The sequence below is a fragment of the Passer montanus genome, unplaced genomic scaffold (genome assembly GCF_014805655.1).
Source record: "Passer montanus isolate IOZ18808 unplaced genomic scaffold, ASM1480565v1 scaffold86, whole genome shotgun sequence".
Lineage (NCBI taxonomy): Eukaryota > Metazoa > Chordata > Aves > Passeriformes > Passeridae > Passer > Passer montanus.
In genome coordinates this window covers 1,578,407-1,639,354 of record NW_024373923.1, presented here as the reverse complement: position 1 = coordinate 1,639,354, position 60,948 = coordinate 1,578,407, and the positions used below count along the sequence as shown (strand labels likewise).

The 60,948-nt window shown below is 41.0% G+C and overlaps 1 protein-coding gene across 3 annotated transcripts; it reads left to right on the top strand.

Moving 5' to 3' along the window:
* Nucleotides 1-496: 496 nt before the first annotated feature.
* On the top strand, nucleotides 497-50,823 carry SMAD2 (SMAD family member 2). Of its 3 annotated transcripts, XM_039733341.1 has the most exons (11): nucleotides 497-626; nucleotides 11,506-11,795; nucleotides 34,132-34,221; nucleotides 35,361-35,554; nucleotides 36,111-36,245; nucleotides 39,328-39,402; nucleotides 40,989-41,042; nucleotides 42,108-42,320; nucleotides 44,018-44,155; nucleotides 44,312-44,456; nucleotides 48,844-50,823. In XM_039733341.1, the coding sequence occupies exons 2-11, from the start codon at nucleotides 11,563-11,565 to the stop codon at nucleotides 48,965-48,967; spliced, it is 1,401 nt and encodes a 466-aa protein (XP_039589275.1). In that variant the 5' UTR covers nucleotides 497-626; nucleotides 11,506-11,562; the 3' UTR covers nucleotides 48,968-50,823. The 3 variants fall into 3 exon arrangements, with proteins under 3 accessions (XP_039589275.1, XP_039589276.1, XP_039589277.1); XM_039733342.1 differs by lacking the exon at nucleotides 34,132-34,221; XM_039733343.1 differs by lacking the exon at nucleotides 42,108-42,320.
* The last annotated feature ends 10,125 nt before the right edge of the window (nucleotides 50,824-60,948 follow it).

Below are 60,948 nucleotides of genomic sequence, written 5' to 3'. Positions count from 1 at the left end.
GGCGGTCGCTGCCCTGGCCGTGGTGTCACGCTATTTCCGGTGGAAGCCAGGTGTCCCTGCCCACCCTTGCAGACCCCAGCCGGGATCCAGCGGCAATTCCCGCCGGGAATCGATGCACTCTTTCGCGGCTCTCTCACCGCGCGGAAGGATACGGAGCGGAGGCGCCGCACTGCGGCTGCGCGGCCGCAGCTCAGCCGAACCTCCGGCGAGCCCCGCTCAGCCTCCCGCGGCGGGCGCGCGCGCTGTGACTGACAGCCCGCCCCACCAATCAGCGCCGCGACCTCGACCCGCCTCCCCTCGCCTCACGCCTGTTTCTTCCACTCCCCTTCCCTTGTCTTTTTTTTAACGCTGAGGGCGCTCCATTGGCGATCCGAACTGCCAATTATACCTTTTGACCAATCGTAGTGCGGCTCCGTAAAGAGAAGATAAAGACGGCCAATGGGCGGGCTCCCCGCCCAGCGGCGGGGGCGGGGCGGCGCGGGGGGGCGGGCCCTCAGAGGAGGTAACGCTGAGGGAAGAGGCGGCGGCCGCAGAGCACTCGGGGAGCCGGAGGAGGATAAGGAAGGGGAGAGGAGGAAGAAGGAGGGGAAGGAGCGGTGGCTCTCGGCGGATCCTGGTGGCTCCCGGTGGGTGCTGGGGGGTGCCGGCCGCAGGGTCCTGCCCCGTGGGCAGGGTCGCTCCGCCGGCGCTGCGCGGGCCGTGAGGAACCGTCCGGGCCTGGTCCCGGCGGGGCCGGGGGCGCCTCCCTCACGCCCTCGCCCTTTTTGTTGTGGTAGGACCCGGGCTTTAGGTTATCCCGCTGCCGCCGGCGTTACCCGCGGGCTGTGGTGGGAGGGCCGCGCTGTGCCGCCCGTGTGTGTGTGTGTGTGTGTGGGTGAGGGGAGGGAGGAATAAAGAAGTTGTGCCGCTCCTTCTCTCCCCCGCTCCCTGCCTCCGTGCCCCGGTGTGTTTTCCTTGCAGGGGTCCGCGGAATATCCCGAGCTGGAAGGGAGCGGCGGGGATCGTGGCGTCCGGCTCTTGGTGCTGCCCAGGGCAGCCCTGTGTGCCTGCTGGACGTGCAGCCAGGGCTGGGCGTGCGAAACTCCCCGGAGTTTTGGAGGGGAAAGTTAGGAGCGGTGTGGGGCGAGGAGCTGGGAGTTTGTGTTTGGGATTGCGAGGCCTCGCCTCGCCCTTTTGTCCGTCCCCTCTGCTTGTCTGCAGGGTGTAAAATACACACAGCCCACGTGAGGCAGGAATCGAGATTGCTGGTTTTATTCACGCCTTTAGTGCTGCAGCAACCCGTGTGTTGTCAGAGGGCAGGGGTGGGTGGGATACGGGGAGAAATTCCTCCCTGCGAGGGTAGTGGGGCGCTGGCACAGGCTGCCCAGAGGAGCTGTGGCAGCTCCTTGCCTGGGTGTTGTTTGTAAACAAACACAACCTGGTCGTGTCTCATCTGTCTCCATAAGTGCACGGGGGAAGCTGTGTCGTGATAAGGGCAAGTGGTTGGTGTTGCTGCTGCAGAGTTGTGGAGTTCCTGTTTGTAGGGTTTTGGGTTTTTCTCCTTTTTTTTTGGTTTTTTTTTTTTTTTTTCATTTTGTGGAGAGTGGAGGGGAAGAGAAGTGCAATACAGCGTGGTCTTTTAGTGCTCACTCTGGGGAAATAAAAGAAGGGAGGAAAGCGTGTGAATGAGTGAAGAGCTCTTGTGGTGATTGTGGAGAGCTGTTGAACAGCTGGGATTCAGGCTGCAGGCTGGTCTTGTGTCTCTTGGGCTGTCCGTCACAGCTTCCGACTGAGAAAAACCCAGCACGTGCGTTGTGCTCTTTTCAGGCGCTTCCCAGTGGGATGGCATTAGGGAAAAACTTTGTTTACTGGGTTGGCCAAAGCGAGTGTCTCCGAAACCCTGCAGCCTGTGTGTGGGGCTCGTGCTGTCCCACTCCAGGGGTGTGAAGGGGTTGGATTCCATCGGAAGGTTTGTAGTGACAGCTTGCAAGGAGACCGCAGGTAGCAGCAGGTTTGTCTTTTCCCCAGCGTTCTCTCAGCCTGGAGAGCTGTGCTTTCACACTGATATCCGTGACATGACTTCTGTGGGGGCTGGCCTCTGCAGCGAGGCACTGATTAGTTCCTTGCTCTGCTCTCCAGGCTGGAAAAGAAACACCCCCTGGCTGAGGTGAGAGGCCAGCAGAGCCAGGGTGCTTGTTTAGATTTTCTCATGCCTTGTCGAGGTGTTGGTGCGTGAGTGAGTTGTTTGTGTGCTCTTTCTGAGGCACGGCTTTCAGACTTCTAACGTTTACAAGCCCCGATGAATTCGGGGGGGATGAGAGTGTGAGTGAAGGAGGTGTTTGTGAAGTCCCTTCCCCCCTTTGCTTAGCACTATCGTGATGAAAGATAACATTAGTTACAAATGCCTTTAAGAAGTGGAAGGGGAGGGTCTTGTTTAAGGTGGTTTTCACTTGAAGATGAGTCTGAGCAGATGCTGAGCAGCATATTGGAGTGTTGCAAAGGGTAACCTGGCAGCTGATTGTTGCTCTGCAGTTGTGTGGGTCAGACACACAGACAGCCAACAAAAGGAGTGTCAGTGTTCGAAGATCCAGTTTTCTTTGTTGAAGAGGCTGGATGTGTGTGATAGAACCTTGGAGAAGGATTCATTGGCTTTCCTGAGGTTCTATTTAACAGTAAAAGGGACAGGACAATTGAAACAATTGAAAAAATGAGGTTAAAGAAAGGGTCTCTGAACTGTTCTCTTGTTTCCTTCCACCCAGCAGCTAGATTCACCAACAAAATCAAATACCCTGGAATTGCACAGTGAATCTCCAAATGAAAGGCTCTCCCTGGGTCCTCCTCCATCTTCCTGTTCCACTTGATCTTTCAGAGGTCTTGAGCACCAGTTGATATAATTGAGTTTATTGGAGCTCAAAAAACCCTCCCTGCTACTGAGGGCAACTTTAAAAAACAAACCTTGTTTCCATCTCTCTAATCCCTTTCCCACAAAAGTACTGGGAGAACAGGCTTTGTAGTATGTTCTGGGTAACAATGAATCTGAGCTCTGCTTGAGAATGAAGCAAATTCCTAAGTTTTGTTTGTATAAAGAACAGGACACAAAGTTTAAATTATTATAAAAAGTATTCCAGAGTTTTCAAATGTATTCAGTGCTGCCTTAATGGTTGTGCATGTAAATGGCCTGTAATTGAAAGCATCCATTTATGGGCCTGACTTGCTAAGTGAGCTGTAAATTCTGCTTTTCAGATTGGATTTAATGACTTTTATCATAAAGCCATAAACTGGTTGTGAACTGTGCCGAGAGGCAAACAATACCTAAGCTTACTTTGCCAAAATATTTGTAATTGTTGATTTGTTAAATTGAATTGCTGCAGGTCATGCGATGGGATTAGGTTTTTGTAACAGAATGGAGAGTACAGGCAGCCCTGTGCTCAATACTCTCTGGGCTAGAAGAAATTGGCTACTGCAGAAAACCTTCCTAAACATTCCTCTGCACTTCCAGTAACAGAAACTCCATTGCAAACAGTAAGCCTTCATTCCAGATGACTTTTTACTCTGGTTATGTGTTTGACAGCCACAGTGTGAAGGAAGACCAAGCAGAGACTGCAAGAGGGGAGCTCCTGAGTCTCCCATCAGTTTAGTCTGGGGCTCGAGCTTGGTTTAAAACCCTGGAGCAATAGGAGAGTAACATCAGATACATAACAAAATGGAACCCTGTTTATCTAGGGGGTGGGGGGCTGGCTTGTCTGAGGAGCTCCAGGCCTCTATTGAAAGTGAACTTGCATTAACTAATTGTTAAATGCAATTGTTTGGGCTTTAACAAAGTGGAGGAGCTGCTAAGCTATAAACTGAAACAGGTACCTAGGTAACTGATAGCAGCTCTGTGAATATTCCTGTCAAATTTAGCCCAGGAGTATTTATTTTCTAACATAATGAAGCTGACACTTGCCTGTTGCACATGGAAAATTTTAGTTAAAATTAATGAGGTGAGAAGGGCTTAAACTGCTGTGTTTTGGAGTGCTCAGTCACTGCTTTTCTGGGGCTGTTAATGTCCTTTGAGCTTTAAGAAGCAGTACTCTGATGTTCATAACACTGAATAAGTGGAAGAATTTTGTGTCTTTGTAGAGACAGGTGGATTGGCCAGCTACAGTTGTGGTAATTTTCCTCTTCTGCAGTTTTAGGAGAGTTGCTAAAATACATTGGGCCTCCCAGTAGTTTAATCAAAGGTCAATAAAATTAGCAACTCTTCCTTCTCATGTCTCCTGTTGCAGGCAATTTTAGTATGCCATGAATGCACGTGTTAGATGGAGTGCTAATTTTTTAACGGCAGTACACCTTTTCATTACTGCATTGGCTACAATTTGAGGTAGCCCTTAGTAATTGAAGAAAAATCCAGCTTCCCAAGCTTTTTTAAGATCAATGTCATGCTTGTTTAGTTCTATCTATGAGAAATTTGAGTTTTCTCATTTGATTCATAAACAAACTTCATGGAGTGAGCGAGATATACAGTCATGATAGGTAACTGTGTTTTCAGTGAGAATAGCTATGTAGAGTTTCAAGATGCATTGCAATATTAGAGCATGGTAAACTTAAAAATATGTGTAAATTGAGTCTCTGTATAGGCATGTTTCAGTTTCTCACTCGAAAGCTGGCCCAGAGAAAGAAATCCCTTTGCTCCTCCTTCCCTCCAAGGTCACAAGCATCATGCCTTGGACTTCATCAGCCTGTGTCAAAACAGAGCTGGGACCTTGGTCTTGCTGGCCAGAGCTCCCTGGGATGGGAGCTCTCCAGAGCCACCTCCTCTACTGGGCTGATTGGTTGAAAACATAAACTGGAGTCTGAGGCCATTACTCAGTGGGGCTGAGCTCCCCTTCCAAAGGAAAAACCAAAACAAACCCTGACATCCAAACCCCAGTAAGGGAATGCTGCCCTACTCTGACCTCTGAGTATGAGGAGGTGACAATGAGCACCATATCACTTTTTCTGGTGATGGCTCTTCAGGAAGATATCACAAAACCAGGTGTCTTTTTATAGGAAATGAAAGAGTTAGCCCCTCTGGAATCTTGAAAAGGCAGTTTTGGAGGAGTGGTGGGTGCAATAGACATCTCTTGTCCTTTCCACTGAGTGATTTAAGCTAGAGCATATTCTATCTCCAATGTGAAAGACTGGCTTTGGTTTTAGTTTGAAGTTGATACTGCATTCAGGTGCACATTGTGCGCTTGGTGAAATTGATAAAGAGTCTTTTCCAGATTCCAGGATTAATGAAAAAAACATTGCCTTAAAAAAATCCCAAAAATGGGACTAAAATAGGGAGGAAATGAGCTTGTAGACTTTCTCTCAAATACCACAAATTATTTTCCTCGATCTTCTTTCCTCAGGAGCTTAACTTCTGTCCTCTTTATTTCAGAAGAACTATTGCAAATGAAATTCTTCTAAGCCAGAATACTTCTAGTAAAACCAGGAGAGATCAGATTTCTTTATTTCAAGTTTAAGATGAATAAGCAGACTGATATGAAATATGTTGCATAAGGCTTTAGAATAAATTAGCCAGAAATCACTTGATATTTTTGGTAGCACCAGTGTGTTTATAGTATGTTCCAGACACTCAGGAAAGGAAAATTTCCCTTGAAGGTTTTAGTCTGCTAGCATGCTGCCCTTAAGGTTTTCTTCATCTTTTATGCTTAAGTTATTGCTGGGATCATGGGCTTAATATTTAATACTTGTTCCAGAGAACCACAGTAGAATGGAATAATAGTAGACATGACTCAAACTTTGACTTTAGGAGTTGCCAACTATGACACTGTTTGACCAACTCTAGAAACATGTGTGCATCAGGGAGCAGAGATATGCTGCGGGGGCAGAGATGAAACAAATACCACCAAAGTTAGGCAATTTGTAGCTCTTCCAGTCTTAATCTGTTGGGAGTAACAGCACATGCTCTCTGTGTTCCAGCAATCTAAAGAAACTTCTGTACCTTTCTGGGTAACAGAGAGTGCTCCCTTGAGTATCCATAGCCGCAGTTTGAAGGCACAGTCCAGAGATGGACTTGGGATGGAAAGGGCTGAAATGGAAGTTTTCTGCTGTGGAACACACTGCTGACTTGGCACTACTAGTTCAACTACAGTTGAGCTTGGAAAGGGATTCTGAAAATCTCCCTACAGTTACCCACAGAGTCCCTGAATCTTGGTGTCTTGTAGTGGATATTGGAAGCAGTGCACAGGAAGGAAAAACAGATCAAATTTAGGCCATGCCATACTGGGCCTCAGCAGAAGAGAGCAAAGGGGTCATGGTGCAGAGAGTGAGTTATGGTGAAGCACATCTGAGCTCCTTTTAACAGCAAAGGCTGTGAGTACTCAGTTTTTTGAGGAGGCTGGCTGTAAAAGACAAGGGAATCACGAAAAAAAAACCACTCCAAGTGAGAGGAGATGTTACATATTCAGTATGTAGTTAATCTGAGGCCATTTTAACAATATGGAGATGTTTCTTGCAGCATTGGTAAAGATGGAGTTCTGTGTGCATTTGGGGAAGAGAACATGTTTTATTTTTTTAGTGGATGAAGAATGTGTACCAGGCAAAAATCTAAAGGAATGTTTTTACCAAAAGGCAAGTGTTGGCAGCGGCAGTGTGTGCAATTATTGTTCTTTAAGAGATCAACCTTCTTCTATTACTGTATCCATTTGAAGGTAAAAGCTATAATTGATGACTAGAAATGGGATTTTCTGGTCAAAAATGAGCTTTAACAGTGACTCCTAAACCCATTGGTGTAAACAAGGTGTTTCTGTTACCATTTGGGTGGGTACAGTAGAACCCAATGCAGGTCTAGGGATCCTTATATTTATTTGAGCTCCTGACAGAAGTTCTGCAGCAGACATGTGCACTCTGCCTTATATCTCCAGTTCCTCATTGGGTGTCAATTTCTCTCTTTGTACTTTATGTTTAAATTATAATGTTGAAAGCTTTAGGATAATATGACCAAAGAGATAAGTGCAAAGATAACGTTAGGCTGATACAGTTTTTTTTCTGTGGTCCTTTAGATTAGTCCTTAGTGTCTTCAAATACTTGTAATTAATTTAATGGAAGAAGTAAAGCTTTCAAGCTTGGCCTCTGTCCAGGGAAACATCCCAAACTGTGTGAGGTGTGTTCAGATAGTTTCTTTGTGATGAGAGGCTGAGAGCCCTCTTATTTGAGGGAGGGATGTGGTTCAAGTGTACAGAGTTTTGGAGCTTGCAGACCAGGTGAATGCAAGTAGTTCTTCATTCTCAGCAAAGTTTTCAGTGGTAGAACAAGAGTGACTTTCTGAAACTGGGGAGGGAATAAATTAAATTACTAGAAGTAATTCTTTTAACAGTGGGCAGTTAAATACTAGTGCAGTCTGCCACAAGAGGTTGTGAAGGCATGTTCAGAAGGCGGTTAGATGGATTTGTGGGCAGCAAGTCCATAAATTGCTTCTGATGAGAGTAAGTAGCAATGTAGCCTTTAATTTTGTAACAATTTAAATTGCTGAAGGATTATGAGGAGAGTGGACTGCAGAATACAGCCAGGTTGAGTGGCATGTCCTTCTGCCGCCTTAGGAGCATTGGAGCACTAGGCTGGGTGCATCCATGGCTGCTTTTTCATCGCTACATCTCCATTTATCCAAATTGTGCATAATTCAGCCCACTCATGCCTTGCAGTTTGCACTATCTTCTCTAGGCTTGGAGCAGAGTGGCTTTTTTTTCATAAATTAAGCTGGGTGAAATACTCTCATGTAAGTACTCGTCACAATCAGCTGAAGTATTAAGCTGAATGAAGTCCTGTCCTACTTGTGTCACATTCTCTCTGCTCACCCTTTGAAAGATACAGGGTCACTACTGGAATAACTTGCTGAAATTCTTATTGATAACTCCTGGCAAATCACTGACATGGCAAAACAGTAGCTAGAAGGAAGAAGTTAGTTTAAGCCTCCCAGACTCCCTAGTCTGCAGCTGTATGTTGTGTTTTTGTTGAATAGCTGCTAAACTCAAAAATCATTGTTAGAAAGGGCTCTTTAAATGTTTCTCTTGGTGTTTTGGGGTTTTTTACAGCTTATCAGTAAAGGTAGCTTATCAGTTTGTGCTTTCTGACATCTTCCGCAGAAGCTGGATGAGCACACATCTGTAAGGCAACTGTATAAAATTAAGTGTGGTATCTGGAAATTTCTGATTAGTTAGATCTGAGCCTACAGTCATTTGGAAATGTGAAAAGAGATTTTTTTCCTCTGAGTATGTCAAAATAATATGAAAGTTCAAATGAAATGTATGGAATTTCTAAATTCTTTCGTGCTCCAAGACTTAAGTTACTCAATGTGCATTTGAAGCAGAAAGCCAAATCTTTATTAAAGAAAAAACAAACCACCAAAGAATACAGAAAATTATATTTCATTATTAGGGGAGAGAATACTGCAAAATTGAGTACCTCATCACAGGGAGTATTAAAAAGCTGAAAAACTGGATAAAAGCATTGAGAATGTTTGGAGGGCCTGGAAGAATAGGCTCAGAAAGAGGCTATTTACTGCCTTGGTGGTAAATGAGACCTTTCTGAAGTCTGTGTTTTATAAGGCTGACAGTCAAAGGAGTATTATGTAGCACTGAAAGGTGTAAAATTTGAAGCTAAAGAACAGAAAATATTCAGATAAAGATAAGAACTGTTGTGTGGATCAGCAATGATAGTGGTACTTGATTGCCTACATCTGTCAGCACTGAATTTAGTACTCAGATATTATACCACCAATTGCTGCTCTTTGAAACAAAGTCTTAAAAGCCAAGGAGGTTGTCTCCTTTAGTTCAGTCTTTCTGAATTTCTTGTGTGTGCTTCTGAAGCACACAATACTGACCTCACATACAGCTCAAAGGCTGAAGGATTTTTATAAAGCTCCCAGTGACTGCTGCTGCCTGCTTTAGAAATGGAGTGCGATTCTTCAACCAGTGGCGGCCCTGCAAGCCTGTCTGTTTCATCTTTGGAGCTGCTTGGTGTACTCGTTAGGGGTCTAATGTGTCTCACTGCCAGGCCCTCAAATGGTTCAGAACATATCAGGATGCTTAATTTGACTTTGTCACCAAAATAAATGGTTTAAATTAAGCACATTTCCAGCTATGCAGTCAACACTAGTGCTGCAGTTGAAGTCTGGGGCTGGAATTATCTTTCCACACTCCTGTAATTCATCTGACATCACTTTGTAGTACATCAGTACCATGTGTGAGCAGCTTTTTAGCTTGAAAGAACTATCTTGGCAGAAACCCCAGAAAATTGATGGGTTTTTGCTCTTACCTAGCTGAATTTTTGTGGAAGAGCATTAGCAGTGGTGCTGAGGTGGTGATGCCTCAGGAAGGAAAGGAAGGAGAACTGAGCTTCCTGTGGCAAAAAGCTGTTGTGTTGGCTTGACTCTTTATGATACTGTACCTTGAGTGTCCGAGTCAGTGTTTCATTAAAAAATGTTCTCTATTCAGTTTAATTTTTCTTGTTTGCTGTAGCCAGGCCTCCAGTGCCATGCTCAGCAAAAGTGCAGTTGGAGTTATTTGGGACAATTCAGTAATAATTTAATGTTGCTGGAAGAAAGAAATTTCTTTATAGTCCTGTGTGAAAATGAATGTTTTATCTTTTTACTACATACAAAAAATGTGCAACAGTTTAAAACTGAGAGAGGGTTGATCTGGATTGGGTGTAAGGAAGAAATTCTTGCCTCTGAAGGTGGTTTGGTGCTGGCACAGGATGCCCAGAGAAGTTGTGGCAGCCCCATCCCTGGAAGTGTGGCAGGCCAGGATGGATGGAGCTCTGAGCAGCCTGGGATAGTAGAAGGTGTCCCTGCCCATGACAGAAGGTGCAACAAGATAATTTTTAATAGTCCCTTCCCAAACCACTCAGCGATTCTGTGATTTAGGATGAAGTATTTTCAATGGCTTGCATAAAATTATCAGTGTTGATCTGGGTCCCTGTTAATTAGAACCTCTGTCTCCATGACCCCAGAAAACTACATTGCTTGCTTCAGTCATATTTTTGGGTGCTCTGAGAAGCTGGTTTATGGAGGTGTAATTTATTTGAAACTGAAATGTCATGCCTACTGAATGTTCTGTTTTGTGAAAGTTGCAAAGTTATGACTTAAATTACCTGTAGAATATAATCTAGTGTTTGTTGACTTGGCCCTCACTGAAACTGCAAAAATGTGACAAGGCATAAATTAGCCATGAATGCTGTAGCCTGAAGTACCTCGGATCATGCTGTTGTGCAGGTGGGAGACTTCACTAAGATGAAGTTGGCATATTTTGGATAGATGTGGAGAGTGTGCCTGTACAGGTTGGAGAGGCACGTAAGCTGCCCTCAAAGCTCAAATCAAGTAGCCAAAAGGGAGTGTTAGCTTTTAGCTGAAACAAGGTATTTTCAGCTGACTGAACTAACGTACACGGCTTGGGAATACGGGAACTTTCTGGAGTTCAAATACCCAGTTGTTGCCTGGAAATAGGATCATTTTTTACTTCAAAGCTATGCTTCTATCCATAGGACCATTAATGTCCTTGAGCAATTTCTAACAGCTGTCTGCCTGTTGATTTCAGGTATTTTATTTTAATGCCTAAACCCAGCCTAATGGAAGCTGCAAAAGCAAGATGCTTTTTTCTAAGTGGCTATCATTTCTCTTTTAAATGATTTGAAGTGCATATTGCAGTGAATGCTAAACATAGCTCCAGTTTCAGCATCCCTTTTAATATTTCATTTTATATTAATATCCTGATCAGGTAGTTATACTGAATGAAAGGCTTTTAAAATGGAAAACACAGTTCTACTACCCCGATGCCTACAAACTAAGGTTTTAACTGTTCCTTTAGTGAATTTTGGAAGACTTGATTTTAAGGACTGCCATTTGAGAGAATTTATTATCTGTAGACCATTGAATTTTACAGGGGAATGGGCTTATTACTAGACTTAGGGGGAATTTGAAATTGGTGTCCCTCCATGGAAAAAAAATTGGTAGTTATTTAAAACATGACAATATGGGAAAATGTTTGTGAAATGGCTGGCTGTTGGAAGGTTTCTGTCAAGCCCTAATGACTAAATCGCCTTCCAAACACAATTTCACCTGCTAAATTAATTTGGAGATTTGCAGAACATGCATATATGTGTATGCAATTTGTCAATCCCTTGGGGAACATATTAATAAATTACTTAAACCAGCTAACCTAGGTACAAAGCTAGACTTAAGTTACCTTCTGTATTTGCTGAAGTTTGCTTTAGTCAGGAAAGACTTGAGAAAAAAATGAATTTTCCATTCCAATGGTAATCTTGGGCTGTGTTAGCTGTTGAAGATTCTACAGCAAACTTGATATTTGTTGGTGAAGTACCTAACAGCAATACAGACTACTTCTGAGTGTTTTTTTTATTTTATTTATTTTATTTTCAAATTTTTTTTTTGGATGCAGTATTCTGTGGCATTTGGCAGTGAAAGGTCCTAAGGCAGACAGGTGTTTGTTTCATGTGAAACCTCAGTGCTAACGTGTCTCTTGTTTCGGTTTGTGGTTTTAGGGATCAGGCAGGAATCTCCAGTTCATTGCTTGCTGAGTGTCCTGTCTGGTGAAAGTCATGTCCATATTGCCATTCACTCCACCGGTTGTGAAGAGACTTCTGGGATGGAAAAAATCCGCTGGTGGCACTGCAGGGGCTGGTGGTGGTGAGCAGAACGGTCAGGAGGAGAAGTGGTGTGAGAAAGCAGTGAAAAGCTTGGTCAAGAAGCTAAAGAAAACAGGACAGCTGGATGAGCTTGAGAAGGCAATTACCACTCAGAATTGCAATACAAAATGTGTGACAATACCAAGGTAAGTGCTGCTGTGTTTGAAATTGTTACAGCCACTTAGGAAATGACTAAATGGATGCTCAGACCTTCTGTGAACAAATGACTAAAAAACAGTTGCATGCTTTTGTTTCTTTAAAATTATTTAAAATCTGTGTTGGATTAATATGGTTCTTGCTTATAATGGAATCACATGTTTGTGAAGTCACAATTTCGTTACATTTCAATTTTCATTGATGTGTAGGGTCCTGTTTGTATGTATTCTCATGATATTTAACACTGCTCTGAGTTTGTAGCCTTATGCTTTTATTTAATAATCCTGTCTATACCTGGGGAGGAGGGCATGCTTGAGCCAACACTTGTACTTTAAAATATACCAAAAGACTAGCTTTTCCTTGGTCAACACTTCAGTAATCTAATTATTTTCAGTTGTATCTGCTAGTTTGAATGGTACAAGCTGCCTCCATTCTCCCTTTTGAAGGGAAATTTTATCTTTGGAGGCAGGTTGTCTGAAGACCAGTTTATTTACTGTAATTATTGATATTGTTTAATGAAAACACTTTTTGCTTAATAACTTGGGGCATTTCTAGAATTGCTCTGCTGATATGTATAAAGATTTAGATGAACAACTTGCATTCTACCCCTTTGACTTTCCCAGCTTAATTCATAGCAACTGCTGTGCGAGAGCAAGGGTTGTGTTTGTAAGTGTAATGCAGTCTGCTCTTGATTCATGTTGCACTGAAATCCCACTGGGGTGCCCGGGCAAGCTCATTGTGTGTGACAGAAGTATCAAATCACTTCACAGGTGTGTTTTTCCCTGAAAAAGTTAGAGGATTTCACTTTTCTGGGCACTTAAGTCACTTGACACTAAAATTATTTATAGGGGAGAGGAACTGCGTCTGGTTTATGAACTTCATTTCTGTATTAGTGCATTCCTCCTAGCTGCTTTTAAACTTTGTATTAATCATAGCGCAAACTAGATTTGACTGGTGTCACTAATGATTCCATGTATCAGATGTGTTGTAGCTGTTATCTGATAATGGTTTCGGCATTCTGTTTTCGATTTGACACAGCTGTCTGGAAGAGTCATGAGTGTACCCTCAGTAAATGACTATTTTAATTCTTATTTTTCTATTTTCTGTTCTTCTTTTGTTTCTAATGCTGCCCTCTGCTTGTGTTTTCTTCCCTAGAGTATACCCAAAAGTTTCTGGTTTTCCCTTCTGCTTTCTTCCTGTTGCCAGATGGAGACAATAGATTAAAAAATACTAGTACTCTCTTGTCTTAGTGTATTATCAGCAGACTAAGACTGAAACCTGTAAGGTTTTATATTTCTTGAGATGACTTCCTGTGTTTAGCGAGTCTTTACGGAGACTGAGATGATGTGCTTAGTTGGAAGTTGTTTCATATGACACAAGTTAAACACACTTGATATAAAAATGTGTACCTAGGTTCTAGAGCTCTTGGATTTTATAGAGCACTCCTGCAGGGATACTGGAGCTATTTATTATATTATTATTAGTAGTATTATATTTATTATATTATTATTACTACTAGATATTGCTATTTCAGAAAAATAGGTGTCTACAATGAATTTTATTAAGAGATACAAACAGTATTCTAATACATCATTATTTTTGAGTAGACTGTAGTCTACTCGTAGAGTATGCTTGCATGACCTTTTGTGCTAAAGTGGGCATAATAAATAATTCTTTAAAATGGAATACAAATATTTTGTGACCAGCAGTTCTTGCTGTTCTCTGTCCTCCACTCAGCTGTAAAAAGAACTGGACCTGGATTTTGCTCCTCCTGGGTTGTAAGCCAGGAGAAGTTCATCAGGTGGTGTTGGCTATTATACAGGGTTTAATTTTAAATGTAAAAATTGTTTTGACACTAAGGAGCAGGGTGATAGCAGGACTGCCAGCAGTGCCATACAGATTTTTTTAATTTCATAGCTGGGTTTTGTATTGTTGATATTACTTCATTTTGACAGCAGTAGTCTGAGTTCCCAAGAAATAACAAATGTCAACTCAGTACTGTAATGACTTCTTGGAGATTCTGTTCTTGGATTTAGTAAGTTAATGAAACCACTGCTTGAGACCCACTTTAATGAATGTCTTAAAGATCTGCAGATCAGCAGGGATAAATAATAAAATGCTGAATTTGAAACTTTTTTCCTTACTAGTCAGCAGGAAGTTTGTGGTGCCAAGCTGCTGAGATGCAGTTCTGATGTGACAGCTGGGCTAGCTTTCCAAATGTTGTTCTGCTCGGGGAGGGTTTTTGTGTGTTGGTTTTTCTAGCTAGCTTTAGTTTTACTTACTACTGCCTTTTAATTTGGTGTAGATATGGAGAACTGTCGTGGCATGCTTCTGTTTGTCACTGTTGCATTATTCCCTAAAAAAAAGTTTCAGTTGCAGTTTCACAAGTTTCTGGTCCCCTGGGAGATTTCCAGGGCGTTTGATACAGTGTTTAACTTTAGTATACTTTTTCATCATTGAAACCTAAAGCGTCCAAACTCCCACAGACTTTTCGAAAAACTGAGAAGCAGCTTGAGCAAAAGTTGTATTAAATCACCTACTCAGAAATCTGCATTTCTTACTGTGTGTCATTGATAATCGTGCTGAATCAGGTTTATTCTGCTCCTGTGCTGTTTGTCAAGGTGACTGCACACTAAGGGAGGCTGATCCTGTGTGTACTACACAAAAGCTGCTCATGTGGTAATTAACACAACTTCTTATGGGACTAATGGAGGTTCTGAGAAAGCAGAAGCAAACAGATGGAGTGGGTGTTGGCATTGCACAGCAGGACTGCTTAGCTCTTCATAAGTGGGTCAGTAATCTAGAGCAGAGGCTAAATAAGTACAGAAGTCCTTTTGACACTAGCCCTCTAAGTAATTTGTAGTTATCTTGCTGAATCCTCCCAGCAAGCCAGTGGGATTCTAATCACATAATCCCTGTGTATTCTGAAAAGAAATGTTGGCACGTGAGTTCACCTTTCTAAAATACTTAATTAATTTGGTGGCACTTAAGAACTTGTCTTCATGCTCTCTCATGTAGTTTTGACATGGGCAGAAGATGTAGTCAGTGGAGAAACAGTGTGAGCATCCTTCTTCTAATGGAGCAGTTTCTTCCTTCCTAGCCTGGATTATTCTTTCAAATCTCAGAATCTTAGATTAGTTTGGGTTGAAGGGAACCTTGAAGATCATCTACCTCCTGCTCCCCTGCCATGGCCATGTGCAGAGGCATCTTCTGCTAGAGCTGGTTCCTCAAAACCCGGTCTATAAATGCTTTGTAACTAGTGGTAGCTGAAACCCAAGCATTTAACAAACCATGCCATGTAGTGAATAATCAGCTGCCATATTGATAGTCTTATCTTTGTTATTTTAAAAGTTGTTTCAGTGGTAACAGCACAGAGAATTGGAATCCAAAGTATGAAAACACAACTAGTTTCAGCATCCCAGTATTCTGGTGAAATCAGCTGTCTTAAAAAGAGTACAGATATTCTTCGTGCCTGATTTCTGCTTCTTTTAAATGTGACCAAAAAACAGTTGCTTTTGTAAAGTGCTTTATAATGTACAACTAGTAATAGAGTTTGGTTGGGTCAGGTTTGGGATAATTAGACCTGGACTGTTGTAGTTCCTTTATTTCCACAATTGGAAATATAAAATAAAAAAAAAAATCCCAAAACAAAAACACCAAAAAAGCAAACAAACAAACAACAACAACAACAACAAAAAAACCCCAAAACATAAAAAACAAACAAAAAAACCCCAACAACCCCTCCCTAAAAACAAACAAAAAAATCCCCCCAAAAAACAAACAACAAAAACAAACAAAAAACCAAAGAAAAACAACAAACCAAAAAAACAACCAAAACCTAAGGGAAGGGAAGCATTTTTGTTGACATTAATAGTGGTAGTCATATTACAGTTACTACATATAGTTGTGCATGTGGAACTGTAGTTAACGCTTGAATCTCAGCTTTAGTTGGCGGCCTTAGTTCTTGCAGAGTAGGTAATTTTTACTGCTGTTTTTTATTAAATTGCATCATAAAAGTAGAGCCATGTTGAAAATGGACGGAAAGCACTCTGACAAATTTTGGCTGATAAGGTTTAAAAACCCAGCGTTCTGAATGGCAGTTCAGAGACTTTCTGCTGGGGTGCTGGTGCCAGGCAGGTGCCTCAAAGTCCCAGGTGAAACTCAGCAGCTGCTTCCAGAGCCGAGCAAGGGCTGATACTATTGTCAAGCTCTTGCTTTTCAGCCTGCTTTGCCGTTGGAGTTTTAGTATTATCTGGTCCTACGTGTGCTCTCTGTTCCTCTTGTTTAACGTGAGGAGAGCTTCTCTGTGCCACAGTTTTTAGAAACTTGTTCTTGCTTGGCTTTTTTTTTTTTTTTTTGCAGCTTCGCAATTTTGACGTAGAGAGTGAGAGTAAGACTGTAGATGATCTGTGGAATTTGCAGTCTCTAGTTAGATTTCTAAAGCACCTGGCTTCTGCTTCCAATATGAGCTGAATTCTGAATTTTTGTACCATTCAGAATCAAGGAGAAAACCCTACAAAGGGTTCCATGGTTTTGGGAATGTGGATGATTGTGAGGGAGTGTTGGGAATGTGAAGCAGACAGTTACAAATTAAGTGATTGGTTGGAATTACTTATCAACTTCATTAATGTTGATGGTGCTTTGGGTTTTTTAGGAGGAAGTAGTAACATTTCAAATATTGTAAAGCCATACAAGTATGGCTTTCACTTCATCCGATAGTGAAGGCTGGTGATTTTTTTAATTGCTCCCATGGAATTGGTCATACTCAGATTGTTCTGGGGAAAAAAGGTGTTATTTAAGCATTGCATTCAGAATTCTGATATTCTATTCATTCCTAAAAAATGTAAAAACACAGTGGCATGCATTGATTGCATCTGAAGGCTGTAGTGTTTTTGGGTTTGGTTGTTGTTTGGTTAGGGCTTTTTTTTTGTGAAGTAAATATCCATGTGACTTCTGAGCCTGAAAGACTGCTCTTGATGCTCAAGTGAATAATGCTATTGACACAACTTCTTTTAGGCTTGCTTAAAGTATCCAGGAAATAAATCCAGTATATCTTAACTTTGCTGTATTTTTGATGTACTCTGCAATGTTTCAATACTTAAAAGAGCGGAATCTGTTGAAAACATGAAAACAAAGGCCATTTGACTCGATTAAAATCCTTTGAAGAAACTATCTTTCTCTGTTATATAAATGTTATTCCTTTGGTTGCTTGCCCTGAAGCCCTTTCCTCATTCTGTACTGTGAATAATACAAGGGACCTAGGCATGGCTTATGGCACATGTTGAAATTATTTTCTGGAGGTTGGCTCTCTTTAGCGGTTACTCTGATCCTCTGAACGTGGAACTTAGGGGTGCAGATTACAATGTCTACACAAGAGTTAACAGCAGGAGTACACTGGGCAAAGAAATGCCCTTTTCAAAGATGAGGAAGCTGGCTTGGAACTTCTGTTTGAAAACAAATCTTTTAAAATTACACTTTTTTGATGCCTCTTTCTTCACATAACTGAGTAAAAAAGTAAATTTAGGTGTAAAGAGCAAAGTTTTTATTGAAAAAAACAAACCTAGCAGTTAGCATGTTTTCTTGAATTTCTTGGGGATATTTGTCAGGAAGGTTATCACATAGCTGCATGCAGTAACCTAGTTTTAGGAATGCTTTTGATCACTAATAGAGCAGAGTTGTCAAGCTGATGTGGCTTCTAGAATAGATTGTTTTCAGGCTTTAATGTCTTTCCCCAAAATAGGTTACTTCAGAGGAGAGCAGTACAGGTACTCCTTTGTTCCTCCTCAGGTTAAACCCATAGGACACGGGTGATTTCAGCAATTAGACTGGGGAGCAGGGAAAGTTTCTCTGGGAACTGTTCTAGGAGAGTTCCCAACATCTGCTAAGCTGTGAGCAAGTTAGTGAAGAGGACAGTGGTAGGCACTTGGGTTGGCATAGCAGAGCCTAAAATATCGTTGCAATCCTGACAGAGGTAAAGCCTGTTTTCCCAGAAAGAAAGCTTGGCACTTTCTGATGGTTTGTAGCAGAGAAGCGATAATTCACTATTGAAGTTGGGGATGGACAGTTATTCTTAGTCATAGTTTAAGATATGAAAAATATTTTAAAACCTCCAACCACATAGTATTTCTCAGTCTGGATGTGTTCAGTTGGATGTAAATGAAAATGCATGTAAACTATAGCTGAACATCTTAAGCTTTCAAAAATATGTATAGATATTTAAGACAATGCTTCAAAGTTCACTAAAGTAGTATTTTTATTGCTGAGATTACAGGAATAATATTCTTGTAAATCATTTGTGGTAAACTGACTCCCTTTTCTTATGACAGGATTATTGAGGATGAAGCAGACCCCCTTCTGTTTCTCTCTTGTTGGAATTTCAATAAAAAAGTTCTTTAGAGCAAAGCCAAAGAAATATTTTTTTGAAATATGGCAAGAAACAGCTGAGGTTTTGGGGAGTATTGGCCAAGATTTGCTTCACAACCTTGTGCTCTTCCTTGTGATATCTGGTGCTGTGAATACTTTGAATGTGTTCATTGTAAAGGTGTAGCAGGATAATTAAACTGCCCTTATTCTGCAGTCCCACAATTATGGTGGGACTTAAATATTGTTCTCTGTAAAAGACTAAAGGATGTGGTAATAGACAAACGGATGCTGCCCTAATTATGCAAAATGACATGTTCAAACTCTAGGCTGCAAAACACCTTTAGATGCTGCATGAACATACAGTAGGAAATAAAAATTCACATGAGGTTTGACTTCAAGGCTCCCTGAAACTTAATGTCTCAACTAGAGTTTAGCGATTAATATGGCAATGTTGGTAATGTTATCATGTTAAATACTGTTTTTCCTTCTTGTATTAACCCTTTCAATATAATTCCCACATTACAGTCTAAAAGCAAATTTTGTTAGTTTTCTCCTATTAGATTAATGAAGTTGCTATATTTCATGTGTGGAGTAGGATGCAGGATTGATATGAACACAAGGTAATGCATTTTTTTCTCTTAATAGCTTCGTTTTCCTCTACTACCACTTCCTAGTGGAATAGTCTCTCTTCAGGGATACCTTAGAGCTTCTTCAGATACTGTAAATTGACTGAATGAGAGGGACTTTGGACAGGGGCCTGGAGTGACAGGACACAGGGAATGGCTTCCCACTGCCAGAGGGCAGAGTCTGATGTGATATTGAGAAGGAATTGTTCCCTGTGAGGGTGGGGAGGCCCTGGCACAGATTTCCCACAGAAACTGTAGTTGCCCCTGGATCCCTGGAAGTGCCCAAGGTCAGGTTGGACAGGGCTTGGAGCAGCCTGGGACAGTGGAAGGTGGAATGGGATGAACTTTTTACTGAAATTAAGGATAGCAATTGTGTTCAAGTGTAATTGAGTGAGGTTTAATTACAAATAGTAAAACATAACTGTTAACTTGTTTTTGCGGCACGGCTGTGGCTGGTGGTGAGGACTGAATTGCTGTAGCTGAGGTTGAGCTTTAGTGTGGGCATAGCTCAGGTTACAGCATCTTACAATGATGTCATCCTGAAAAAGGAAGTCTTAGAGTATTAAACAAAGGTACTTAGGGCTGCCAGTTTTAAGCTCGTGCAATTCAGGAAGCCATGTGACTTACCCACATAATTTGTTAGAGTTGGTGTGCCAAGCAGAGAGTATTGGCATGTCATTTGAGCTAGGTCAGTGTGTAAAAATACAAATGTGAAAAATGCTTAGCAAATAGCAAAATGCTGCATAGTTCAAAGGAGCTTGTCTCTCGAGTCAAAAGGAAGAAATGTTGAATTTGAGGATTACATTATATACTAAGTGGAATTCTGGATAAAGGCTGGGGGAATGAGGATTCTGGCCTTGGATTTCCTGACTTTTCCCAGGTAACCTAAGTTTGTAATTTGCTGTTATTTTTCTGTCTGTAAATGGAGATATATATATTTTTTTAAGGACTGTAGTAATGCCACCTTCACTGCTATAAGGCATATTAATTGTTCATAGAATAAGCTTAAAGTATTTTTTGCTGTTGGGGTATCAGTGATATGAAAGCAAATTTGGGGGTGAAAATGTGAGTGGTTAGGATTTGTGGAAGTTCTTTGTTCAAGTTGATGCTGCTCTTCATTAGGATTGCCTTAATGGTAAGAAGCAGGAAAAGTCTGAATCAAAGATAAGTTTTAAAGTAAGTGCTACAGCTTGCTTGATTTTTTAAGTTTGGTTTTTTTTTTCTTTTTAACATGCAGTTAATTGTCAGAATCCAACTGGTGCAGAGGCTACTTGCATTTATTTTAGCTACTTACCTGTACAGTAGGTTCTGGTAGACAGCTCTGACTAGGAAGAGTAACACCTGCATCTTGACAGTTCATGCTGCCATTAAGAAGATGTATTAGTCACTCAAAAAAAATGTTGACTGTGCTTTATTGTCAATACTGAGCCCAAAATTATCTCATAAGTAGTTGTTATTTCTTCTCCAATAAAGGAATCAGTCTTTAGCCAGTCTGTGCTAAACTATTCCTTGTCTTGCTCTGGTAATTCATGCCTTTATAGCTGGCCAGCTATTCAGTGTGGTGAAGATTCCTCTCCTCATTGTATTCTTCTGTAGAAGTCAGCCATTTTAGTTTTCTTGGTACTGTAACAAAACACCTGAGTGCTGCTTTTACTAGTGTGAATGTTTTATGACAACCCACCCAATTTTACAGGAAAAAACTTCCCAAATATGTTGCTCAGGCTGTTAGGCTAGGAGGAATTTATAGGCTAAACAAGATACTGCAGTTCCTTTACTGCTGCAGCTTTGAACACAAATAGCTGGTTAATAGGCTCCCTACTGATTTAATCCCGGTTGTAATGTACACCTGCTAATTTAATAAAAGTAATTTCCCATGTCTTGTTTACTGCTTTTTTTTTTCACTTACTCTGACTCAGTTGCTCTGCTGATTGGTGGAGAGCGTCTAAAATTTACTGTGTACAATGCCGTAGTCTCATCACGAACAGCTTTCGTTGGCTTCTGTCATGTTGCATTGTTTGAAGCCGACTGGCAGGATACAAGAGAACAATTGGGAGCTGGAGTAAGTTCACATCTCGCTGCATATGCTTTAAAATTGGCAGAAGAACAATGAGGTTGGGGAAATCCCCTTGAACAAGTGCTGCACAGTAATCTGACTTCAGTGTTTGTGCAGAAAAGATCCTCCAAACTGTGACTTTTCATTACAAAATATACAAGCAAGTCTTAGAACTAGAGATGAGAATTTTCACTTAGAATCTTCGCTCATAGTTGTAGGTAAACAGGCCCCTTTTTCAGTGTTTGGTTTGTTCTTTTCTTGAGTACTGGATAGGGAAGAGCCTGGTACAAGTGAAGCATACTCAGTTTAGCTTAAATGCAGAATTTCAAAGTTACTGTTTAGTTCAGTTAGTGAGTTACCTCTGAGAACTGGTCTTTACTTCCCCTTAGTTTTGTGGAAGGCTTTGAGTTCCTCTGATACTTGAAATAATTTCAACTTGTGTTGTAGTTTTGAAGGTCTGAACATGAAGAAATTCTTATACCAACTGATGTGGAATCTTGCAGCTCTGTGGCACAGACAGTTGTATTTGAAAGGGTTTTTGACTCGTGTTTGGCTGAAAAAGCCTTGTCTCTAATATGCTACTCAAATGTTCATCCCATGGACTCCAGCTACATGTTTCAGGAGTGGCTTCTGAGCCTTGCAGTGTTTGCATAACCTGCAGCAGCACAGCCTCCAGTCACCCAAGCTCATTGAAAATTCTTTACTCTCTTTTATGTCATAAATATCCCTTTCTGCTACAGTGGGAGGAACAGCCGTACCAGGGAAAGGAATTCACATATGTCCATAAACATGAATTCCAAATAAAACCAATAACAAAAATGCTTTTTTGGTTCTTTTGCGTTTTAATTTTGAATGTTCTGTTTGTCCCATGTACCTGTCGTGCAGATTGATGTCTTGTCTAAACACAGTTAGTACCCAAAAATTTGCTGTCCGCTGTATGTCTCAGTTAGATGAATACAGGAGGAAAACAGAAGGGCTCTACCTAGTGCAAGCTGGATAATGGCAGTCATTAAGAAAATTCTGTACTTCCCTTTGCTGATGGGAAGACATTTTTACTGGAGTTGAGTGCCGATGTGTTTGTTGATCCTCTGGGAGCCCCTCAAAGTTTTGGCCAACAACCACAGACATTCTGAGAAGGATTTAAGCAGCTTTCCTTCCAGCAAAATCCATGCATTTGTTAACTTAAATGTTAGTATTCCTGAGCCTTTGAAACTCCTATCTTTTTGGCTGCCATAGGACAGAAAGAGAGAGCAGGGCAGCTGCCGCCTCAGCAGAGGGCAGGTGGTGGTAGATCAGGGCTGCCTTCTGGTAGGTGGAGTGAGGAAAAGGACCTGTTGGATGTCCTGGGAAAGTGCTTTACCTGTTAAGCAATTGGATGTGAGGCAAGAGCACTTGTGGGCACGGTCTTCAGATGCATGTTGTGGGTGCGGATTGTGAGCAAGATGTCAAAGACTTCAGGACTTGGCCAAGGTCTTAACACATCCTTTCTGCCTAAGCTCTAGTCAGCAAAGCTCAGGAAGTAACTTTGGTTCTTATTCTAGAGGTGCCTCCTACATATTCCAATTTTCTGGTGACAGTATCTGCTGTAGGGTCCCATGTTCTTTTCTGGGCCTAAGGAGTGTAGAGGCACCTTGGCTATTCTTCATTTTTGTCTTATGAAAAGCATATGGAGTAATAGAGTATCTAAGCAAACATGCAAAGTGCATTTTAAAAATAATGTTTTATTTATTTATTCTATCTCAATAATGCAGCTCTTCAAGGCTTTTTATGCCTTCCTTGCTAGTTGTGAGTTTTCTTTTTTTTCATCATGAAATATGGGCACTGTCAGTATTGGTGAAGGCATTGTCAGACATAACTTCATATTTTTTTGTCAAAAGGTGATGTCAGGTACCGTTCAGTTCTCAGCCTCAGTGTGTTGCTTGGGAAAGTTTTGTTTAAGGCTCTAACTTCAACTTCACTTGAAATTCCTTATAGGAAATCCTCATAATTTAGCTATATAATAGTTGGTTTTTTTAATGTTTTCATGAAAATGGTCTGTTGTTTGGGGTATGGATCAAGGTCAGTGTATTCTCTGATTCACCAGTTTTGTGCCAGGTGTGCATGGCTTGGGCTGCAGCACGGATTGTGGTGGCCTCCCTGCATTGAGCATTTCATAGCATATAAGCTCTGTTTTTCTTCTTGGGTTTCTGAGTAGGGGCTGTCCAGAGGAAAGTTCAGTTTGAAATGAGGTATTTAAAGATCCTGTAATTGTTGTTCCAAGAGTAACCTTTATACCAAGATCACATACTTTTTGATAACTGCGGACAAGTAACTTGTGGGGCTAATCTCTCCTCTTCACTACCCCAAATACACAGTAGTTTGAGGAGGTTAATCAAAACATCTCGTGTTTTCTCAGCTGTCTATCAGTTGCAAAACAGCCCACGCAAGTGGTAGCATCAGCCACTCACCCACCTGGAGGATGATGGATTCCTCAAGAAAAATTACTTGACTTGGTCCTTGTTTGGTAGCTGTACCTGTTAGCTTGTGGGGAAAGCTTTCACCACACCTACTGTGACTAACAGTGGTTAGGGAACTTGAGATAAAGGTAATTTTTTAATGTCTGTTGGGAGTTAGATCTTCTGTGAGATTTGTCTGCTTTTAACAAAACAATTTGTTGTGGATATATCAGCCAATATTGTGATAGATAGGTCTTCATATACAGCTACTTTGTCCTTGGTTATTTCTGGTTTTCAGGTCTGTAAAGAATTATACAGCATTAACCTGTGAAAATGCACTGGATGTCATCTTAACCCACTGCCTGATGTTATCATAGAGTAGTTTAGGTTTCTAAAGATGCAACTGAAGCAGTTAGAAAACCTTTACTGGATGTAATAGTGTAACAAATGAAAGCAGTGTAGGAATTCCAAGTTACCATTTCAAGAATGCCATCTTAAACCGTAAACATCGACGTCCTCAGTGCTTGTGGGTTCACATGGTAATAGGTTTTTCTTTATGGTTGGTGGTGTTGTGTGGAGTTTATTTTTTTTTCTTTGGGTTTTGTTGCAGTTTTTGTTTGTGAGTTTTTTGGGTTTTTTATTTGTTTTGTTTTGTTTTTTGTTTTTTTTTTTTTTCTTTGGGTTTTGTTGCGGTTTTTGTTTGTTTGTTTGTGAGTTTTTTGGGTTTTTTGTTTGTTTTGTTTTATTTTTTGGGGTTTTTTTGTTTTGTTTTGGGTTTTTTGGTTTTTTTTGGTTTTTTTTTTTTGTTGTTGGGTTCCCTCCACCCCTTGGTTAGTCTTTAGAGAGCTGCCATTGTGAATGCTCTTGTACACTTGTCATCTTCACTAGATACAGGGCATCTAGGAGTGATTGGTTTTGATGGCTGTTTTGGAACGTGTGACTGGGGGCAGTTTTTCCATGCTTAGGTCCTTCTTATCTCCAGTTAGACTGCTTCAGTGTCTGTGTGATGCAGAGCTGCTGAAAGCTGTGGTGTTTGGTTGGGAGTAGAGAACTGCAGGGCAAGTTTCCCAGCAAAGCTGTTAGCTCATGATTTCCGTGGGCTGCTTTTGGATGCTCCACATCTCTGGTCTTTGAGCATAAGACTTGTGGCCAGCTCCCTGCTGAGACTTGAAGGAGGCTGAGCTGCACTGCATGCCTTTTATTTCTCAGTCCTGACACCACCTCTGTGTTGCCTGACCTTGTCATTTAGAAGTTTTCAGGCTCTACTCCTCACTTGCCTTCAAGCAGAGTAGAAACTCCTTGATCAGATCTGTGTCTGAGCAGACCATATGGACAATGAGAAAATAAAGGAATATTTTACTTCAGCTTGGTTTCCATGGCATCCTGGGGAAATTGCTCTTGAACTTTGAGGTGCTATCCTTCCAGGATCTCCTAGCATTGAGAGAAAAATAAAGGTAGCACTGATTGTTGTTGACAGCTTTATTCTGTCTGACAGCACTGGGCTAGCATGTCAGGATTTGGGAGAAGGGAGGATAATAAAGTGCTTTGAAGAGCCTTATATCTGTATTTTTGCCTATGCAGGCAGTTTGTTGCACATGTGACCAGGAAGAAGTGTTGCTTTAGAAAAGGCAACAGAAGCATATACAGTTCATCAGGATCACTTGTTGGCCTGGCACTCAGCAGAACTAGAGAAAACGAGCTACTGGCCCCAGAACGAGCTCCGGGCAGCTCAAATGCTGGGCTCTAACTGTATCTTTTGTACATCACGTTCCACTTTTCATGTCCCCTGTGGACATCCTTGAAGTTTTAATCTGAAGTAAATGGGAGTTATTCAATGACTTTTTTTTTTCTTTTCCCACAGTGTTAGAGAGGTTAATTGCATCCTGTGCCTCCTGCTTTTCTGGCTATTTTGATGTGTTAATTTTTTTAGCATACATCTATTTATAAGGAAGGTTATTAAGTCATTTTCCTCGGTTCAGATGCTGCATTTTCTATTTGATGTAATGGTTTTGAATATACTTTATAAAGTTCTATGTAAACTTTATTCGTAAAAGCATTCTGAAAGATGAGAGGTTGTGTAATGGTTCCTGATTTATATTCCACTAAATATGCACATATATAAATGTATCTTTCTTGGCTACATGTAGTGTGTCTTGAAGGTGCCTGTGGGGTGGGGGGAGGGAGAGAGAGAAGGTAGTGTTACAGTTTTCAGCAAGTAATATGTGGCTTCTGCTTGAAGCATAAAGGTCTGCTTTTGGGTTCTAGGGAAGAAGGAAAAGAAACTTTAATTTTTTTTTTTTTTAGTAACTATATGACGCCAGTTGCTTAAATAAGTAAATCTAAGGGGTTAGAGACACTAGAGGAAGCACTCCTAGTTGTAGATGTAGGTGCCCAGCTCACACTTTTATTTTTGTTTTGCTGAGTTTGTGCTGAGAGAGAAATCTGTACTTTCAGTTCTGCAAGAAGATTCAGTCCTGGGCTTTGTAAGACCTTAATTGGTATCCTCTTCCTAGACTTGCCAGGCTCTGATTCCCCTTTGAAGAATGGGAGATTCTGGTGGCAAACCACCTATAACTACCTAAACTATCCACCTATAGTTATGTGTAAATACATGTAGATATTAATTTACTCTGGTTACTAGTACAGCCCTTTAACAGAACCCCTTTTCTAGGGGTCTGCTTTTCTACCCCAGCTTCTATCACAGAATTGTCTCCATGGAAGAACCTTTGTCCAGCTCCTCTGAAGAGCATCCACAGACTGGTGTAGATAATTTTCAAAAAGAATTAATACCTGTGGATTTTATTTGGCGTTTTTTAACTTATTAGGTCATCTCTAGCAGGTGATTGGAAGAGAAATCATTATTTCATACTGAATTACTGAATCTTTATATTTTCTGTTGCAAGATAATGAGATCAGGACCTCTGTAACTTGATGTCATTGACAGGCAGGAATGAGCTGCTGTAGCTCTGAGTCATTCCATGTGATGAATGTGTGTGCCTGGTTCTGTACACTTAAGTGAGCAGATGACATTATGTCACTGTAACATGGGGTGCTGGAGATGCAAGTGAAAACATTGATCAGTTCTGCCACGGTGCAAAATAATTCGAAGGAGGAGTATGGTAGATATGTCATGAAAGGAACTTGGCATTCATGTCCTTATTGCAGGTTGTTTTAGTCTTTCCTAAGTCAGCATAGTGCAAGTAACCTTTCCCCTGTCACCCCCCAGCATGGGGGAAGAAACATAAGCAACATGCATTTCAGCAGCTGAGGCATTGAGGTCAACCAGACTGCATTTTAGAGTGTTTGTTCAGGCACTTGGTGATGCAGCTAGCTGAGGTGCTACTTGGAAAGTCAGGTAATATAGTTAGCATTGCTTCTCTGGTTTGTAGGCATTTCAGGCTGTAATAGGGAAAAATGCTAATTGTCAGTATACAGAAAGGACTATCAAATCAGAATATAAAAGCAGCTACACTTACTTTCATTTGAAACCCAGAATTAAGGAAACCATGATCAGGCAGCTTTGGTAGGAGCTGTCTGTGCTGAGTACAATACTCATGTACACATGTACGTACATATGTTAGCCAGTGAACTTTTTAAAATGCTGACTTAGTTTAATCTCTGTTACACCTAAGCCTTTCAATTCAGTCTTTCCTATTACTGGAGACTTTGAGACCATTTCTGACCTAGGTCCAAAGGCTTGTTATAGCTCCTCAGCTGTTCTTGAATCTTCAGCATCAGGAAGACGGTAACTAATATGAAAGGAAGGATTCTCTTCTTCCATACATCAATTCACTGGTCCTTTTCTCAAAGGTAGAATAAATGGAGTGTAATGGAAAGTGTATTCACAAGAGTGCAGCTTCAGTGTAGCCACACCAGTGATAAACTGGAGGCCAAGTCAGTGTTGTGGTTCCTGCCTTGGTTTCCTGCTCACTACATTGCTCTGAAGAATTGGATCTAAGACATTATGTAGCAAGATTGATTTATTTCTTTAAAAACAAAGGTACATATCTTGTATTCAAGGTACAGATCTGGAGTTTGCAGACTTCAAGTTGTTTTCTCAGGTAAATTTTACAGAGGCAGCCATGAGCAATGCTAAAGCACTGGCATTGCCCTTTTGTTATGAGAAAATGGGATTCTGTAAGTCTGATGGCTATTTCTTACTGCTCTAACTCCAATTTGGATAGCTTGATGTAGCTCTTGAAGCAAATTTTCTGCCTCTTTTCTGCCTACTTGGCAAAATAACAGTCAAAGTTGTAAGCCTAGTAAATGTTGGGCTAGTATAAAGGTGCCTGGTGCTTGTATAAGTAACTTCTCAAATTCAACTGAAAAATCTGATCATCTTTGTTGTTGTTGTATTTTTTCTTGTTTAGTCTTTGAGAAAGAACAGTGAAACCAACATCAGGCTCACTTCTGTAGGGCACACTTTGCATAAGAATTCTAGAATTGGAAAACTTTGATTCTTATCTCCCATTTTAAAAAAAGATAAATGGAGTACTGTCACAGATTGCTGAAATTATTTTTCATTTCAGCCACAGCTCCAGCACTACAAGTGCATCAGAAAATGTAGAGGCAGACAAATTAGATTCAGTGGTAGATAGGCTCATGATTGTAAGATGCAGGAGAAAGGGAAGTGGAGAAGGTTGCCTTGAACATGAACTTGGCAGACGTGTTGGTGGCTGCAGATTCTGAAAGATGTGAAAGATTCAGGAAAGATATTAGGGGCTCAGTGTAATGCTTCACAAATAAGCAAATTAAATGTCCAAGACCATTTCTATAATGTTTTCTGTATAATGTGGGCTTTGACTAGCACAGTGCTATTTGCATTTCAGGTTTTATTTGTCATACTTCTAGTGCTACCACTTCAGGTAAAGAGGAGGCTGCTGACTGAACTCAGCACCTTTTAGCTCCTTCAGAGCTGTTCCACCTTGCAAGACTTTGAAGAAAAAATGTGTAACTACAGTTATATATGAATTGTGACAATATTTAATAACTTCTTTATAGAGTTTCTGGTACTTCATATGTAAATACTTTCAAGTGGTTCTGTCTACTTCCATCTGATGTCGTACTTGTTGCAAGCACTTAATTTAGTACAAGAAGTACCTTCAGCACACAGAGTTGCCAACACTGTAAATAGTGGTAGAATAGTTACTTGTTCTTTCTGTTTCTCAGTAAAAATTGGTAATAAATTTATAGTAGCAACAACTTGTAATATACCTAGGTCAGCCCAAGCACTGTGTGTGATAGTTTTGGTGCACACCAAAACTATTCACACACAGGATACTGATTAAAATTCTGCTGTCTTCAGGTTTTTCAGCTATAGCCTCAAATAAACAAGATCCTTGTAAAAATGGGTATTATTGACAAGATCTATCACCTTTATCCCTGTTTGTATCTCCTGCTTTACAAGTGCTCTTGGAGAAGGTGCAGGGATGTCTTGGAGGATGTGCAGTGCTATGTGTAGACATGAGCTGGTTGGTGCTGTGGCCATGAATATCTGGTCAATGCTTGCACATACTTGCTTGGATCTGCAAATCACTACATCTGGCTTTAAACTGCGTTGAGAAACTGATCCTAATTAAGCAGCCTATGCTGAGTATCAGTAGGCTTTAATAGCTGGCATCTGGACATGAGTGAGGGGATTGTGGATTGGTCTGTCTATGTACATCTCCAAGTGCTGATGTTTCTAGTTACAATTACTGCTGCTGCAAGTCTCTGTATTCACTGAGATGAGATTGTGCTGTCACGGGTCATCTTGTCCTGTTCAGTGAGTGTTCTCCTGTGCTTTACCACCTAAACATATCAAATACAAGAACTTGGTTTCGGGCAGTGTGTTCCAGTTGATATGAGGTCTGTGTGTATTTTTGGACTCATGAAGATCAGTACCGTGCATTTCTTTAAACCATTTCATTGATGTAGGTTTTTTTGTTGTTATGGATTTTGATAGGGACATTATGCCTCTGATTGAGATACACTGCATTAAACAATTTTATTGCTTACTCATGAGGGTAGCACAAACTGTTTTCTATGTTCATTTGTTGTGGGCAGATCAATAATTTATTTGTATTTGTACCAGGACTTGATAGTCCAGTTTTTGTAGAAGACTTATAGTTAACTGTTATTCCACTAAGATAGTGGAATAATGACTGGGAACATCATCTGTGCTGTGTAGATAAGCCAATACAAATACTTGTAGATTATCTTCAATACTTGGGGCTGTCCTGTGTCCACATTTTATTTGTGTATGTCAGTGTTTTCTGTCTTCCTGAATAAACACAGTCAGTTTTGGCATTTTGTGTGACAATTGTGAAGCCTTGCTGCAGCTCATTGCTGTGTAGGTAATTTCTCGCCCAGAGTACAGGTTTTTTGGAACTCAGACTTTCCTGTTAAAGGAAATGATGAAATGGAAGAAGTGAAGGCATGCTGTGTACTGTTGCATGCTGATAGCCACATTAAAGATTCTTCTTGCCAGAATTACACAGTATCATATGAGATGATGTTCCTTATAAGCAGATAAAACACTATGTTGAAACACCAGCTCTTTCAGCCCTTTCCATTCAGGGAAAGATTCTGTCAGAAGCAGCTTTGATTCCACCATATATAAACTTGTCTGATCCTTTCTTTACCACGTCAGTCCTAAAGAGTCCCATACCCCAGTTGTCCCAGGCTTAGTGTGCAGCAGCTTAACCACATACCTGCTAGATTTGATTTCCCTAAAAGTAACGGGTCTCAAAGAGCAGTTCTTATTCCTTGCAAATATTTTTTCAGCATTTCTCCTTTCTCTAGGAAGTAATTTTCTCTTGTTAGACCTCCACATCACCTGGGAATCTGAGCCAAATTGGTGCTTTATATTCCTGAAGTCCCTTATAATACATTCACTTACTTGTGGGAACTGCAAAAGTAACAATCTTCTGTTCAAGCAGGGAGTGCTAAAGGCCACAGAACATGGTGATTCGCTATTGGGAGCTACTTTTGAAAAGTGTTGAAAAGATAAAAAACTAGCTTTTGTATTGTTGACCAAATGTTCACTTGTTTCTGTCAACAAATTGTTTTAAGAACAGCAGTGAAAATGCTCTTTGGAATGCAGGTGTCCAGGAGAGAGGAAGTACATTAGCTTTGAATTTGTGTTTTGGAGTATATTTAAACACTGTCTGCACAGGAAACATTTAGGTACAGTGGCACAGAAGCCAAATTATATTTTGAAAACAATGATGGCTTACCAGTGATACAGTGAGTTCAAAACCAAACTCCCTTGTTTGGTAAAATACAAAGCCTGAAGTGTGCTTCCAGGCTTGAGTGCTTACTGAAGGTGAAATGGTGATACATCTTGGCTGCCCCCCTCCTCATAAATTAAACGTGCCTGGGAACATTCCCAAGCACTGTCCAACTGGCTCAGGACTGCCTGGTCCATTCTCTTCAACATTTAGCTAGCAGAGCAGGGGAGCTGCGTCTGAATTGTCCAGTGTGACTGGGTCCCCATGGTGTGCGACTCACAAACCTGGGAATTGTGTGGGAGAACAATAATTGGCACAGCTTGGTGCTGGGGAATGTCCTAGCTGCTTTCTAGCACACATGATCATGTTCCAGGGCCTGGGAATATTTCCAGACAAGGCTTGACTTATGAGTACAGATGTTAGTACTTGATTCTCCTGAAACCTTTGTGGACTAATGCATGGAAAGGACTCTTTTGCATCACACAAGATTTTGGATGCTTCTGAAAGGTAGATTTAGGAGTGAGTGATTCCAGTTCATTTTGAGGCAGTAATTCTGCACTATTAAAAATTTGTACCTCCTGTCTTACTTTTGGATGGTTTTACTGGTGGTTAAAACATTTTTCAGAATTCAGTCACCTTTCCAGCACCACGTTTCAGGGATGAGTAGACATGCCTGCCCTCTGTCAGGCAATGGCTTGTGTATGAATGAACATACTGTGGCCTTTCATGGAAGTACTGTGTATTGAAGTATGGTTTTTAGGGTTGTGAGGAATTTGGTTTTGATCTGGTGTGCGTGTGTGTGAATTTTAAGAGTCTTGATTTATTGCCTGGGTTACGTGGTGAGGGGACGGTCTTGCACCTTGTAGGCAATGGATCTTTTATGTCAGCAGGAAGTAGAGAAACCTCTTTATTTCTTTAGATGTTTCTTCCAGCAAACAGTAAAAGCTTTGTTGGGCTGACTTCATTGATCATATGGATCAGTTTCCTGCAGGGTCTTTCTTCTGTGTTTGCTTGTGCATTTCTGGAGTTTAAGTATAGTCCTGGTGTAGATGAAACAGTAAAACACTAATACTAATCCCAGCTCTAAGCAGATATGCATCCCAGAGGATAGCATGTCATGCAAACTGATGACTTTGGAGCAGTTTTGCTGCTCTGACTGATCACTTTTCTGTGCCTCTTGGCCTGTCCTCCCTCCATGGTGTTTTGAGCTTCATTCCAAGCTGTGGCTCTGTCACACAGTCTGCTTCAGGATACTGTTTGTCTTTCTGTACGTTGTGGAATATGCTGTCAGCTTTAAATATTAATAGGGAGAAGAGGTTAGCAATATAAAATACTGTTCCTGTTCATCTTGTTTTGTAAGGGCTATGAAATTTTACTTTTGCATGTGCTGTATTAAAAGCCTTGTGAACCAAATGCATGGCATGTCATGCTTACACCAGTGATGCACCCCACAATTTTGGGAACGTGTAATCTGTGCGACAGCTCCACAGTTTTGGAGCACTGCTTTATATGAAGGATCCATTGCTCAAAGGTAGTGAGCTGTCAGAGCTCACTGTGTCAATTAATATGCAGCAGGCTTTGTGTCTGCTGATTGTTCTTCTAATTGCCTGTAAAGATGATCTGTCTTAGCAGCAGTAGTGGTGCATATTTAAGGACACAGTTACAGTGCAGAGATGCTCCCTGGTGTCCATGTGCCTTCAGGGCAATCCTTGCAAAGCTTCTGGCAGCCCAGAGTTCTGACTGCATCTTAGGAATGTGGACAAGAGAGGCTGCAGGCCCTGCTGATGCAGCCATGGGCAGGATCCCTCTTTGCCCACTTCGGGAGAGCTGTGATGCTGCTTGAGTCTGACCTGGACTTGTTTAGGATGGTTGGTTTTTCTGAAGAGCTGGATCTGTGCCAGAGAATGGGCCTTCATCTCTGGCTCTCTGCTGCTCTCTACTAGGCAGACTCATCTAGTACAATATTTCACTTGTAGCTATAACCAGTAATATATCAAAAGGCCTTATTGTATTTAATGTATTTATTTGTGATAAAAGCAGTCTGTTACCACCCGCAGTTACACTCTCCTTCTTTGTAGTGCTCATGTAACTACAGTGAAGAGAAGTGATCTGACTGAAAAGTGACTCAAAACATGTATTTTCAGCCATGTTTGTTCCCTGGTTGGATAGCCAGGTTATTGATTTGGGTTGCTTCTCACTGGCATGCATATTTCAGCCTCACTGGGATGGCATTAGAAATTAGGTGTGTAGTAGAGGCAAGAAGGAAGCAAGACCCATTCATTGCCTTCACCAGTTGCCAACACTTAGGTTTTATTAAAAGTCACTGTGGAATTGAGGTGGTTGTCAGCCCTGAAAGTGGTTTCAAGTCCAATGAAGTGCTGTCTGCTCTTTTGTTTTGTAACACCAATGAGTTTTCCCTGTGTAATGAAAAGAAATAAAAACACCATTCTCACATTTCTTTTCTTAAGCACTCAATCCAAACTTGAGTATATCGGCTAAACTTGGTAATGTAAATTTCAGTCACAACACTTATATTTAAAATCAGAAGTTTGGTGACCTTGGATTCTTACTGTTGCAACTTTTCAGAGGCTGTTAATTTTAAAGGTAATATAGCAGCCAACCAACTTCAGGCTGCATAATTACAAAGCGGAGATTCAAGTTGCTTGTGAAACAAATATTCTTCATTTTCTGAGGTGTGAGGTTTAGTTGTATGTTACTTATATAAAATAAAGTGTCTGTTTTCAGTGATCACTTCAATGGAGCAAGTATGTTGTAGAACTGAGCTTCATTTATCCTTTGAAAGTCTGCTACCTGTTTACAATCCTGTGCTATTTTCTTGCTCTGTTTAAATTTGCCTCTGCTTTAATTTGTGTCTGTGACTGGGTGTTCCTTTATCTTTCCCATTGTGATCTGCTCCTTGAACCAGTTTGGTAATGGCTTGTCTTTCCTTTTCTCCTGCTTGATTTAGCAATTAAAGTTATGTGGCAGTTGAATCTTAAGGTAGTACACTGTAAAACATTCTGTTTTGTATACTGTGTGAAAGAATGTTTAGCTGTTTAATCAAGGAGAGTACAGAAAACCGCTAAATATCAGCTATAATATGTTCTTCAGAGTTTGAATTTCTGTTTTTCAGAATAACAACAAATTAGTGTGTGCATGGAAAATGAGATTTATTCTTAAGTAGTGACACTTGAACTTTAGATTGTGATGTTCAGTTTTGGATACACATGGCCTTTGTTTGAAGTCTTAGGGCAGTTTATGTTTACAAACAAACAAAAACAAAAAAACCCAATCCAGAAACTACCTTTTAAAACTGAATTTTGTAAAGAACTAGGCTGAGGAAGTTTTGCCTGTTTTAAGGAACATTGCAACTGTATCAATTACTTAAAACCTGAGAACTTGTTCACCTTTAAAAACATTTATCATTTACCTTGAATCACTTGTTCCATTTTGATAGCCTCCTTCATATAGAAAATATAGCATGAGATGTCAGTTTAAATGCCAGTCTAACAGTGCTCTATCTTCTATGTGAAAGGAAGTATTCTGTACATTTTTCCATGTTTGACATCATGGTGTTTTGAATAACCATGTTCCATATTCATATCAATTTTTTGTTTTTGTTTTCAATTTATGCACAGCACTTGCTCTGAAATTTGGGGACTGAGTACACCAAACACGATAGATCAGTGGGATACAGCAGGCCTTTACAGCTTCTCTGAACAAACCAGGTGAATATTCTGCCCTCTCTCGCATCATAAAAATCTTGTGGGAGGGATTGGCTTTGGAGGGTCTGTAATGGGATGCTTTAGCTATAAAATAGACTAAAATGATTCCTAGGCCTCTCATGGTACAGCATTTTGAAATATTTCCTTGCCAGTGTAGAAATCAGTGTGTTCACAGCTGATGTTTTGACCAATGAAACTCTTAATTTTACTATTACTCCTTTTTCATGCCAGTGCTATTGAAAGAATGGGAAGACTTGTTAAATGCAAGCTCTAATGTGATTTGGTATTTATATTAACGAAATTGGAAAACTTAATTCTTTAGACCTAATCTTACAAAGTGTTTAAACTGCTTTGTATGCCACAAGCTTTCAGTTAAATCTTGCTAATTGGCTCAGATACGAGCTACTAAAGAATTGTTTGTAAATTCTTCAGTACTTAATGGTGGGCAAATTCTAAACAGGGTCTTTATTTTTTCATGTCACATTACTTGCTTTGTGTATTGAGGTTTGTCTCCCATCCCATAACAATCATAAACATCTGCATTTGTGTAAGCATATGCAGTCTGTCTTAAAACTAGCAAAACGTTTTCAGCTGGTAGCAAGGCAGATGAAGTGAAGAAGATAAACTGTACAGCCCTTACAAGATGTGCATTCATGTGTTTTGCATTGCAGTTATACTGCCATGTGGATCACTTGGGCAGCTGACTGCTTATAGGCTTATTTGCAGTCCTGTGGGAGTTCTTATGCTTAAAACCATAAAGCATCCATGCCACAGCAAAGCCTTGAGGTGCCTTTAGCAGTGGAAGAGGCCATTAAGTGTGTGATTTTATTTTTAACAACTGTCTTTTGCATTAAAAAAAATAAATATATATATATATATGAAGCAATCATTCTAAATACTTGGTTGTGTGTAAGTGGCTTTCAATGAACTCTAAATTCACTGGCAATAATTTGAGCAGCTCAAACATGAGTTGATTGCTTGATACGATCACTTTCATTGCATTTGAAGCCTTTTAATTGGAGTATAGATGTCACTAGCAGAGTCAACGCACTGAATTCTGAGAATGAGCTACCCATGTGTGTACTCTGTTGCTGGAGTGGTCGAGGCAGTCTGTAAATGCTTCTCCACATCTTTCCCTGCAGATCTCTCGATGGCCGTCTGCAGGTGTCTCACCGCAAGGGATTGCCACATGTCATTTACTGCCGCCTGTGGCGCTGGCCAGACCTTCACAGCCACCATGAACTTAAGGCAATTGAAAACTGTGAATATGCTTTTAATCTTAAAAAGGATGAAGTATGTGTAAACCCTTACCACTACCAGAGAGTGGAGACGCCAGGTAGGAGCACTGCTTCTGACTTCCTGTGTCAGCATCTCTTTGTGCTTATTCAGCGTAATGTTTTAAATGAAAAACAAGAGAAAGGTGATGTCCTCTTGATAGAGGTACAAGATTCTTTTTGGCATTGTATCCTTGAAAGTTTTTAATAGTAAAATTACTGAAAAATCTTTACAAATGTGTTTATAAACACTTTCAGGACTGCTACCAGTTTCCAGCTGGCCAGGTGCAATTCAGACTGGATAGGACAAAAAAGTTGATTCACCTTTACTAATGTGGAATAGTCTTATTTAAGGCATCTCAGGAATCCCATCTCTTCCAATAACTAGCTGTGCTGTAGTACTAGCAGTGCTGGGTTTCAGACACTTATTTAAGGCATCTCAGGAATCCCATCTCTTCCAATAACTAGCTGTGCAAATGTAGTACTAGCAGTGCTGGGTTTCAGACGATTTCAAAATGTCTGAAGAAACTCTTAGATGTTTTAGATTTATTTTTTTCATTTTAGCTCACAAAATTGTGTATTTTGATTACCAGTGATTTTTGAATTTTGCCATTCCAGTCTTGCCTCCCGTGCTCGTGCCGCGGCACACTGAGATCCTAACGGAGCTGCCACCTCTGGATGACTATACCCATTCCATTCCTGAGAACACTAACTTCCCAGCTGGGATTGAACCACAGAGCAATTACATACCAGGTATTTTCTTAACTCCCACTCTAGACAGCATGTTCTGACTTGTGCCACTGGAACAAAGATGGTAATTTCATCCTTTTAAATGATCAAATTAATTGAAATATGCAACACTAAATTAGATTTTGTTGATTTAGTGTATTAATTCAAGTGGAAATACCTAAACACTGTTGTTTGCAGAACATGATCATGCGTGAAACCATATTGCTGTCATTTCACAATAGCTGACTTGGTTTCTAGCTTGTTTGAGATTCAGAATGCTAGTAAGTCCAAAGCAGATCTTCACCTTCTGCTATAGGCCTCTTTCACAAACATGCAGGGGTTGCCAAATGCTGTGCATTTGAGATTGAGTAATAAACTGAAGCTCAGTCTCACCCTATGTAATATATGGAGAAAACTTTTAAGTTGCAAAGCAGTGACTTAAAAAGTGTCTTGATCTGTAGTTCACATCACAAGAGTAGTCTGCTTTAGCCTTTTGTTACTATTGTGTGCATACTGTTTCATTTTTCTAGTATGAAAGAACAACCTAACAATATTGAACTGGTAAAGAATTTCTCTTCCCTCTCTTTTCCCCTCTTTTCCACCAACAAACAACAATGCTAATCTGCTGCACCTGAAACCCTGTTACCCTCATTGAAACATAAAATCAGTGACCTTTTTTTCCTGCCCCAACTTCCTGTTTCCTATCTCTTCAGGAAGTCACATGGAGTGTAAAACCAAGTAAAGCTGAAGCTTGCTTGTAAATGTTTAATGCATTCATGTTACAAATAAGCTGAAAATTCACATCTGGAGTCTTTGAAAGAATTAGATGACTGCCCCAAAACTCAAATATGGGCAATGTACACATTGTACATACAGTTCTTAAGCAGAATGTTGCTTGTGTTTTCTTTAAATATATCCAAGAATTGAAATGGCATTAAACAATCAATTAATTTGACCTTTCTGTTTAATTTTGGCCACGTCTGTTTCCACCTTTACAGAGCAGTTTTAGGTGCTAGAAGATGGTGTTGCTTTCTTAACTTGAGTATACTTTTTAAACTCAAACTGAGGGCTTTTGGTAAGATTTGCAAACAGCTTACTGGAAAGCCACTTTCTGCAAATCCAGTGCTATGGAAATGAGCTAAAGTAGTTATGTGCAGGAAGTTTGCTCAGGGTGATTGTAGGAATTCACATGATCTTCAAATCATGTTTATGCAGGTAACCACACCTCCTTCTCTTTGTCACTGACACCCTCCTCCTGTGCTCATATTGTGATATCTTACTTTATTTGACCTTGCTGACTTAATCTGGAATGCTTGGCTGGGTTCTGATAAGCCCTGCGTGCCTTGACAGCCTTCTTCCCAGCAGCGTTTTCTTCAGCGGTGGGGCAGGCTCACATCTGGTAACTTTGTACCCCAGTCTCAGTACTTGATCTGCAGGAGAGCTTGGTGGTCACGAAGGTGCAGGGTGGCCGTGGGGAGCTGCATGTTCCACTTTGGGTTCTGGGTGGGCTGAGCTGCATCATCCGCACTTCTGGCAGCACTCAAGCTCTGCTACAAATTTTTGGTGCCCCACCTGTGTGTTCATTTCCAGCTGTGTGGTGCTCAACCTCTGACCCTGAACTGCTAATAGTACTAGGTAGAGTAAATCTTCTCTGTTTGGGCAGAGACTAGACATGGAAAATCATCTGTGCCAAAGAGCCTAGATTAGCAACTGGAAACAGGAGTTGTGGGTTGGATTGGAAATGTGTATTGACCTTTTGCCACAGCTGTGGGCTTAGCTATAGCTAATGATTTGGAGAAGGGTGGAGTCCCTTTAATCACAATGAATGCTATAAAAATCTTTGAAATGGATATGATTTTTGTTATTATGTTTCTTACTAGTGAAGATTTTCTTTAATTGTCCTTTTAAATTTTCACTTGAATTCTGTCATGTCTATATTTAGCACACAGAATGAATCAAAGATAAAATTCTCAGTTCATTTTAATTTAATCAACTGACTTAATCTAGTTTCCTCTCACTGGTTTCCTTCTGATCTCACAGTATGCAGTACATCTCATACATGGTGCTTGTTATAACTTTATTTTATTTCTTAAACAAAAAGGCTTTATCTTTAAATTTCTACTGTTTGGTAATAATGTAATTAAAGTTGTTTAACCCCTGGAAGTTTCAGAGACAATTCTAAGGTGATTGTAGAGATAGTTAGCTTCAAACACTTTCACCAAAGAAACACAGGTTTTGCCTATAATATGTAGGAAAAGACATTTGCCCAGTTCAAAGAAATTTATTTCCTGAAAGGCAGTTGGTTAACTCGTTATCTGGATTACAAAGAACATTATGAGTGGAGAAAAGGAACATGCATACTCTCCTGGGTTTTGAAGATCTTTCTGAGGAATTAGACACAGTTTCTGGTATCAGAATGCTTCAAAGTTGGTACTGAATTTACTTTGGTCTGTGAAATTCTGTCTTTAAAGAAAGCTAGTTAAAAGAGTAGATGATAGTTTTAATAGAGCTTAGAAGTATTAGTAGTAATAATTACAGAACTCGTGCGGTGTTCTAAGTTAATATAGTTATAAATGAGTCAAATCAGCTGTTGTGTATGGAGGAAATACATATTTGGGGACTGAACTGAAAAACAACCTTTAAATCTAGCAACTTCAGTGAGGTGTGGGAGGGTATCTGATCTGATGGTTATCCTACATAAAGACAGCTCACATTATTTTTTTGTGGAAATCACCAGATGGTTTTTTTCATTTGTACTTCTACTAAATATGAAAGCTGTTGATCACAATTGCAAAATTGGTACTCGTTGTAGTGACAGCATCTTGTCTTAAACGGAACAAACAAGTATTCTGGTATTTATATAATGTATTTCAGCAACTGACTGACATACAAAAGAAGATACATTTTACATACCAATAAAACAGGTAGCATGTTTGAAGTCCTACTGTAAGAAAAAAGGGACAGCAAAATGACATTCAGTTTCAGTCTTCAGGTAGGTGTAACAGAGCTTGTGAAGATATCATGACAAAATACACAAGACTTAGATCTTGCAGAAGTTTGCCTAATCATTTTACAAATTGGCTGATTTTTCTTTTTTTTTTATAAGAAACACCTCCTCCAGGATATATCAGTGAAGATGGAGAAACGAGTGACCAACAGCTGAACCAAAGCATGGATACAGGTAACATTTATTTTTCATCACTTTCAAGGCTTTGTATTGCTAGCTCTGGTCCCTCTGCACAGGAGCATGAATCCAGTCCAAAAGATGATTACAGTTTTCCTCTGTAAAACTTCGTGTTTTATGCCTAAAATACCACTTTCAGTCTTTAATGAACAAAACAATCTTTTTCCCAGGGAAATGCTTTTAAAACATTCTGCGACATATTAAGTATATTACATTTGTTCTGTAACAGAAGCATACAAGTCTAATTAAGACTTCACCAGAAAACCCTTAAAATAGATTTTAGTAGCTAATTGGTTTCAACCATTCCCTGGCAAATAGGTTCATTGAAACACAATGTCTGTTGGCCTGAACAAGGTATAGACAGTCTGTGTTCTGAGAACCTGTCTCTAACTCTGACAAACTTACCACTTCTGCCATGTTTCAAATTAATTCTTGTGTGGAATGTTCTGTGGTAAACTTAAGAGCATTTGTATGCAAGGGTTTCTAGATAATGTGGCTGACCTTAGACTTGGACAAAGCACAGTTAATGTGCTGGGTAAGAACCTCCTGCTGTGTGTTGGCAGACTTGAGTGTGCTTGGTTAGCTAATGTTAGCAACCATTTTCAGTAAGCTGGAATCCGCTGCACCAGTTTCTGTAAGAACTGCAATATTTTCCCACTATGTGACAATAAATACCTTAATTAAAACAGCCTGACATCAGCAGTCACTGTAGGAATGTTTCTGTGAAAGCCTTTCTGTATTTTGCCACCTTGTGTGCAAATTGTGTTGGAGAGTTCATGTTTTTATGAGTGCTTAAATTCCTCCTTCTGGGAAAGAATTATTTCCTCAAATGAGGAAATCTAGCTTGCTCTTTTCTGACGATCATAGAATCATAAATTGTAGAATGGTTTGGGATAAAAGGGACCTTAGAGACCGTCTCTTTCCACCAGGGACACCTTCCACTACCCCCTGTTGCTCCCAGCCCTGTCCAGCCTGGCCTTGGACACTTCCGGGTACGGGGCAGTCACAGCTTCTCTGAGAAACCAGTGCCAGGGCCTCACCATCCTCGGCATAAAGCTTTTTTTTTCCCAATATCTAATCTAAATCTCTCCTCTTTCCGTTTGAAACCTTTCCCTCTTGTCCTGTCACTACCTGCTCTTGTAAACAGTCCCTTTCCAACTTTCTTGAAGGTTCCCTTCAGATACTGGAAGGTCTTTTCCAAGATAAACCTTTTCCTGTGAGAACAGAGAGGCAACGTCTTGCTTGTCTCATCAACTCTTTCTTACCTGTTTTTACTGAAGTTGGGAGTCACTACCTTCTTACTGGAGAAGTGCATAAAAAAGGTTGAGAGTGTGCACGAACTGGCAGAGTTCTGCCCAATACAATGCTAACTTAATTGAGTCTTTACAAGGAGGGGTGGGTACCCAGAAGCCTGGAAGATTGAATGAAATCCTAATTCAGTTTAAGTGTGTGATACTCCAGAAAACTGAGATTTCTTGCTCTGAAAAACTTCAATGAAAACCTGATGTAGATAATGGTTATGCCTACTGATCTGAAATAAGAAAAAACATTTGCTCTGAAACCTGTCTGTCTTGCTTCAACAGGATCTCCAGCAGAGCTGTCTCCTAGTACTCTCTCTCCAGTTAATCATAGCCTGGGTAAGCTGGAAATACTTACAATTATTTCTCCATGTGTAGTGACTCTTCATTATATATGTAATTACTTTAAAAGTGAAAATGTGCTGTAAGAAATTAAGAGCTATATTAAGAGGTCACTGTTGTGTTGGCTTCCTGATGTTAAGCATAATGGGGCTGAGTTAATCACTTTTTAACAATTACTCTGTTTCTGTACCTGTTGAGCTCGTAGCAAAGAGAAAGAGTGATATCTTTGTGTGTGCAGGAATAGCATTTATAAAATGAATAGTTTAAAAGGAGGTTTGCCTCTCCATAATGCTGCCCAGACTTGCTGTCTCCCTTGTGTGTGTGTTCTGCTGCTCTTCTCATGTACTGTTTCACCTGTAACCACAGCACAGTTGTTGCTCCCACATTAGTAGCCCACCTGCTTTGATCCAGTGCTATTGTTGTGTGTCTGTGTAAGTGCCACAGGAAGATCAGATTGCCATGGGTTTGTTTAAGGAATGGTGACAGGATGTGACAGGAAAATGCAGAACACTGAGTAAGTAATTAGGGTAGGTAAAAAGGGGAAGCAGTGAAGAAAAAAACTGAAGGTACACAGGGAAGATTCTCTATTAGGGGACAATAAAGTAGCTTAGAACTACCTTTATCTAAAGAGACAGTGTAATACAAAAGAACATGATTTTCATTTTCTTTTTTTCATTTTTGTTCAGTGTTTGATAGTTTAATCTTTCCTTTAATGCTGCCAAAATGTTTGCAAGCTACAGAAAAGGCAACAGGAATGTCTCAACGTCTGGCGCTCAGAGCACCATTAGCTTAATCATTTTGCCGAGCAAAATGCAAGTACTGAACTAAATGAGCTGTGGTCAGATTAGATCATCCCTTCTTCCCCTCCTCCTTCCCTTGTGTGGAAGATTGAATTCCATTCTATTTACTGAAGAAGGTAAAAAGGACAGCAAGCAAAACATAGTTTGAGTAGTTTGAGGAGACTACTGCTGTCATTTCTGGGAGAGATAAATAGCAGGGTAGATCGATCTACTGTCAGCCTCAAAATCTGTGTTAAGTTTGGTTTTTAAAATTTTTTTTTAGACTTGCAACCAGTTACTTACTCGGAGCCTGCGTTTTGGTGTTCAATAGCATATTATGAGTTGAATCAAAGAGTGGGAGAAACCTTCCATGCGTCTCAGCCTTCCCTGACTGTAGATGGCTTTACAGATCCATCAAATTCAGAGCGATTTTGTCTAGGTCTGCTTTCCAATGTAAACAGAAATGCTACAGTGGAAATGACAAGGCGACATATAGGTAAAGATCTCTGATCTTTTAATTATTTAATTTCATTTTGTCGGTTAAATTATCTGGAATGACCCAGGTAGGTTCCTTTCACCCTTGTGCAGCCAGCCATCAGCCGTATCTCTCAGGGCTTGTCGAGGATAGTTTGGTCTCTCTGGCTGAGAACAGAAGTGGAAAGACACAGGAGTCACTGCTTCTGACATTATGGAGAAACATAGCAGCTTCTGCTGCTGAAGCAGTTTGAAATGGGAAGAGAGGTAGTGATGGCTGGAGCTGAAAGGAGCTGCTTTTCCTCACTCAGTAGCCCCATACACAGCTGTCACGCTCAGGGCAGCACAGGAGGAAGCCACTCTGCTGTGTGGCACTCCTGTGGCTCACGTTGCTGTTCTTGCCTTCTGGAAAATGATGGCACACCAAAGCATCCCAGGGGGCAGATTTGTGGCTCCTAGCATCCTCAGTGGGCCACTCTGCCCTGGGCAGCATTTATATTCAGAATTGCTTGTAATTGAAATCTAAGCTTTAATTACAAAATATTCCCATGTTGCTTAGTTTATTGTAGTTTATAAAATGCAGAACGGACACTGATAGAATGAAATTCTGAATTCTTCTCTGAAATGGGAAAAGCTGCTATTGCGGACCCATTGTTTTGACATGATTAAGGTTTTCTTTGTAATGGTTAGTCAAAAATGTTGTTTTCCACAATGCAGTGTCTTGACTTTGGGTTATTCAGTAAACTACCTTAACTTTCATTAGCAACATTTACGAGATTTTTTTGTTGTTGTTGTTATTTTTACTTGCAGTAAAATTTCAACCTCTTCTGTAGAACCGACTCCTTTTATGCCAAGTCCAAATGCCAAATCCAAATGCTTGTCTAATAAAATTTTAGATGTGCAGAAACCCAGGCTGTGCCTGTACTCAATGGTCAAAATGATCAATGGTGAGGAAAAGCAAAAATCTCATGAGCTCTTACTCTTTAATAGAGAGAGCTTACATTTTGTTTGAAAAATAGTTTTAACTAAAAAGGCGAATGGAAACTGTGGCCTCTAAAGTATCTGTTAATTATAAATAGTTCTCTCTGGGAGATCAATTGCACATTATTTACTTTCTGCTAGAAATAAACCATGCAGATTTGTTTTCCACTCAGAGAGACAGAACAAAGTAACAGTTTAAAGGTGGAAAATTGAGATTTTTTTTCACAGTTTTTTTTTTGTAATAGGGCTAAATGAAGTCATATTGTTTTTGTTAAAGCAGCACAGGGGTATGCAGTGGGTTGTGAAATAGTGTGGGTGTATTTAAGTAGAGAGTGTTGCAGTGGTGATCTTGTGTTTTCTCTTTTGACCATAGTGGCCTGTGCTGCTTCACATACAGTGCTTTAATATTAGCACAAGTTTTAATTCTGTTTTTATGAACACTGCTTCTGAGCTTGGATTTGGTTGCAAGCCATTATATGGCTGGAAAAGGCTCTTTCACTTTCAACCAAAAATTATTCTGCTTTTCCTTCATATATTGCACATTCATGGAAGAAAAATGCAGTTTAATTGTGTACTGCTCCTGCTGCAGCTATCAGCACAGCAGTGAGGTTGTGTAGATAATTGATTTCTGTTTGTGTTCTAAAGAAAAACCTTGGCCTTCTCTGAGAAATAAACCCCCTTGTTCCCTAATCTGCTTGTGTCATACCATAACTGGAGTTCCTTTGGATTTTACTGCAGGCAGGGGAGTGCGTCTGTATTACATTGGCGGGGAAGTTTTTGCCGAGTGCCTGAGTGATAGCGCGATCTTCGTTCAGAGCCCCAACTGTAATCAAAGATACGGCTGGCATCCTGCAACTGTGTGCAAAATTCCTCCAGGTTAGTGGCCTACCAGAGGCCTTGTGTGCAAATACCCAGTGCACGTGTTCACTTAAAGACGTTTGCTTTCCTTTTTCATGATTCCTTCGTAGATTCGGGCTTCTGTGTAGCAAATGCAAGTGTATTCACTGACTGTACCTCTTCGACTCTTTATAGGATGCAATCTGAAAATCTTTAATAACCAAGAATTTGCTGCTCTTCTGGCTCAATCTGTGAATCAGGGCTTTGAAGCAGTTTATCAGCTTACTAGAATGTGTACCATAAGAATGAGCTTTGTCAAAGGATGGGGGGCTGAATACAGGTAAGAAAAAAACCTCCTTTGTTCTTAAATTTAGAGTTAATAGTTTTTGTTCTTTCACGAGTAAAAGTGTCTGGCTTGAAAGCCATACATACACATTTCTTGCTGCTATTCTGGAAATGCTGTCTGCAAATTGAACCCATATTTTCCTTTTTTCACCCCCTCAGCTATGGAACTGCTAAGTTGCAAAGTCCATAAACTGATTTTAGTGTTGCATTGAAGCCAGTTGTTGAGCAAGGGATGTTGTCAAAGTTCCTTTCCCTTGCTCAGTCCTGCTGGCTTGCATGTTGTGGTGAAATCCACGCCATCGTCTCAGAGTTCCACAGTTTGTGCTGTGAGATTATTTGCTGTGTGTTAGACTTGCAGTCATTCTGGTCTCTGTCCTGTTCTGCATGTAACATGAGTTCCTTGGGCTGTGGTGCAGGATGGGGTTGGTGGTGCCCAACGGAGACTTGCAGTGCCTCTTGCAGAATGGAATAGCTGGGGAGCATCTAAGGGATGGCAAGTATTTTGGAACTTGCAGTGGAAAAAGCTTTGCAGGACTAAGATGACTGTGTTTATGTAGTAAAACTTCTAAAAACAGTTCTTTGAGTGGAAAGAAATAGCATTCTATCTGCTTTTGAATGGATTCCAATTGTGTTCTCTATTAGCACAAATGAAAAGTGGTAGTTGAGGACAGTGCCTGTTTTTAATGCAGTATGGAAATTCAAGAACAAAAGGAATTGACTTCTAACTGAGCAGTTCTAAGGATTTCATTATTTTGGAGAGCTAGACCTGTGGTTTTAAACAAATATCTTAAACCTCTCTAGAAACTGTCCACTGAAAGAATGAAGTCTGACATGTCAATATCCTAATGGAATGCATAATGATTTTTTAAAAGCCATATAATTTCTGCAGTTGAATAATGGTGTGTACGCTCCACTTGGGTTGATTCCTTTATCTGCTCTTGAAATACATACATGTAAATAGAAGTGTCAGTATGTGGGGGAGGTTTCTCAGCTAAATGAAGCCAATTTTGTAGTAGTCTAATGAGATGAAACGAGAAATTTGAGTAATGGAATAAATTGGTACCTCTTTGTTAGGAAGAGGTACACAAGAAAAAAATCTGGCTCAGGTTTAAAGAGCTATTTGATTTGGCTCTGAAGGAGTATGTATACACTTAGGCATAATTAAATACAACATTCAAATCTGAGCAGAAGAAAGGCTTAATCAGTCAGATTATATAGAGGCATTTTGAAGTAAGTGCTGGTTTAAAACTGTGAGGAGGCTTTTGTTAAAGTTACTTCTGAGCGGAGTGAATGTTGGTGGTTGGTCTATAAACTGTTTGTAGACCATAGGATTGAAAAAGCTGCAGTGGTAGCCCTGCCAAAACAGCACAAAAACTGGTTACTGACTCATACTGAACTAATTTCTTTGCACCTCTCTTTAAGATGATGCTAATAAATTACTGATACACAAAGCTTGCAAATATGCTGCAGTTGGGATTAGAGCAAGAAGAGGTGGCTCCAATGACACAACCTTGAATTTAAATTAATGTGGCCTGACTTGTTGAAATGGATCAGGAAACACTGTAAACCCCATCACTCTTGTTAAAACATCTGTGCTTCATTATTATGTGAAAAAAAAAAAAATTGTCATAGAACAGGCTTAGGCAAAGGCAAAGCATTACTTGCATTTTAAGCATATGTGCATAAATGTGCAGGTACGGCAAGGTGATACGTTTTATAGGCTTGGTAGACACAATACCTAGCAAAGCTTTTTGCTTTGTTACATGTTGGCCCAAACTGGGGATGGTGAAAGTTCTGATCACCAATGATCAGGTCAAATGTTCATGTTAGCACAGGAACTGTCCAGGTCCAGGATCATCTTCTAAAGAAAGTTCAGCAGAGGTAATTAGTAATCTTTGAACTGGAAATCTTTGGGTTAAGAAACTGAGTTTTTAGCTTTAAGATAGTTACTCAGTGACTGTCGCTATTTTACCAGTTTCTACCAGCATGGTGCAAAGGGAGGATTGTTGAACAGAACAAGTTGTAAAATTTTGAGGAATTGTGTTGTGAAACACATTGTAGAAGAGTTGACAGTGGTGGAACAATGAACTTCCTTCTTTGGGAGAGGATTCAAGAGTAAATGGAACTATATTTCCTGTGGTTTAGATTTGTTTTTCTGTTGTATCACTTTGTTATGGCATAGGCATTTGGGGCTAAGATAACTGTTTTTTAGAGTGCTGAAAGAGCACAGACCCCAGCTGCTGTCTTCTAGAAAATGTTAAACTTTTGAAATCAATCTTCACTGTCCTAATCTTTCTGCCTTTTCAGTTCCTCTGTTTATATAAACAGATTTCCTTAAAGCAAAGGGCTGCAGTGCCAACAGTAAAAATGGAGGAGCTCGGTTTGTGTCTGACTAAGCTACTGCCTTTGAATCTTTGGATAGCTGGAATTACTACAAAAAAACTGGCTTAGCAACCATAGTCTTGCCAGTCTGGTTAGGGAAAACTCCCATGCCTAGAGAGGGTTCAGTGAAACAGGATTTCTCAAGCAGAGTTCGTTTTGTCCAATACTGATTTCTTTACTTTGGAGATGAGAAGGAAGATGTTTGAATAACACATCTGGGAAACAAAGGTGTATGGGAGAGAGAATAAAGCTTTTACGGTTGTCAGTCCTTCAGCTTTGCTGAAATTTGCTATATGGTGTTTCAATAAAGGCTTCTATTGTGGAAAATTATAGGCAAGTTAGTGTAAAAGACAAGGGAAACCCAATTTCTACTTCAGTTGTTTGTGTGAGGATGTTATAGTACAAAACACATGTAGAAGTGTAAGATTACAGGAAATCAGAGATAAAGTTTGGTGTTCCTTTGAGATACCATCAGTTAACTCAGTATAACCACACACTGTGTTTTGATACAGTGTTTCTGACATCTACCAATTTCCTTGTAAATTTTTCATGTAGTTTACTCCAAAAAGCCGGAGCTTACGATCACCATAGCATTGTGGTGTTGGCCACACTGACAGTGCAGAGCCAAGGGTTTCTATTCCATATTTCTCAGTAATTGTCTACAAAACTCAAATCCAGTTATACATGCAGATCTTTGAAAGATTGAGATACAGCTGCACACAGGTGTTTGTGGTATGGACAACCTTTACTTCTGAATTTCTTTGTAGAAATAAGGCTCTTGGTGTGGCACTTGGAAAAAATACTTGTTATTATTCTCCAGGGTGAAATATTCTTCACATATTATGGACAAGCATGTAATTATTTATTTGTCTTACGTATGTGAAGTGCTTTGCAGTTCTGGGACTTTTTTTTCTGGAAAAAGTTTAGTAATAGTTATGGTAATGGTTACAGACTTTTATCTCTGTGTACTAGTTATGGATGGAAACATATTTAATCATATGATGCAGAATTTTGTGGCAGCTAAACCTGCTTTCTGACTGTAGTGGGTTGACTCTGGCTAGATTCCAGGCAGCCACCAAAGTAGCTCTCTCACTCCTGTCCACAGCTGGAGAGAGAGAATAGAGCAAAATGATAATGAGATAATGACCAGGAGAGACCCCCACCAAATACCATTTGGGAAAAACAGGCTTGAATCAGAGTTATTGAATGAATTATTGCAACCAGAGCAAGATAATGAGAAGTAAAATAAGACCTAAAATACCTTCACCCCTTGCCAGCTCTACCTTCTCCCCCAGCTGCAAAGGGAGGTAGGAATGTGTGTCCTCTTCAGGTGTTGTTCCTGCCACTGCTCAGGGACAGAAGTCAGAGTCCTCCCCTGCTCCAGTGTGGGGTCCCTCCCACAGGAGACAGTTTTACATGAACCTCTCCAGTGTGAGTCCATCCCATGGGCAACAATTCTCCATGAACTGCTGCACTGTGGATCACTCATCCGTGGGGTGCAATCCTTCAAGGACAGGCTGCTCCAGCATGGGCTCCCCTCTCCACAGGCCTCCCACAGGCTCACAGCCTCTCTCAGGCATCCCCTGCTCTGCTGTGGGCTCCTCCAGGGGCTGCAGGGGCATCTCTGCATCCCTGGTGCCCTCCATGGGCTGCAGGGGAATCTCAGCTCTGGAACCTGGAGCAGCTCCTGCCCCTCCTTCTCCACTGCCCTTTGTGTCTGCAGAGTTGTTCCTCTCACTTGTTCTCACCCTTCTCTTCTGTGCCCACAATTAAACCTGAGCAACAACCTAATTTTTTTCTTAAATCTGTTCTCCAGAGGTATCACCATTCCTAACTGGCCAGCCTTGACCAGCAGCATGTCCATCTTCAGAGCTGCCAGAGGATATCTCTGCCAGACATGAAGGAAGCTTGTGGCAGCTTCTGGCAGAAGTCTCCCCTGCTACCAAAACCTGGTGACACCAACCCCATGGAGTGACTTCTCCCTATTCTTTGTTTTCTAGGCGGCAGACGGTAACAAGCACTCCTTGCTGGATTGAGCTTCACCTGAACGGGCCTCTACAGTGGCTGGACAAAGTATTGACTCAGATGGGCTCCCCTTCAGTTCGCTGCTCCAGCATGTCCTAAAACTCTCCTCTGTCACCAGTGGGCTAAAACTCGAGTCCAGTCAACAGACTTAATATAACAGCTCGTCTGTCGTAGTATTTGTGTGTGGTCCCCATGAACTGTTTACTATCTAAAAAGGTTTTTTAAAAAGGAAAAAAAAAAAAAAGAAAAAGGAAAAAAAAAGGAAAAGAAAAAAAGAAAAAACAGCACTTGAGGTCTCATCAGTTAAAGCACCTTGTGGATTCTGTTTCCTATACTCTGATACTAGATGAAAATTTAGTGTATAGAAAAGCCTTCTTCAGAAAGAAGGGACAGTTCTAAAGACTCTTTAATGGTGTTTTTTATTGGGTATATAATTGAGTGTCCTAATGGTTATCAATAACATGAATAGCTAAGTATATATACAGATAATGTATCATGATCTCAAATATCACAGTATTGTGCTGTTCTACATTTTAGTTCCCATAAATAGTAATTTTGGTTTTTTGATTGGGGCAAGCATCTCATGAAATTCCAAGACTTTGCTCCCTTATTCTTTTATATTTTTTAATATAAGCAGGTTTTCAAGTTGTCCTAAACTTTCCTTATATAAAAGCTGAATTTTTTGCTGCGTTCTTAAAGAGAAAGTCCCTCCATTGGAAGGGAAAGAAATGTCTTGAGATTCATCTGTGAAGTCTTAAGATACTTTATATACTTAATGGGGCCTAAAATGAATTCATATTATAAATTCTGAGTGTCCATCACACTAGCAGTCTACTTTTTGATACCCATTTGAGTTGATGCATCTGTTGCCAGCAGTATTGCCAGCAGTGGTGTAATTTGGGACTTTTTGTACCTTGGATCATTGAAATGAGTGATTTTCTCTCATGGGCTGAGAATTTACCATGGCTTTGGATATTGGATTAAGTGCACAAGATTATTGGCTTACCCCTTATATCTGTAATTTTTTTTCATTGAATAAGTCTTACCCCTTATCATGTGTATTTTTTTCATTTTTTCATATGTCACTAAAAATAATGGGGTTTAGTTTTCAAAGCCGTATACCTTGAAAAATTATTTCCCAGGGTAAGCTAGACTCTTTGTTTAGGTTTTAAATAGATGCAGCTTCTTAACATATTTCAGTAACAGAATTTAAATTTCTTATCTGAGTCGCTTTTATAGTTTACTTACACACCAGATCATATGCATTCATTATGTCATAATGGGCCTTGTTATTAAAAGTAGTTGCTTCTGCAAAACCTCTAGGATAGTGGTTGCTGAGGTATGACCAGCAAAGGAGGACTTCCAGGTTCTTCATGACAGTGCATGTTATTGTGAACCCTTGGACACTACAGCTGCACCATATTAAAAATATTCTGAAATATATTCTACAAATAAGTCTGGGTTGGGGATGGGTTGGGAAACTGTATAGAAGGGTTATTCTGACTTGAAAAATACACATCTTACTAACAATCTTGTGATCTAGCTGTCTGTCATTCTTTTGTTATTGTGGCAGTAGCAGGATTGCCTTTGTCTGTTTTTTTCCATTGTTTCATCAATTACACTAGTTCTGTACTTTGTAAGTACAGCTAGTGATAACTTAGCTTTGAGAACAAAAATGTGGCCAGTGTTACAGCTTTTAATCACTTGACTGAATTGATGATAGTGATGGATATTTTTATGCCATAATGACTAGGGCATAGAAGCAATACCAAAAATCAAGCCTTGAGAAAATGGGCCAGACACCTTTCAAAAATTGGCAAAGCAGTTACCAGTTTGTGCTAGTTTTACCAGTAGACTAATGTATTGGTAGAACTTGTGGACCTAAGAAATAAGCTTCATGCGTGTTGCATTTGCCTAATATGTGAATACACTAATAAAAGTTTTAATTCTCAAAATGGCCGTTTGGTTTTTTTTTAATTAATTGCTGCCTATATTTTTTCATCGAAGATCAGGAGTTACCCTTATCCACCCAGTTAAATGACACAAGTGTTCTGCATGTGGTGGGTGGAAAGGTAGAGTTTAGATCCTCATGCCACTTTCCATGCAGCTGTTGTGGAGGTTCTGGATCTGTGTGTGTTTGGTGCTACAGACTCCTACTCCTGATGGAGTTTATTAAAGCAGTTGTTTTCTCCCTGCCACAATCAAATTGCATCCTGCTACCTCAGGTGTTTACTTTCACCTGTGAGACAGATAAGATCAACTTGTCTGGATCAGACTTATGTTTTTGAGCAGGTTGCAGCTTGAGTCAGTTGGGTGGCCTAAATCTGTGGTCTCCTTGCTGTGGATTTCTGAATGTGCCTTTCACCTGTGGCAGTGTTAGTCGCTTTCCTTGAACACTGTAGTAACCTTGACTCTGCCTCTTCTCGGAATGGGCACGTCCAAGGAGAGTGCCATTCCCTGCAGACACTGCCTGGGTGCAGAGCCTTTCTGGTCTGTGTTGAAGCCACTGTTTTTGACTTCTGCTGGTACCACTGAAATGTTCTCCTGCCATTGCTGCTCCAGCCACAGCTTAGAGGCACAAGGGAGCTTATCTGTGTTTGTAATGTTTACTCATCTGTGTTTCATTTAAGTGCCTTTGGCAGTTCTTGACTAACTTTAACCTACCCCTGTTTCTTAATCCAGTGCCTTTCTGACTTATCCCACTGCTGTTCTGCTCTTCTTCAAAATCATGCAGATGACTGCAGCATTTTAGTGCAGAATGCCTGTGGTACATAAGGAATGTGATGTTTTCCCTCCCCTCTTCTGCCAGTCAAAGTACTGATGTCCAAAATACAAATAAAATGGGATTTTTTTTTTTCAATGAGGCTATTTTGCAAAATAAAACACCAAGCAAGCAGGGAGTACTCAAGGGGAGATGCTTTCAGTAAAGTGTGGGGAGCCAGCTGCTTACATGTATCACAGAGGTGAAAAAACTGTACAAACTTTGTGTAGTATTGACTTTAATTCCATGAGCTGGGGTTCTGATCTCTCTTCTCACTAGCCCTGTGTGAGCTTGATTTTCATAGTATTGCAAAGCCAAGTAATCCAGCACCAGGTGGTTAGTGTAAACATCCAAACCTAAAAATTATTTTTGAGTTGCGTTTTGGCAGCTTGGAGCCACAGAGTTGACTTTTCAAAACCTTTCCTCCAAAGAAAAACTTAATTTCATTTATAAGTTGTTGCAGGGCTGAGGCTTTGAGAACCATGTGGAGTGCCTGGATTTTTACAGCTTTAAACTGTGAGAATTGGTAGTAGAGTGTCATCATCTCGGCATGTTTCCCCCTTCTTTTTGCACTTGGCTCCTCTCTAGGTGGCAAGATCCCTGCAACAGGCATTCCCTACTCATATTTCAGCATTTTGTGTGGAGTCCTTTGATTTCAGGTGGTGTTACACAAATCTGGAACACCAGGAGAGCTATGGTGTTCTCGTGTTTTTATTCAGAACATTGTGTTTAACCAGATCTTAACCTCCTTGAGACCAATTGCAGGCAAGAAGAGTAAATAATTTAACTTCAGATGCCATATAAAATTGACAGGGAGAGGTAAAATCTGAATTTGACTGTCTAGTAGCAAAGGCTGTTGCAGAGGAGCATGTTTTAAGTGCATAATGTAAATATAAATGTCTGCCTTAAGAGGTTCTCTAGTGCTATCAAATTAGTGAGCTAAGATATTTAAGAATAAAAGGTTTAAACTAATAAACACACAGCTAGAAATCACAACTTATATACTTCATCAGGCTCTTTGTTTTCATGTGTCCAATATTTTTCATGTTGAAGTGGGAGGGTGTGAAATTTGGGGGTTTGATAATCATCTGCAGCTCTGAATAGCTGGCACAATGAACTGTGTTTTGTTTTAGCCTTGAAACTTGTCACACTTCATTGTGGTTACAGTTTTGGGTTTTTTTAGCATTGCAAGCTGAAATTTTACTGCAGCTGGGTATTGAGTTAAAATATTGTGAAATACAGGATTCACTACACTCCGCCCACACAGTGTTTTACTTCAGTATGAAGCACTGTTCTTTTTACCAAAACAAGTTTGGCTAACCTAATTTTGGGGATGCTGAAACTTCAGTGCTAGCTCTGAAGCATTAGTGGGGTACTGTGTTTGTTAAAAATCATAAAAATACTGTCTTTGTTAAAAAAAATTATAAAAATAGTTTTATAACTAAAAATAGTTATAAAACACACCAGCTGCATTAGCAACTGCTTTTGGAAGGAAGAGAGGAAGTTCCCCAGAGGGAAATCCTGTGATCCCCCTGTCACACCAGCAATTGAAACAGGTTCTGTCCCCACGTGTCTTGATGGCATTAATGTGCACTGCCCACCAGTGTCGACCAAAGCCTCATATTTTTGTGGTTCAGATGTGCCAGGCCAACGAATCCACACCGTCCAGAGAACACGGTTTTCAGTTTTTGTGCCTCTGCCTGGCTAGAGGCAGGGCCCCTCTAAGCCTGGTTATCCTTCTTTCCTTGGACATATGTCTTGGAGGTTCCTTCAAGGGGATTGGACATGTCATCGTCATCATCATCATACCTGACAGTTCGGCTACGGGCAACTGGAGCTGCTTTCCTTGTGGTGGAACTTCCTCTCTGAGCCCTGTCTTCCTTCAATTCATGCACCCATCAGGCCAGAGCAGCAGTGACTTTTCCATCCCATGTTCTCTCTGCAATCACACAGGAAGAGCCACAGCTCAGCTCGTGGGGTGTACCTTCTCTCTCCATCTGGGGAACGTCTGCGCTGGGTACCAGAGCCTCTGATCTGTACTGCCGAGATTTGGAGAAGGTCTTCTTTAATCTCCTCTCTGAATTTATTGTGATTCTCTTCCATCTTCTAATCTCTGCAGACGTGTTCCCACGTGTTGGGCCATGTACAGCATCTGCAAAAACTCGGAGCTTCTTTGCCATGTCAGGCACGGTCACGTCCCACTTCATTATTGTTAAAGCAGAAGCATATTCATGTGGCCCAAGTCGTACCAGTTTTCGCCACATCATGGATGTACATGGTACCAAGTCTGGATTCCTAGCTGTTATGTCATCTGAGAAGATAATCTCTGCCACTGCCATTTCCCTCAAGTGTTGGATCTCTTGCTCCATGGTCTTCCACCGGGTTTGCTGCATATGGCTTCTTAGGCCATGAAGGTCCTTCAGGAAAAAGGACTCAGTATTGGCTTCTGATCTTGTGCCAGTTGCTGGCCTTGAGGTTCCTTCCCCTGCATATTCATCATCCACTGGGCGACTGGTTTTGTGTTTTCATGCCTCTCATGGTAGGAGCAACAGCCATTGGTTTAGGCTCACTGTCTGGTTTAGCTACAGCCTGAGTAGCTGGGGTGTTGGCTGCAGCCTGAGTGACTGGGTAGCTGCTGATTTATCTCCCTGCCCCCTGCCTCTGTCTGCTGCCCTACAGTATCTAGCAGCATGCAATATCACAGGCCAGGGCCCAGTCATCATGGCAGCTCTCTTCCGGATATTTCCCCACCTCACCAGGGTTCTGAATTTGTTCACAGGCTGTTGGATCAGAAAATTCCTTCAGGGTTCAACCTCTCCCATTCTCCACGCCACTCAGAATTTTCTACGTCTGGATCTGGATCCACGCCTGGGTCAGGAGTCTCATCAGCCCCTCAGGACATCTCAGCTCCCACTCTACATAAGCTACAAACTATATAGAGAAATCCTGCCAGATAAAATAGCAGAAGGGTGGAAGGAAAGGAAAGGAAAGGAAAGGAAATGTAATAAAAGTAACTGATCTCATCAACATTTTAGCACATCTTTGAAAGCAGCACTTTAAATATACTGAATTGCTCTCCAAAACAATATAATTTCCTTTTTAAAAGTAAGAAACTAGAGATCCCAGTTAAGAAATTATTCAAGGAAAGGAAAGGAAAGGAAAGGAAAGGAAAGGAAAGGAAAGGAAAGGAAAGGAAAGGAAAGGAAAGGCTCACCCCCTGCTCCTCCTCTGACTGGGTGCAATTACAAATAAACCTCCAAAACATGCTACTGGAACTAGGACACAGGGTACAAAGAAGCCATGAACCATACATATTTCCAACAAACCCTAGTACCTTTGTTAAATTCCTATAAATCATTATCATCACACCCAGCAAAATATCAAGCTGAATCTGTGCCCCTCTATGTGCCAGGGACAATACTGGAGCTATCTGTGGATAGAAAAATAAACTTAGGGACCAGAAAGGAATTAACACCTCAAACAGGCCCAGGGGCCAGAGAAACATCAAGGCCTCCACCCACAGACACTATAAACTCAAGCAGCATGGGGGGACAGAGTGCTTAATTCCAGGACAAAGTAAGTGAAACCAAAATGCAATCAGTTCAGGTTTTTTCCACTTTCTTGAGCTCTGTGTTCGGTGCCAAGATATTTGTCCTGGTTTGGGACAGATTTGGGAGGAAACGTCCCAAAGGGGTCTCCCCTGAAACATGAATTCCAGCAGCCCCTCCACCAACAAGTTTGGGAGAAAAATCTCCTTGGAGAAAAGCTGAAAAAAACCTGTTTGTTTCACAAGCAAAGTACTCACAAACATTTAAAAAAACCCCCCAAAAAATAGTGAAACCTCTTGTTGCTCTGAAGAGATGGCAAATTCAGGGAGTCCTTCTGTGGGTGTGCCTCAGTGTCTCCAGGGCTCAGCCTGGCATCCAGGCTCAGTGTGCAGCTTTTGGGGGGTGCCCAGGTGATTGTCCTGGTGTCCCAGACCAGAGGAAAACAGAACATTTCCAGAGGGGGAAAAACCCCCACAGTCCTGGGAAAACTTTTCTTGCCTTTGCTAACGAGGAAAACCAGCGAAAACAGCAAAAAAAAAAATAATAAAAATCTCCTGGTCTGTCTTTTGCTCTGCCCTGCTGCGAGCTCAGAAAGAACTGAACTCTTACCTCTGAGTTTTGAATACAAGCCTCAAGAAAATTCCACCACTCCCCCCACCCTCTCTCTCTCTTTTTTTCTGGGCCTAGCTGAAAGCCACAGGGCCATTTCTGGGCACACAGCAGATCAGGTGGTAGGGGATACACTGCATCATAAAATCACCCCAGGGCACCTGCCAGGGACTTAATTTGCAACTTGTCTGAAGCTTTATCACTACTGAGAAAATACAAATGAAATGTGTTTTTCCTGACCACTTAAGCTCGGCGAGTGAATAACCATCATGAACCATATGAAAGAAGGCCTTTTTAAACACTCTTCAGTCATGTTGGTCCTCTTTTCCATCTCTCTTGGGTAAAAAGTTCTCTGAGTAAGGTTGACATCTCTTCTCTTGGGAAAGCAGTGTGTGGAGCAAGGTTCTTGTCCTGCAGTGTCACAGCTACAAGAACTAGAACCAAGGCTTCAAAGCTGAGAGCAGTCTTTGATGTTGTGTTAGCTGTTGTTTCATTAACTGTAATCAGAATTAAATCTACTTGGCTGGCAGAAGAGAAATGAATGGCAATGGATATGTAGAGATGTCAGACCTTGGTTCTCTTGATCCTTCTCTCCCGTGTAGAAGATCTGGTCAGAATGGATTCGATAAAGCCCAGTTGCTTGTCCTGTTTCTTTTGGAATAGGATCCAAAGTGTCTATGGGCATAGACATTGTGGCCCTACGGTTTTCCCAGCAGGGGAAGGTGAAACAAAGCAAGCTTCTGACACTTGATTTTTCTGTTAGCAACAACATTTTTGCTCTATTTGCTTGCCTAAAACTATACTAAGGTATCATAAAGAATTTATGCCTCATGAACTAATTGAGCTTATGAGCAATGTGTACCTGAGGCTGCAAATTCAGTTTGATTTTAAAACTTACTCTGTCTTTAAAGTCTAGTTTGCTTGTCTTCTCATTTTGAAGTGAAATTACAAGAACAGCTGTTGTGCACTTAGAGTGGAGGATTATAAAACACAGGTAGCCAGCAGCTGCAGTTTATCTTTGGGTAAAAAGTTGGATGCTCTCCATGGGTTCATATTTAATCTCGGGGAGGAGTTGTTTAGAAGATGGTCACCTTTGATCAAGGAGTAACTACACAGGGAGACCAGAGCCTCAAACATGCACCCAGTTTCTGAGGAAACTGGAGTAGAGGCAGGTCAAGGTGCAGAGCCAAGTCCTGGACCAGGGAATTACAGACCCTGCCACACACTCAGAACTCTTCAGAGATACCAAACAGTTGGACAGACACACTGGAATTGTCTAGATGCATGAATTGCTTTGAAATTACACCAATGCATATCGAATTTAGAAACATTTCAGAAGACCTGTCTCTTCCATTTGTGTTGCATGTCCTTGGTGGGTGGATCTGCAGAATTCACAAAGTGAAGCTGAGAAAAATATGTGTGAGCTGGTGAGATTCATGTGGGGGTTACTCAGCATGGATTCCCCAGGGCTTTCACACCTGTGTGTTGGTGTATTTCTTTTTCCCCTGTGAGATCACTGGAGGAGTCTGTGGTTAAAAACAAAGTGCCTCAGGCAGCAGAGGGGCAGGACTTCATCTCAGTGAAGCTCTGGGAAGAATCACACAGATCTTGCTGAGAGGAGATTCCTTGCAGCTTCCTTGTGAGCTGCAGGAGGAATTACCCTGCTGGGTAACACCACGTGAAGGACAGTGTGCTGTCACAGGGGGCGTTGATTCAGGTACAGGCCCAAGTGAAATTTCTTATGAGCCTCAGCCAAGGTGTCCACAAGCAGAATTAGCTGTGCCTGTGCTGTGCTTCCTTGTGCTTGGTGCTAAACTTGGCAAAGGCAGAGGCAGGCTGGGCTGGTCTCCCCTGCAGGCATAAATGGATGAAGATCAGCAAGGTCCACTTGAAGGCTGAATGAATAATCACCACCCAGACTGCTGCCTAATAGTGGAAAAAGACCTTTGCCTTATGTTTTTGTAAGGGGTGTGATGGATAGCAAAGGGCATCAAGTTTGGTAGAGGAGGTCCTGGAAGGAAAAAAAAAAATAATTGTAGTGAGGAACAAATGAAAATATCTTTAGGATGAAGATCTGCCAGGCACCTGAGGAGCTCAGCAGCCTGGCAGGACTGTCAGGCAGGGAGGGAGGCTGTGGGTTGGGATGCCTCTGGAGAGTGTCTGCCTCCAGACTGGACATTCCCAACAGGATCCTGCTTTGCACAGGAGATGCATCTCCATCACGGAAGTGTACGTTCATAACCCAGCATCTCTTTTGGTACTTAGGCCTGGAAAGTGATAACATTAATTTAGAAACAGTAATCTCCTTCTAGACAAGTACACTTATCTTTTCTTCTACAGCTTCAGAAGTCTGAGAGTCCAATGGGAAGAAAAACCACAGCAATTAGCAACGGTGCTGTTAGTACTGATGGGAGGGAAAACGTCTTCATAATGTATGCAGACTTTGAGGTTTGTGCCGTGTATGAAATTAAAACGGGCAAAGAGCCAGGGCTGAGAAATACAAAGGTTTAGTAAAACAGGAAAAGTGGTGGAGCTGGAAAAAAAGAATGAGAGGGTGGCTGGTGCTCAGCTCCAGCAGTGATACCTGGTCACAAAGCTGCTATCCGAACGCTCGTGATGCGCATCTGCTTAAAGATCATAAAACTCGTTTTCCTTTTGTTACAGCACTGAAGGAGTTGTTGGAGCACAGAAGCAGGTTTAATGGCAGTGGGGCTGAGAAGCACAAATCCAGTTTTGCATCTCCTGTTGCCAGAGCTGAGGCTCAGCATGATCTCTTCTGGAGCAATTTCAGTTCAAGACCAAAGAGCCAACAGGACTTGCCCTCTCTCCTGGTGGTTACCTGACCATGAGGATAAGCAGTCTTATAAATAAATAGTAATAAACAGCCCACCACCTCCATGGAAAGAGGTTTGCTGTAATATCTGCATGAATTTTTTATTCTGAAGGAGATATTTTTTGCTTTTTCTTTAGTGCTTGGACAGTTTTTTGGGAGTGTTCAAGTGCTCCTTGGCGAATAGTTCATCTCATCCTGTAGCATGAGAGTGTTTTGTGATGGGGATTTGGGAGGGAGGGCTTTGTTTTTGAGGAATTCGGAAGAGAGCCCGACTTACTGAAAGTCTACAAGACTTTTTTGTCTCCTGATTCTGTTCTTAAAACACTTAAATCCAAAGTTAGTGCAGTTTTGCGTGACAGCAGACACGCTTGTAAAATGTGGAGAAAACACTATATGCTCTTCTGAGGTCCTGAGGAGGAATATTAAAGAGGAAATTTTTTAGAATAATTATTTGCCAATAGCAGGAAGTCCTATTAAAAAGAAGGAGGGAAAAATAGCTTCAAAGTTTTCTCCTTTAAAACAGGGTGGGGGAAGTGGGAATGGAATTGGCGTGCAAGAAACAGTCTAAATATTTTAATTGTGTTTGGATTGCACTGGGTTGAAACTTGCCTGGCTGATGGACCAAAGCCTTGATGAAGTGAAGCTTGAAGAGACTTAATTTCAAGCATAGGACACTTTGTCATAAATGTGCATTATATTTTTAGCTGACTGTGTCAACAGCAACCCTTGCTCGGTGCAGTTTCACTTGGCTGACAAAAACAGTGTGACAAAGGTGTGCTCTCTCCACTGGAGACCCTGGGAAACAGGTCATCCATCAGCTGAATTATTGATTCTGTGTGATGTCAGAAACTAACTTGGTGCCTCTGGGAAGGCAGTTCTGATCTCTGCACCATCCCAAGGACACAAACTCGAGGTCAGTATTCCCATTTCCCATGTGCATGTTCACACATACCCTCTTGGACCTTACTTCTGATCATCTTGTTGAAATCAAGGGGGTCTAACAGAGGTTTGCTGCAGTAATGCCATAATTATGTGATAATTACCATAATTTGGGTGTTCTCTCTGAGCTCCACCCACTATCATGAGTTTACACAGGTGGAGCCTTGGGAGTCAAAACCCTTGAGCTCACTGAAAAGATGACTTTAGAATTTTGGGATCTTTTTGTACCCAGAGCTTCCCCCAGGCATGCACCGACGGCTGAGATGCTTGTGTGAGCAGAAAGAATGATTTATCCTGACTTTGGGATGATGAGCAGAGCTTTGGGAAGTTGTATCCCAGGCATGGGATAAGGAGAGATTCCCTGAGTCTGCCCCCAGTGCCTGGGTCTGGTGCTGTCAAAAGATCAGGGCAGGTTTAGAATAATTAATATTAATTACCACTGCAGCAGGTGGCACTGGCCATACCAATTGCTAATGATGGGCCTCTTGTGTCTGACTGTGTGTCTAACAAAAAATAAAGGCAGATTAATTTCTGGCTGTGGTCTAAGGAGCTCCAGTGCCCTTGCAGAGTGTGCTGCTAGCCTAAATTTGCCATGACCCTGTCAAAATCCAGCTCCGTGGGTGAGCCAGCTTTTGAAAAGCATTTATATTTCTTTGATATTAGGCCAAATCATTGAAAGTCATCTAATTAAGGAAAAAGTCATCTCGCTAAGGAAGTGACTAAAAACCATGGAGGAGCAAGGGAGTAATCTGTGGACTTCTTCCCATGGCATGGGGTGTTTTAGTGACAGATCCAGTTCAACCCAAAATCCATGTATAGGATGCTAACACTGGTGTACCTGCATCCATGGACCTCTGTTTGTAAGATTTTTTCCTCAGCTGTGGTTGAGCCACTTCTGAAACTGATGATTTCCAGGATGTGCCTTTTGAGGTGTACAGCAGGTGTGCCCCCCCCATTTTAGATTCTCTACTGCCCTGTGCTCTGGCTGGCTTTGGTGCAACCTTGCCTTTCACTGAGTAGTATGGGATTTTTTAAAATTTTGTATTCTTGTCGTCCATGTGGTCAAGAAAATGTCAACTCTGTGACAAGCCAGGTTGCTTAGAGCCTCCTCGCTCCAGAAAAGAACTGATTGAGTGTGCAGATTAAAAAGGAATTAAACAGTCATACTGAACAAGATTAATACCATAATTTCAGAAGTTCAGAAAAAGAAATCTCTTTTCTCAGCCTCACTCCCTTAAAAGGTTCTTGTAGGGGTTGCTTCATCCAGAAGAGGCATCAGAGGCATCCACGAGGGCATCAAAGCCCCACAGCCACGGCAGGGAAAGTGATCTGCTGGACGTTTGTGTGGAGCAGTGCCAGGGGAGATGAGCAGTGTCTGTGCACAGATGGG

What these genes read in the sequence shown, in the direction of transcription:
- SMAD2 (XM_039733341.1), top strand. Translation starts at nt 11,563, where the DNA reads ATGTCCATATTGCCATTCACTCCACCGGTTGTGAAGAGACTTCTGGGA. An exon ending in CCAGAGAGTGGAGACGCCAG is followed by an intron (nt 35,555 to 36,110) that starts GTAGGAGCACTG and finishes TTGCCATTCCAG; the next exon opens with TCTTGCCTCCCGTGCTCGTG. An exon ending in TCCAGTTAATCATAGCCTGG is followed by an intron (nt 41,043 to 42,107) that starts GTAAGCTGGAAA and finishes ATTTTTTTTTAG; the next exon opens with ACTTGCAACCAGTTACTTAC.